The sequence below is a fragment of the Hevea brasiliensis genome, chromosome 14 (genome assembly GCF_030052815.1).
Source record: "Hevea brasiliensis isolate MT/VB/25A 57/8 chromosome 14, ASM3005281v1, whole genome shotgun sequence".
Classification (NCBI taxonomy): Eukaryota; Viridiplantae; Streptophyta; class Magnoliopsida; order Malpighiales; family Euphorbiaceae; genus Hevea; species Hevea brasiliensis.
In genome coordinates, this window is record NC_079506.1 from 9,511,395 (window position 1) to 9,583,483 (window position 72,089).

At 32.8% G+C, this 72,089-nt stretch overlaps 2 protein-coding genes across 2 annotated transcripts; one reads left to right on the forward strand and one right to left on the reverse strand.

The window, feature by feature from the left end:
- Positions 1-9,567: 9,567 nt before the first annotated feature.
- On the reverse strand, positions 9,568-14,592 carry LOC110651706 (ubiquitin-like domain-containing CTD phosphatase). Its single transcript, XM_058135149.1, has 7 exons — positions 14,179-14,592; positions 12,899-13,043; positions 11,922-12,036; positions 11,779-11,842; positions 11,179-11,344; positions 10,479-10,780; positions 9,568-9,814 (listed from the first exon to the last, which is right to left on the reverse strand). Exons 1-6 carry the CDS (start codon positions 14,445-14,447, stop codon positions 10,535-10,537), a joined length of 1,005 nt encoding a protein of 334 aa, XP_057991132.1. The 5' UTR covers positions 14,448-14,592; the 3' UTR covers positions 9,568-9,814; positions 10,479-10,534.
- Positions 14,593-47,388: 32,796 nt separating this feature from the next.
- Positions 47,389-48,559, forward strand: LOC110649311 (WAT1-related protein At5g40240-like). The gene is made up of 5 exons (XM_058134204.1): positions 47,389-47,579; positions 47,704-47,769; positions 47,857-47,984; positions 48,065-48,297; positions 48,389-48,559. Exons 1-5 carry the CDS (start codon positions 47,389-47,391, stop codon positions 48,557-48,559), a joined length of 789 nt encoding a protein of 262 aa, XP_057990187.1.
- Positions 48,560-72,089: the final 23,530 nt, after the last annotated feature.

Below are 72,089 nucleotides of genomic sequence, written 5' to 3' on the forward strand. Positions count from 1 at the left end.
ATCATGGCCCTCCATTGAGACAATTATTTTAAAAAATTTTAAATACTTGCATGTGATGCATTTATTTAAGAGATTTTTTTAAGAATAATTATTAAGCATAAGATATTGTAAATATATAAATAGTTGGTGGCCAATAATGGATGTGCCTGAGGACATTAAAATTATTTGCATATTTACTGGCTCAATGGGATCAACTTAACTAATGCAAGATAAATCAATAATGGATGTGCCTGAGATTTTGAGCATTAGGGGCTAAATAAATGATTGAACCTCACATGAATGTAATGGGCAAGGAGTTGCTCACTTATAGTTTATTGTAATTCCAATAATGGATGTGCTTGAGGATGATCAATAAGACTATAAGAATTCAATCACCCACTATAAATCCATCCAACTAGGATTTCCGTTTCCTACATTGGAAGCATAGGATTCGCCAAGTTAGTGGGAGGACCAATTTCATTAAAAGACCATAATCATTTTAGTTAATTACTTGATACATTTACTAATTAATCTAGTTATTTTTTGTAGTTAATTTTTCTGATAATAATGAGCACACGACAACCACCACTATCCAATATCCTTGCGAGCATACTTGATCACAATAGGTTGATCGGACCTAATATTTCTAATTGGCTCAGAAATTTAAAACTTGTCCTGAACCTAGAACGTATTGGATATGTTTTAGACTCAAAGGTTCCTGGTCCCTTACCTCCAGAGGCCACTCAAGAGGAACTAAACACTTTGGACAAGTGGAAAGAGCATGATATGAGAGCCAAATGTTACATGCTTGCTTTTATGACTAATGAGTTACAAAAGCAGCATGAAAATATACAGAATGCAAGTGAGATCCTCCTTCACCTGCAAGAGTTGTATGGTGAGCACAACAGGAACACTAGGTATGAGATATCTAGATAGCTATTCTGTATGAGGATGTCTGAGGGACAGAATGTAGGAGATCATGTCCATAAGATGATTCGGCTTATTGAGCAGCTGGAACATCTTGATTTTCACATGGATTTCAATCGCAGATCGATTCGATCCTTCATCCTCGCTCGAGTCATTTGGGAATTTTGTGACAAATTTCTATATGACAAAGCAAGAGTGTACTTTGGCTGGGTTACTTAACATGCTGGTTATTGCCCAAAAGAATATGATGGGCAATAAAGGAAAAGAGGTGGCTTTGATTGCATCTTCTTCTTCTGCTGGAAAATCCAAAAAGAAGAAGGTCAATAAGAATAAGAAACCTCAAATTCTTGGACCTTCTAAGAAGATAGCCAAACAGAAGGGCAAGACCAAAGCTGACAAAGGCAAGGGAAAGTGTTTCCAATGCCTGAAGGATAGGCACTGAAAAGGAACTGCCCAGAGTATCTTGCTTCTCTGAAGGACAAGAAGGATAAACTTTCAGAAGGTATGTCTGTGTCTTATTATTTAGATTTTGATGATACTCATAGTTCATCTACAGCTTGGGTTTTAGATACTGGTGCTAGTTCTCACATTACTTTTGATATACAGGAACTAGCAAATAGTAGCAGCTTGCAGTTACGAGATATTAGACTCCAGGTTGGTAATGGCTTAACTGTTGAAGCTTTAGCCATAGGATCTAAATCTTTATACATGTATAGACATGTTTTGTATTTAAATAATGTCTTGTATATACCTAATGCTTTTAAGAACATCATTTTTATATCTAGTTTGACTAGAAATGGCTATGAATTTCAGTTCACAAATGATGTTTGCAATATTTATTTTGGAAATAAATATGTTGACTCAAGTTATATGCATGATGGACTTTATTATTTAGATAATAATGTAAAATACAAATCTAATGTAAGCGATCTAAATAAATGTAATGCCGTGATGAAAATCAATTTAAGTTCAAAATATATTTGACACTTAAGATTAGGTCATGTTGTAGAAGATAGGATTGCAAAGCTAGGGAAAATGGTGATTTTATTCTCATTGGGTTATAAACCTACTCCAACTTGTGAATCCTACTTTCAAGGCAAAATGACTAGATCACCTTTTGTTGGACAATGATTAAGAGCTGAAAATATTTTGGAATTGATACATAATGATGTATGTGTTCCATTTAAGGAAATGGCTAGAGACGATTTTCATTACTTTATTACCTTTACTGATGATAAATCAAGGTTTGGGTATTTGTATTTGATGAAATACAAACATGAATCCTTTGAAAAGTTTAAAGAATTTAAATGTGAAGTAGAAAATCAAACAAGAAAAGTATTAAAACTCTTCGATCAGATCGTGGAGATGAATACTTAAGTACTGAATTTGATGAATACTAGAAAGAGCATTGTCTCCCAACTAACTCCTCCAGAAATGCCACAACTGAATGGTGTATCTGAAAGGAGAAATCATACCCTATTAGATATGGTACGCAGTATGATGAGCTATACTGATATGCCAATCTCCTTTTGGGGATTTGCATTAGAATCAGCTTTGCATATTCTGAATACGATTCCATCAAAGTCAGTCTCTTCCACACCCTATGAGATATGGCATGGAAGAAAATCGAGTCTTAAGCATGTTAAGATTTGGGATTGTCCAGCTTATATTAAAAAGTTGAACACTGATAAATTAAAAATCAAATCAGAAAAAGGTTGATTTGTTGGATATCCAAAAGAAAGTTTTAGATATTATTTTTATTTGCCTACATCACAAAAGGTTGTGGTAAGTAGAGATGTCATATTTCTTGAATAACAGTTTATTCAAGAAGGTGGCAAAGGAAGGCAAATAGAGTTGGAATTGAAGAATTCTGACCAACCAACAGATTAAATGGATATAGATCAATCTAGTCAACCTACACCTATTAATGAAACATCTAAAATAATTCCTCGCAGATCGACCAGGATATCTCACCCACCAGTGAGATATTATTTTCTTCATGAAGATGAACAAGAGTTGTTTACTCATGAAGAAATAGATCATGCAGATGATCCTCTTACCTATGAAGAAGCTATATCAGATATAGATTCTTCAAAATGGATTGAAGCTAGGAAATTCGAAATTGATTCCATGCATAAAAACCAAGTTTGGGACCTTATTGACCCACCTGAAGGTATTGTACTTATAGGGAATAAATGGGTTTTCAAGAAGAAAATCGGTTCTGATGGAAAGGTAGAGACCTATAAAGTAAGGCTAGTAGCGAAAGGGTTTCGCCAAAGGCAAGAAATTGATTGTGAAGAGACTTTCTCGCCTGTTGCCATGCTTAAATGAATTAGGATTTTATTAGCAATAGCTGCATACTATGATTATGAGATTTGGCAAATGGATGTCAAAACAGCTTTTTTCAATGGATACATTGATGAAAACATTTTCATGGAACAACCTAAGGGTTTTAAATCCCAAAATAGTTCCAAGGTATGCAAGCTAAAGCGATCCATTTATGGGTTAAAACAAGCTGTGAGGAGTTGGAATATCCATTTTGATGAAGCCATTAAGTCATTTGGTTTTATTAAAAAATGTGGATGAACCATGTGTATATAAGAAGGTTAGTGATAGTGTTGTCACTTTCCTTGTCTTATATGTGGATGACATTCTGTTGATAGGTAATGACATAGGTATGTTGACAACTGTCAATGTATGGTTGTCAAATACATTCTCTGTGAAAGACTTAGGGGAGGCAACCTATATTCTTGAAATTCGCATCTATAGAGATAGAGCGAAAAGAATAATTGGTTTATCCCAAAGTCTATACTTGAAAAAGGTGTTAAAGAGGTTTAACATGCTTGATTCCAAGAGAGGATTGTTACCAGAGAGACACGGTATCCACCTTTCTAAAGAAATGTCTCCAAAGACACCAGAAGAAAGAGATAAAATGGTCAGGATTTCATATGCTTAGACTATTGGAAGTTTGATGTATGCAATGATGTGTACCAGGCCAGATATTGCATATGCTGTTAGTTTGACTAACAGGTTTCAATCCAATCCAGGTTTGGAATACTGGATAGCTATCAAGAATATCCTTAAGTACTTAAGAAGAACTAAGGATTTATTCTTGATTTATGAAGGTGGTGACTTGCAATTGGATGGTTATACTGATTCTGATTTTCAATCAGATATCGATGATAGAAAGTCTACCTCTGGATTTGTGTTCATTTGTAATGGAGGTGCAGTCAATTGGAAGAGTTCCGAATAGAGTACGACTGCTGATTCCACTACAGAGGCTGAGTACATTGTTGCATCAAATGTTAGAAAAAAGGCTGTTTGGATAAAGAAGTTCGTGATAGAACTTGCAGTAGTTCCTTCCATTGAGTCAACAGTTCCTCTCTACTGTGACAATAATGGAGCGGTCATACAGGCTAAGGAACCTCGGTCTCACCATAAATCTAAACACATAAAAAGGCGCTACCACATTATCAGAGAAATAGTTGGGCGAGGCGATGTAGCCATACAGAAAATAGCATTAGCCGAAAATCCAGCTGATCCATTCACAAAACTTATGTCACAAACTCAGTTAGGTCGACATATTGAAAAGATGGGTCTAAGATATCGTAATGAACGGCTCTAGTGCTAGTGGGAGATTGTTAGTAGTATGCCCTAGAGCATATCATTTTATATGTATCTTGTATATATTTTATTAATAAAAAGGCAATTTCACTTTTCCGTTTACATAATATATTTATGTGTAATAGAAAAGGTTCATTGACATTTTATTAGAAATTATATTCTTAAGTTGTTAAGAATATGAATGACAGTATTTCTAGCACAAAGTATTATAAATTAGTTCACAATCGAGGATACTTCACAAAGGACATGACTTATCTAGAAAGATTATAATCATGTTTGTTCCCAAGGTATTAATATGATATATAAATAAGATAGAGTGATGAGTCTTATGCCACATAACAAACATGATAGGCACTTATACATGATAAGTAGGCCTAACCAGTGACGCTTATGATAAGCACATGGAGTTTACTCTTGTCAATGCATTGTCATATATCATATCAGTGCATATAATCTTTAGACCTGAGATAACACAGTTATCTTGTATATAGGTGGTTTGAGTTTGATACTACTTTCATACTTGTACTGTGTATGGGTATATGGGCATGTGTTGGCTCCTACTAGTTATATATGGAGATCGGTGTTGATCAAGATAGAATCCGTTATCCTAAGTAACTAGGGATAAAATCCTATGTTCATTTAATTGTTCTTGATGTTTCAAGTTCTTGGCCATGACAGACAGATTTAGTCAGAAAAGTGTATCTGACAAGAAAATCTAATTAATCAAGAATTAGAATTAAAAGAGAACATAATGTTCATAGCAAATGGGGTTTGACATTAACCATGACTCCAACTCTAATTGGGATTTTGTAACGGAGAGATTCTAGTACATGGTAACATATGATTAAAGGTTCATTTAAGGTATTCCTTATTACTAATTGGGTGGCCATGACGTACTATGCTAGGTGTCAACCATGGTCTATGAGATGTCTGAAATGATTTAGAGAAATTATTTCCGGTAAGAAAGAGTTCTAATGATATTAAGAGTTAATATCATTTCTCATTGCCAATAAGTAATGAGCCTAGTAAGTCACACATCTACACAAGCTAATCACCATTTAAAATGTAATTTAATTGATTAATTAAAGAGTTTAATTAATTAATTAAAGAGGTTTGGTTTGCAATAAGATTGCAAAGTCCCTAGCATGACTTGAAAACAAATCTAGGTTATTGGATGTATATTATAAATTAAATTTATATTTAATTTGATTAAATATGAATTTAATTATGAGAAATTAATTAATGGAGATTAATTAATTAATTAATTTATATTTGATATAAATTGATTTAAAGAGGAGAAATTATAATTTTGGGTTGAGAACTCAAATTAAAAAGTGAGGGCAAATTGGTCTTTTCACATGGTGACATGTGGCACCATGAGATGGTGACACATGGCACCATGAGATGGTGACACATGGCACCATATGATCTTGCTACTTGTCTTCCTATGATGGAAGACCACATGTCATGATTTAAATGGAGCTTAGCACTTGGCTTCATGGGATTAAATCAAATAATAACAAGATGGGATCTTGTGATGACATGTGGCAAGGGAGTTAGAGTTTGACCTAAGTATATAAAGAAAGGTTATAAAGAAAAATCAGCTACTCCTCTCTTTTCTCTCGTGTTGGATGGCAACATAGAGTCTTCTTCTCCTCTTCAATTTCTCAATTGATTCAAAGGGAAAAACTTAGATTTCCTCTTAAATTAAATTATTAGAAAATATTCCTAATACCCAATACATTCATACAACCTTCACAAAATATAAACCCATCTCAAAATTAGTTGACAAGGCTTGAGAAGTTAATCAAGGGGTTGCCATTACAACTTTGGTGTGTGCTTGTGGTGGACAAACTAGAGGGACAATATTTAGGGTCTTAAGAACATTCTAAGAGGCATCAATTGTGCATCAAGAGGTTAGTACTTAAAAATATCTCTTTTAGTTAGGGTTTAATTGAATTAAATATTAATTCATAATCTTTAATGGCAAATAAAATTTTAATGCATGTTAAAATATGTTTTGGTATGCAATTGGGTATTGAAAATTGATTATGATCATAATACACTTGGTATGGTGCATGTAACCTTAAAAATAATTTTTGAAATTCAAGATTTTAATGCCCTTTAATCCACACTTCCACTCCTTCACCTTCATCCCAAGGGATCATTATCTATCCTCTATGTCTTAGTTTAGCTATTTGATAATTTTTTATTTTCTTTCTTTTCTTAGTGTTGGCTTTCAAGACTTGGGCTCGTGATGTTCTAGAACTAGGAATCCATGGAGATTGAGGTAAGGAATTGGAAATCTAGCCAATTAGAATCGATTCAGTTGGTAAAATTCAATTAGGGCTTCCATTAAGTTGAGAGTTTGAATCTTGTCAACCTCTCTCTTGATACGTAATATATAAACTCTACTGTAATATCTTAATGAAATTGGTGATATATCGTGACCCTAAACTGAAAACTTTTTTCGCTTAAAATTTTTATATAAAAAAAAATTGGAATATAGTTGTCCAGTTTGCACAAAATGAATTCAGATCATTAATGGCTTCAAAATTGGAATCCCAACACTTCCATGTATGCTAAAATTTATGGCTTCAAAAAATTAAAACAACCTGCACCTTATTAGAGTGGAATCATCTCTCTCATATTGACCTTCTAATTAGTGATAATTAAATTTTTAAATTTTCTTGAAAACTTTGTCAGATACATATATATGTATGAAAAATTCATATATAATAATATTATTATTATATAATATGAGGTTGGTGGTGGTCGGCTTAGATACGGGGATAGCTTTCAAACTAAAAAGATGATAGTAATATAGAAATTAATTCTATTCAATTGTCAGCTTATGATTTGAATATTAATGGTAGGGTCGATTGGATAATCTTCAATTTTCAACTTTCTCGTTTCAGCTGTTGTCCGGATAACAAATTCCAAAGCCAAAACTAACTCATATGCCAATCATCCACGTGCGCATGTGGGAGATGGGACATTATATTAGTAACTTTTTTATATATATATAGATGGAACTTAAATAAATAAATATATATATATATATATATTTTTTTTTTTTCTTGAATTATATTTTTAGTTTTTTTATAAACTTACCTTTTCTGTTGGAGTGTTATTTATTATTTTAATAATAGTGAGGCTTATTGAATAAAAAAAAAATATGAAAATTTTAAAATTTTTTACCATTGTAGCCATTTTTTTTATATTATAATTGAAACTTAATTAATTATCATAATTGTAACTAAATGAAGTTCATTGAATTTGAGAGAGAAACAATAAATTACAGTATAATTTCTGAAATTTTATTTAATTAATAAAATATTTCATTAGTTTAAATTTTTATATTTAAATATTTTTATTTATTATATAAAATATATTTTCTATTTATTTTTAATTAAAATTTTATACTAAAAGTATTAATTTTATTGATTAAAATATATTTTAATATAATAAATAATTTAAAAATTACGTAATAATTATAAAATAATTACACTGTAAAATTTTTTTCTAATTATCAATTATGCAACGCATTATAATTAGAATGACAGATCGAGTATATATAGGCCATACAATCAATATCAAAACTGTTCATAATTTTATAAATAAAAATAACGGTTAATCTTTTTAAAAGCATATTAATTATTTATTAATTTAGAAAAATTAATATGCATGACAATAAATTAATGATTGGTAAAAAAATACGTAAGAAAAAAAATTTTATAGTTTAAATCAACGAACATTGTTATTATATAAAATATTATTATTTTATTATAATGTGATTAATATGTACAATTAATAACTAAAAAAAATATTTATAGTGTGATTATTTTTTAATTACTTTATTATTATGTAATTTTTAATTTATTTATTATATTAAAATATATTTTAATCAATGAAAAATAACTTTTTAGTGTGAAATTTTAATTAAAAATGAATAAAATATATTTTATATTATAAATAAAAATATTTAAATATAAAATTTAAATTAATAGACTATTTTTTAATCAAATAAAATTTTAAAAATTATATTATAATTTTTTTTAATCAAATAAAATTTTAAAAAATTATATTATAATTTATCGTTAATTTTTTAAAGTTAATATAAAAAATTCAATTATAAATTTTTTTAACTAATTTAAAAAATTCAATTGTAATACACATAAAAAAATTTTTTTAACTACAATCATAAATATTCTAAAATTTTAAATTTTTTTAATTAAATAACTTAATAATAAAGATGATGAAGATGATGATAGGGTAAAAAAACAAATGAAAAAGAAAAGCCTTTTAAGATTCTTTGATGCGATCCACTGCGCTGATAACAGGTGGGTCCAACAGAAAAGGCGCAAGATCTCAGATTCCGCCGGACGTTGTGGGTCCAGAATCAATTGATAGTGTCTTCTGAACACTTGACAAATAAAATACTTGCGGCTGTGATCTCACCCCCATGAATCATTTAGCGGTCCACATTTTCGTCATTTTTTTTGGCCAACCAGCGGTGACGCACGTTGAAGAAAACTAAATTATAAATTATTAATATTTATAAAAAATTTAAAAAGTTCAATTAATGAAAAATTTGCCAATTAATAAAAAAATAAAAATTTTTTACACCAATAAAACAAATTTTAATGTTTGAGGGCCAAAGGCTTCACATGCACCCCAGACCCAGACCAAGTTCCGCCTCTCTCTCTCTCTCTATATATATGAAGTAGGTTTTACCTTTCAAATCAAATCAAACTTAGTTGGAGCTTTAAAAATATTAAACTAATTGAACTTGATCCTGGTTCTATAACATACGAACGAAACAACCCCTTTTTATTTTTTTCATGTTCTTGAGGTTTCCGCTCTGGATTCTCTAAAACGTAATTCATATTCAAATATATCTGGAGATTGGACTTCCAAATCAGTTGAACTAATAAGCACATAGATTAGAACAGATCAAACATGTCATATGATATCTTCCCATCCAATCCCTCTTCAATAATCTAAAGATATAATGTGCAGGAGCAACTTCAACCCTTCACAAGCTAATTAAGTTTACTTGTATAGAATCATGAGTCAACAATCCACATCCTTCACAACAGAGTCAATTTTTGGCATCCATAGAAAAAATAAAAGGTGGTGTGCAAACTATGTAATGGATAAACCCTTGATTATAATATTAAACACACTCTCACTAGAGTACTTTAAATTCCAGAAATGTACCCACAACAGGGGGAAAAAAAGGCTATCCTTTAGCTGTATCAGCATCCACCCTTCGGCATCCCTGTAACAAGAGGAGATCTCATAAGAAATACTGCAGTTATACTTGTATTGCATTGCAAACCGTGAGAAAAGTGAGTTGAAACTTTGGCAAATGTGTGATCTGAGAATGAAGTTATGGCAATGTTAGGTGTTGTAATGAAGATATATATATATATATATATATATATTAGAAATGTTTAAAGCTAAGAATTTACTCTATCTATTAAATCTTACAAAGGAATGGGCCAGCAGTGGTATTTCAAAACAGCAGGCATTTCTGTGCAATGCATAAAAGGGGAAATGCAATTTGTCCAAAAAAAAAAAAAAAGGGAGAAATGAAGAGGAAAGAAAACCATTATAAATAATAATGCTTGAATCCTACAGGCAATAAGCAAGTGGGAAAGGAGGAAGAAGTTATAAAACTTAAAAAAACAATTAGGAAGGAAAAAAAAAACCTGCCAAGAACATCTAACCTAATACAGCTATATGATTGCCATTTTAAAAGCTGATTAGATTGCCGTTTTTATGTACATAATGATCAAAATTTTAAATAATGGCTACTGTTCTGTAATAATCAATTTAAATGACAATGTATATATCATCAACATCTAGATTTCAGTTAATATTGCACATATTATTGAGGTGAGAACTGATTGAGGCAGTCAAAAAGGTAAGGAACACAATACCTCAAAATGCGAATACAAGGAGGCAACTTTAAGGTTTCCAAGCTTGTTAATGTCAATTACGCATGCCTACGCCTTTTTGTATTGTCCTCAGCAAAGAACTCCCAGTTTTCATGATTCAGAGTGCTTAAATCATCAAGTTCTGCAATGGCAAGTAAGTATTGGGTGAGCTTCACGAGCTCCTGATCACTATCTCTATTTGCATGAGCCTTCCTGAAAGGCTTGATTGTCAAACCATTTTGTGGGTTCATCACAAAATTTCTTCGCAGATCATCGAACATTATAGTGTTTTTTGGATTGTAAAACTGAAGCAATGACAAAACAAATATGTCAGTCTGTCAAAGTAGAGGTGATTCACATAAAAGGTGCAATCATTCCATTTTCTACAGTTTACAGAGTAATTACAATAAATTTGCTGATCATATGAAATGGATAACTATACTTTTCATAGGAGTTGGAACAAGATTAATAGCATCAAAGAATCATTAAGGATTTCAAAGAATGTCATATAGCAAGGAAAGTTAGTTGCCACTTTCCCTGACAAGGCACTACCTTAAATTGCTTCCTGAATTGATAAACTATATACAAAAGATTGAAGTGATTATGTTTCTATACGGTCTTTCATCTATTCACAGAACTTAACAACAAAGCAAACAAAGTTGTGACTTTCTTTTTTAAAAGAATTCATCTTAAAAGTCCACACCTCGGGAAACTGAGCCCAAATCAATCCAAGTGGCTTGCAGTCAAAGATTCCTCGAGAATCTGATTGAACTGTAATCATTGCTAAATGGTCTAGAAGAGCTGTGATTTTATAGTTTGGATTGTTAAGCACTCCCAGTTGTCCCATTTTCAATTCAATCCACTTCAATCTGCAGAAAGCATATAAATAAATGAATTCTTTCATATAAAATAGAGATTAGTGTAATCAACAGTCACACATGGTTGACAATGTTCAACAATGTTTGGTTCGGTGGCTTGGTAGGTATGTGCTTATATGCTTGTCTTGTAGATCCCTTTCAATTTTAAGAGTTTGTTGAAGTCTAGAAAATAGCTTTCAATTTTCCTTAAATATGACTTAGTTTCCGTATGATTAGGAAAAATTTTCTATTGACGGATTTTTCTTCCCAATTTACATCCCTAACATCATAATATGTTTTTCAAGGAAATATTTTCTGCAAGACGAACGGAGCCCTAGTTTCATGTTCCATGTCATCAAATTTAGACAAATGATAAATTTTCATAAACAAACCCTGGCATGACATAAAGTTATAGAAAAAATCCAAAGGTATAATTGAAATGTAACCTGGTTGCCGACCAAATCATAATATCATACTCTGCATAAACAGCTGTGAGAAACTCATGAAGATCTGCACGAGAAGATGATACAATTAGAAACTAATTGTTACAATAAGTATAAACAATAATTTGCTACAACAAACTACTTACAAGGCCGCATGAGTTCAAGTGGGTTCTCTGCTGTGGATCGGTGATCAAATAGAGTATAATCAATATCTAGAACAAGCAGCTTTTTCCCTTCACGACATGGATTCTGAAGTGCAATCTAACATTTAACATATATCCGAAGGAACATCAAAAGTTAGCTGCATGTAGGGAAATCCTCCAACCATGTGCATAAATCCATGCCACAAAAAAGTGCCAACACAAATTTAGCTAAAGCAGCTCACATTGTGTACCTAGGCACATAATATACGTAATATTTCCCATCAGGTTCCAAAATTCTGATGAAGGAAAAGTAAAACTAGCAAATCAGAAGTAAATGATAGCTTTCCAATTGAATGGGATGAGAGCAAGGTGCCCTCATGATACAAGTAGGGGGCCATCCAAGCTAAAAGAAGAAATGCTCTCCCATTGACGCAACACACTTGTAGCAATACCTTTTATAAGATGAATATGAAACACATAACCCTAGAAAAACTTTTTGATTCATGCCCCATCACATCTCCCCTCAATCTTCTACCCTGTCCTTCCAAGTACAAGCACAGACACTTTTATCCCAGTGTGAATTTGTGATCTTTACCCCCCACCAAATCCTTGCACTTTCTCCTCCATTCAAAAACTTAATGCCATTGTCACTACAACTATTTAAAGAATATAAGGCTTCATTTGGACAGACGAGGATTTGAAATGAAGGGGATTAGACTTTAATATTATGTTGATATTTTATTATTTTTAACTTGAAACACAAAACCAAATCCACCTTCACTTCAAAAGCCACCTATCCAAATGGACCCTAAGATAATTGAACAAAAGCAGCTATCTTTATACACCACGTATCTTAAAGGCATTTATTTTCATGACTGTAAATCATTTAAAATCAAAGAAATAACATGAATATATATTTCATTCACAATACACAAAATACTTTATTACAAATAATTAAATGTCAAAAGTTTATAGCTGACCTTATATTGATCTATGCGCCTCCTTAGTTTTTGCTTATTAACTTCCTTATCTTTAATGTCAACAGCTTCATCTTGCCCCAGCTCAAAATCATCAACAACCTCGGAGGAGTCCACTTGATCCACAATTATATCATCTTCAACAGTTCTGAAAATTCAGTTGAATTCAATATCAATTGCAACTAGATTCAAAATTCAAAGAGTTGTATTCATGTTACAAAAGAAATAGTGATTTTCCTCCTACCAACAAGTTCTATCTCAAGTAAACTTTCCAAATAGAAAACTAGAAAGAATGATACTCAAATCTCATTTGACTTCATGACATGCAACTGATATTACACATTCTGCAAAAACTAATCGTTCCAAACAAATGTCTTGGAACTAATTGATGAAGCCCCCCCCTCCCTATTCCCTTCTCCAACACCCCCCAAACCCCCGCGTGGCCCCCCCTTCCCCTCCCCCCCCCCCCCATTCATACGATATCATGGAAGCTAAGCATCTAACTGATGTAGTAAGAATTAGAACACAATGAAAACTTTAGATCGTCAACTACAAAGATCGGCTGAAGGAAAACACCATTTCACTATCTCCTGTCAATCTGCTCCCATTCTTCCTTCCCCATTTTGATTATGCTCTATTATTTAATTATAAGGCCATAATGAGAACAAAAGTTGGCCATCACATCAAGCCTTGAGTCATCATACCTCCACAATACCCACAACCAACTTAATCTAAGAATTAAATGATTCATAACGAGCAACAAGTGGATCGGACCCCAGACTTTAAAATTAAATAAATGCTAAAGCACAATGCCAAATTTGCAGGCATCTCTGTTTCAAGTTTAACTTTCACTTCCCAGTCAAGAGCTTCAGTCTTAACCCCATTGTCATATGTGTTTCAAGAAACCTTTTTTTTTTTTTTTTTTTGCTTTATTTATCCTAAGAATTGTATAGTTTCTTAAATTTGTAAAATTGTGACACTTCCACTCTCAATATACAAATCGCTCAGTTCCGATTACAAATAGATCTCAATTTCACACACTAAACTAAACGCACTAATCAAAAACCCTTTATCCACTAAATTCTGATATCAAAATTCAAAAGACCCATCATCAAAAAAATCATTAATTGAGAGAAAAATAAAAAGAAAAATCACAAAAAACTAGCCAATCAACAGATTTTTAACTTCAACTTTGTCAAAACCAAGATACAATCAGCACACAGAAACCCAGTATAATTAAAAAATAAAATAAAAAAAAAAACTACAAGAGGAGAGGATCTAACCCAATCATCGTCATCTTGAGAGAGGACTTGAGGGGAAGCTGGGAGACCAAAACGGAGTCATCAGCAAGCTTATTACCGATTTTGGGGTAGAGAAGCTTTTGTCGCTTAGGCATAACATTGGTAAGTTCGCATATACGGCGCTTCAACTCGCCCACAGAGTCGTCGCCACAGACTCGAACAGTGTACTCCTTGCCGCTCCACTTCACTGTGAGTGTCAGCTCCTCCTCTGTGATCGACGAGGTAGATACTGAAGAAGTAGCGGCTGCCATTTTTGACCCTGTGAGCTCTCTCTCTCTCTCAGAGTTTTAAAATTGGGATTCCACCTATTCACTATGCTTTTGCGCTTGCGCGTGTTACATGTTAGTTCTGATTATTTGTTTGGTTCGTGGAAAAGGCTTGAAATAGTCATCGTACCTTACCCTGAAAATTGGAGGTATGGGGTTTCGATTTTGGTTCAGAAACTGTCTAGAAATCAAAATTTGGAGGAATGGGGTTTCGATTTTGGTTTAGAAACTGTCTAGAAATTAAAATTTAATTAAAGTTTTAATTTAATTTTGATTTTGATTTAAATTTTTATTATTATTTTAATTCTGATTCAAGGAAATTTTAAAAATTTTTTTTAATTTATTATAATTTTTATTTATTTTTTATTTTTTACATAATTTTATATAATTATTTTTATAAAAATTTATATTTAAATTAATAATTAAATTTAAAATAAATTATTAATACATGATATATTATATAATATATATTTTAATTATTTTTAAATTATATAATTCTTAATTTTAAGATATATATATATATAAAAAATTAAGAATTATAAGATAATTTAATATATTTGTAACTACATTTATTAAGAAAAGATAGATAAATAAAATAAAATATTAAATTGTATTTAATTTATAATACCTAAAATATCACAAAAAAATATATATAAATTTAATTTTCATTTTAATTTTTAATAGAAATTAAGATCAAATTAAAATATCAAAATAATTTTAATTTGATATAATTCTCGTGGAGTTATTATGATTTTTTTGTTCAATTCAGGACTAAAAAATTACCCAGAGCCCTACTAAAAATTACAAAAAATTAATAATAATAATAATAATAATAATAATTATTATTATTATTATTATTATTATTATTAATTTTTTATAAATAAAAAAAGAAGAATTCAATATAAATAACTCCATGTCAGCAGCATATATTTTCTCTTGCTTTTATCTTTAAATAAAAAAAATAAAATAAAACATAATCGTCTTATTCTTTATTTATGTTTTAAAAATATTAGCACATTATAATCTTTCAAAACTAATTTTTTTATTGATATGAATAATTTTATGTTCATATATATATATGTGTTGATTTCTTGAACCAACATGTAATTGATAATTAGGTAACATTTATTTAAATATTTAAATTTTCATCTCTTTAATGTTGTTTTTCTAAAAATTGTTTTTCAAATAATTATTCTAAAAATTGTTTACTCATTAATAATTAGATGGTTATTAATATTAAAAAATAATCATAAAATAATGAGTGAATAATACATACCTTAATAGTGTCTATTACTAAATTTTTCCTTTATGAGAACAATCATTTTGTATTTTAGTAAGTTATTTAACAATAATTGATAATAATAATTTAAATTAAAAAGTATAATTTATTTAGAGAATTACTAATTTATTAATAATAAAGCAACGAAATTCTTCTTTTTATAGGCTGCAAAGCTTTTTTTAATTTAATTAAAATTTTTTAAAATTTTACATTCTTTAAAAGTTAACCAATACGTATGGGAGGAAATATAGGATATAAATATGTCATCTATTTTAAATGAATTTACCATATATATGTGTTTGTCTATGTGATATTTAAGAGTATTTTAGTCCTTTTCTTATTTTGGCTGTAGCCCTAGTAAATTGACTTGTGAAAATAGGCACATCCCTAACGAAAGAGTAGCCCTAGTAAATTGAATCGTGAAATTTTAGTTCCTTTGTTTTGGTTTTTCCTTATTTTGTACCTTAGGTTTTTTAATCCTTTTAAAAAATAGAGTTTAAAGTGGTCGCATGAAATGCAAAAAAAAAAAAAAAAAAAAATAGTGCAAAAAAATTTAGGAGGGGGAAGTCTCCCTCAGTCCAGATTAGAAAATACCATTAACTTCATTGAGAAATTACAGTAAAATTTGTAGATCACACACTAAAAGAGAACAAACCAGGATATTTATTGGTTACGACAGTATGAAAATACCAATCCATAGTACAACAACACAAGGAACAATTCTACCACTGGCCCTATACTAAAAGAGGTCAGACAACTAACCTCAACATTGAAAATAGTCTTATAGGCCACATGATGACAATGGCAGAACTCATTAGTTTATTTCCTAGAGAATCATATTGATAACACTCACTAACACCAAAAGGACAAGCTCAGTGAATGCTCTTAAGACAGAATGCTCGGTACTACAGAGAAAGAGATACAAATGTAGAAGACAAAACCCTCTAACAAGGTCATCAGATTCATTAAGTGTGCTACTAATGGATTGAGGGAATATGATTTAGAGCAACCGTATTACTCTAGCATAGGTTTATATTTCCCTCAAAGCAATTTAGGTCGAAGCGTCCTTAATACGTAGGTAAGCATACCCATTCCCCTCAAATCTGTAACACATATAATTTTTAAATAATTATTTTATATATAAATATGAATTGTAACACCTTTAATTTTTAAATTAATTATTTTATGAGTAAATATTAATATTTTATTTTATTTAAATTTTAAAAAAATTTTTTGAAATTTTTCAGATTTTAGAAATCGGGTTCGATTTTCTGAAAATGTGAAACTTTGATATTTTTAAAAATTAATTTAAAGACCACGTGACAAAATTAAAAATATATTTTGACTCTAAGAATTTTTTTGAGTTTTTTGAAATTTTTTTGAAATTTTTGGGCCTCGTTTTTGGTCCCAGACAGAGTAAAAATTTAATTTTGGGTATCCTGAATCGAACCAACTGAATCGAACTAAACCGAATCGAACTGATCGAATTGAACCACTCCCTTCCTTCTTTTTTTTCTTCTCCCTTTTCTCTCCCCGACACTCCCTCTTTCCTCACCCGTTTCTCTCTCCTCCCTCTCCCTCCGCGGTCGGCCACCGCCTCCCCACCTGTCCCCATGTTGCTGCCGGCCTTCCCCCGCCCTTACCCGCCCTCGGCTCGCCTCTAGGCCGCCGGAAAATCGCGCGAAAGTACCCCCTGCGCGCGTGCACTGCTTCAGCTTCCCGGGCTGATTCCGGTTGATCCGGCCACCGATTGGATCGGGTCTTCTCCCAAAACCCATCTACTCCTCGAGAGCTTTCCATAAACATCAAGAATACCAAAATCTATTGAGCGATTTGTCCAATTTTTATCCGAAAAGTTTTCGTAAATCGTGAACCCCACGAAAAATGCGAGAGTACCGGAGTGCTCAGCTTCGCGGCAATATCCATTTTGAATTTTTTCAACACCGTTTTTCTATGGGTTCCACGAAACTTCGCAGCATTTTTCTAAGCACTAAATGAGCTTAATAAATTTTGTAAGAATTATGTACTAACTCTCGTGTTGTGGGCTTTGCGTAGGTACCTTCAATTCACAGAAATTCAACAGTTGCTCGGGTCTGCAATTTCAAGCCAGGCAGGCAGGCAGGCTACCAAAAAAGTTTTAGAATTAGGTCGAAATTATAGGCTACCCTACTATTTTCAGACATTCCGGACGCATCCCCAAGGTTGGAATTGGCATAGTTAAACTCGAACCTTACTTTTTCTTAATTATCTAGTGCTTGATTATGATTAAAAATCTATAAAATATTCGTGGTAGGTTAAAAAATTATAATTCCTTTTGCATTAGTTTAATAATATTGCTAAGAACCGCGGGGCAAAATTTTAGAATTTTTAGAGCTTATTTGGGTAGTTTTTGCAAAAGGGGTCATTGTATAGACTAAATTGTAATTTTTCAAATTGTGGTTATTGACTATTTGGATGGGCCCAGGAGGGGCCATGTGATGTGATTGAGTTGTGGATGTGTGACTTGTAGATATAGAAGTGTATTTTGAACCCTTTTGTAGGTTGGGTAGGTCCTAGGTGTAGGGGAGACTCTGCCAGATTTTCGGCACGACTTAGGGCGTATTTGGTCCTTTCTAAACTTGTATTGAGTCAAATATATTAAACAATTACAATGAAATTATCAGGTGAGCCGGGACAGCCTTCCTCCTCTGCCCAGCCATCGCAGTGACCTCGATTCAAGTTTGTGAGTAAAATATTAATTTTAATTATAATTTTAATATTATTATATGTTCAGGCATGCCCATGTATCACTTATAAATATGTATCTATGTAGTTAAACACTAGATACGTTTTATATTGCATTCTTAATTGATGAAGTACCATGGATGTTGTTTATGGTAATTTGGAGTAGTGTGCGTGCGTGTGGTGTGTGGTATTGGATATGGATAGGACGGATAGACGCGGCTTGAGAGACACTCACTGGAACCCGATCCTTTATGGATAAATCAGGGTAGGCACGGCTCGAGATGATCTCACTGGCCCCCGCATTTGATTTATCAAGCAAAAGCCCGATTTGAGAGACACTCGCTGACAGAGGTTGGATTAAGAGAGTTGTATAGGGGATCAGCTTCCATATATGTACTATTTGAACATTATTGGGTGTGTGAGTGCTCCAAATTGCCTTTTTGCTGTTATGATGTGATGTGTATGAAAATTTCGATAGTGTTGCATTCCACTCCTTAGGATGCATTAGCTCTAGGTAGCTACAGAAATTGTAGTTAAAATTGGCATTTTACTCTCTGAGTCGAACGCTCACTCCTGTTCACCTTATTTTTTCAGGCTACAGGAGGATTACTTGTTGTGACTAATCTGCTCCTCTTCTTCGCAGGTCAATTAGTAATATCTAATGTATTTTATATAATTTAGCCAAAATTTTAGACTCCACATGTGTTAGGAGTATTTTAATCAATTTGGGATTGTACTATAATATTATGTTGAATTTGTAAGAACACTAAATGCATGTATGTGTGAGTATGATTGGATTGGATGAGGGAGCTGAGCTCCCATTTGATTTATGACATGATGAGTATGTGGAGGGTGAGCTGAGCTCCCCAAATTGTTATATATTGTGTTTACAGGTCGGCGAGTCAAAAACTCTCCGTTGTATGGTCCATATTGTGGCTGGACTCTGTCCTGTTGAATTCTTAAAATTGAGCTTAAAATGGGCCTTAAGATTGGGTTAAGAAATAGTTAGGCTTACTATGGGCCTCAGGGGCTTTAGGCTGGCCCAGGTCCTAGTGCTGTTCCGGCCCATAGGTTGGGTTGTGACATAAATATTTTAGTCTAACCCCTAGTGTTGTGGGCTTTGCTTAAACACTTTCATTTCATGGCAATTCGATCGTTGCCCGGACCTGCAATTTTAGGCCGAGCAGAGAAACTGCCAGAATTACTTCAAAACCGGATCAAAGTTATAGGCTACCCTACCATTTTCAGATGCCTTGGACGTGTTCCAAGCATTAGAATTGGCATAGGTAAACCCAAACTCTTAGTTTCTTCAATTTTATAGCGCTGAGTTTAGAATAAAATTTTATAAAATATTCGTGTGTTGTTTGAAAATTATAATTCCTTTTGCATTTACTCTATAATATTGCTAAGGACTGCAAAACAAAATTTTAGAATTTTTAGAGCTAGCTAGAATGACTTTTGCAAAATATCCATTTTAAGCCATATAATTGAATTGTTAGATTATGTGAGATTTGCCTGAGTTGGAGGGCCGAAGAGGGGCCATATGTTATTAATGAGTTGTGATTACAGGAAATTTAGAAATTAGAAGTGTTATTTGAACCTTTTTGTAGGAGGGATAGGTCCTAGGTATAGGCAGAACTCTGTCGAATTTTCGGCAAAACCTTAGGGCTGTCTTTTGATTCTCTACAGCTTTGTTTCAAGTTGTTTATTAATAAATTTTGATATATTGTTTAGATGAGCCGGGACAGCCTTCTTCCTCCGCCCAGCCACCATAGTAGCTTGTAAAAGTATTGTGAGTAGATATTTATTTTATTTACAATTTCAATATTATTATAGTTCTGGTATACTCATGCATCACTTATACTTATATTTATGTAGTTAAATATTAAGCATGCCCTGTTTTTCATTTATACTTGATGATATTATTTTGGTTACTATGTTTTGATAATCTGAAGCTGTGTGTGTGAGTTGGTGTGTATGTGGAGTATATGGATATGGGTAGGATGGGTAGACGCGGCTGGAGCTTGACTCGCTGTGATCCGATCCTTATTATGGATAAATCGGAGTAGGCACAGCTTTGAGTTGATCTCGCTGGCCCTCGCATATGGATTATTAAGCGAAAGTCCAGCTCGAGTTGATCTCGCTGGCAGGCCTTGGATTAAGAGAACTGGGTAGGGGGGATCAGCTCCCCATATATGTATGTATGAGTATGGATTTGACACGGGTGCATGAGTACTCCAGATTATATTTGATGTGACTTAATATGATTTGTTTGACTTGTATGAAAATGATGAATTTCATTTCCAAGGATGCATTAGAATTAGATAGTTATAGAAATTGTATGTAAAATAAATATTTACTCTCTTAGTTGAATGTTTACTCCTGTTCACCACTTTCTAGGCTACAGGAGGAGTTTTTTTTTAGAGCAACCTACTTTCTTCTTTGCAGGTTTAACATATGTTATTTATTTGTTTTATTATTTTCAAAATTTGAAATCTAGAACTCCACATGTGTTAGCAGTAGCATGGGTCTTGTTGGATACTATATTAATTTTAGTTTTTAATATTAACAAATGAAATTTTTATGATATTTATATAGTTTATAACTGATTGATTCAGGGTTGAGCTGGGCTCCCCTGGCTTTAGATTTTAATAGTTATCTGGTTGGGTTGACCTGAATAGAAATATAATATAATATTTTATCTTATTTTATTTGCATGATGGGCCTTAATTTTGGGCCCTGATTATGGATGTGGGATTAGTAAGGCTTATTACGGGCCTCGGGGGCTTTTTGCTGGCTTAGGTTCTAGTGTCAGTCTGACTCGTGGGTTTAAGTTATGACAATTATGGTATCAAAGCTTAGGCTTTAGATTCATGGGAAAGTGTGCACCTAGAGTTGTCACATGTAGAGTATAGGATTCTGTTTCGTTTTCTTCTATAATTCCTGGCTTCTAGATTATGCGTTATTCCTTAGGTAGTATAAGAGTGCTTCAGTTTAGCACCTCGATTTTGTGAAGTACATGGTGATGTGAAATAGATTTAGCAAACGTGTTAAGGTTTGCCATAGAAATAAGTACTCCAAGAAATACTATATTTCTATCAGTATGGGTCCAAGTGATGTGCCTATCTAGTACAAGACACGAAGACCTAAAGGTGATTTTTGGCAGTATAGCTGCCCTTAATGGGAGTGAGGATATCATTGTGGGCAGTCATCAGTAAATAGCCAGTCAAAGTAAGTTCATGGTATCATTGGAGTCAGGATAGATAAAAGAGTGGGAAATCTAGTATGTTGGAACGTACTGTAGTAACTATGCAATATTCTTGATATTTGTGTTGTAAGCTACAGATTACAGTACCGACATGGGATTATTGTGTAGAGCTATGTGCTTCCCCATGGTGCTCATGACGAGGATATTTGCAGACAGTCTCTGTTTTGGTACAGTTATGCTAGAATAGAGTTCTATTTCCGCAAAATAATTGAAACTCCTAGTTTGCAGTTTAAAACCTTTGAGCTAGAACATCAAAAGTTATAGTGGGCTGTAACTAAAGTCAATGACTCGATTACCCTAGCTTGGGTGAGAGTTACATCAGGAGTTGTCGTGAGATTAGAGGTTTCAGCATAGTCATAAGTGATGGGTAGCACTATAGTGAAATCATCTAGTCTCTGAAAAAGGGTTTTGAACAGAATTTGTATTATAATAGAACGTTATGCCTAAAGTTTAAGTAAAAATAGCATCTTCTTTGTGCGGTAAACAAGGTACAGAATATGATTTTGCTTCCCTATAAGGAGATTGAATGCTACGAATGATGTTTATAGTCTATGAAATGCGCTTTAAGGGGTTTACAGTATGATAAGATAGCAGACAGCCTGACATGGTTGTGGCAAAGTGGCAGATGCAGTTCCTTGGCAGCAGTCAGTTATTATGTAAGGTATGATCTTATCCTTTCAGGAGAGACATAAAGTTACTACTGTTGATGGTGACCTACAGAATAGTGTCCCAAATGGGACTATAAAGTATGGTAAAGAATTATTGGTTCAATTATCCTAAAGAGGGTACAAGTTTCACTATAAGAACCATAAGTGATCGGATCATGGTGGATGAAAGTTTTGTGAATAGAATGACAAGTGATGGTACCTAATATCTTAAGTTTTGGCTAATTGAGTGGATATTGGAAAGTAGCATCCTTGCAGATCTCCTCCTTGAGGTAGTGGGGGATAGCATGTGGACTAAAGGACAGAAATGGAGATCACATAGTGAAAGCATGGTTACTACTCCCTGAGTTTGTCATTAAATTCTTATTGCACATGACAAAAGTATGCTTGAGTAAAGGAAAGGATAAGGACAAAGGTTAGAATAGATAAATCATAAAATATGTAAATATATATAGAGGAAGTGCATAAGGGAAGGACAAAATAATTGGCTTAGATGTAACAGAGAAGTAAACTAATGCCAGTGAAAGTGCTAATTAGAGTGGTTGAAAGACCAATTCTGAGTAGTACAAAGGTGAAGATGACCTAGCAGAAACACTGAAAGGTACAGTAATTTAGTGTAGCTGTCAGGTCAAAAAAAAGAATGGAACTAGGGAATAAGCTAATCAAGGCTCTATTTTCGGTAACGTAAAAGAGATGATAGCCAAGAATAGGACAAGATTAGGAAGATGAAAGTGAGATATAAAGTACATAAAGTGCTATCCTGAGCAAGGTAAATAGGATGAACTGAAAAGCAATATTAAAAAGCCCAGAACAAGATTATATGATTGAGAATAGTTACCAAAATGTGGAATCCATAAGTGCAGGACTTAGAGCAGGTCATAGTTTGGGCAATATCAGGAGCCAAAACATGGAGTTCAGAGTTGTAGGATAGGGATCAAACTCTATCTATTCCTATTCCCAGAATGGAGTAGGTAGCAATGGGATAAAATCTATTTAAATTTCTAACAGTATGAGGAAAGTTAGTTGAGGAATGCGACCAGAGCAAGTAAAAGTTATATGATATGCAATGGTGTCTTAAACTGTATCAGGCAAAGGAGTGAATTAATAAGTAGTAAGTTAAATCAAAGTAAACCTAATGGTTCAAATAGGCATAACAAGTAAAAGGGATGGTGGAAAATGGCATAAAGGCTTAGGTCACAAGTAGAGATGGTGAGATAGAAATTATAAGGTCTATAATTAAGGTTTAGATGAACATTTTTAGTTTGACCAATAGGGTCCTTTCATAAGGAAACGTGAATGAAAATAAGTAACAGAATGACAGTAAAAGATAGAGTGGGAAGAGTATGTATGAGTGACAGTCACAAGTCACTGAGAAGCACAAAGATGAGAGTTATGGCAGTAAGCATGATTGGAATCCATTTTGAAAGAGACTATTAGTAAGAGGCATTTTCTTGAATGCAATAAAACATAGGGATGCAAAATAGTTAAGGTAGGCATAAAAAGGTAGAAATGGAGTACAAGTGGAGATAGAAAATCTTAAGATGATATGTGAAAATCTTAAGATGATATGTTAGGCAAATCAGTGGGATAACAGAAGGATTGTTATAATTGATATCTTATAGAAAGAGATGATGAAATTTCAGGGAGAAGACCATAAGATATGAATAGTGTGTTGATGTCAGTAGGAGAAGATTTCTCTTTCTCTTCAAATTTAGATCGTACTTTTGGCTCTGAAAGTGTACATAAGCAAGGGAAATAATGTTGAGATGACCTAGTATTTAAGAACCTGATAGGCACCAGTCTGTACATATTCTTCTTAAAAGAAAACGATGGTAAGTGTGTACTTGATGTTATATATTAAAGGATGATCAAAGTAGTGACAAGAGTTAAAACGAATTAGTTATTAGGGCTTGCAACCCTTCTGAATTATAAACTGGAGGAAGTGCTAGTTGTGGATAAGTTTTAGTGGATGAAATTGTTGCTGATGGATAAATTTAAGGCTGAAGTTTGGAAAGTTGTGAGCAGTACATGTGGTTATATTAGGGAGAATGAACACATGAAGTATCTTATTTGGAATTAAGGCATAGCACACATTTCCTATAGCCATGTTAGTTCAGATGAAACTTATTATTTTTGGGGCTACTATCTAACTAAGATAAGTAATTTCCTACTATGGGTAGTAGGGAATGGTAATGTTCTAATGGTCAAGCTGGGAAGGAGGTATACGAAGAATTTTCTATGGTCAATTACAAGTATTACTGTCGACACCATATTTTGGCCGATCCCCAAAATCAATAAAACTTTGAAACTGACCCCAGTACTAAGTCTCCTTTTGACAGCTAATCACGTTTCTGATCTCTCTTTGATAGACAGTCACATTTCCGATCTCTCCTCACAAAGAATTAAATCAATGTTAAGTCCTCACATCAGTCAAAGCTTTACCAGTCTATTAAATCGCTCACCGATCTCTCCGACCCGTTGTAGTATAAACGAAGTGAACTAGATCTTTTCTTACCAGCTTTATTGCCGATCTCCCTTTCAAAAGTTTAAGAGCTAAGGTTTTGGTCCGGTTTAATGAGGATTCCGATCTTAAGTGTTCAAGTCTAATTTCCAATTTTAATCAAGTCCCGTTCAGCATTTCTTTCTTACCGATCTCATGCTCATTGTGTTTTCCGATCTCTCACACTTAGGTTAATAATCATCTTCAGTTATTTCAACATACTCAGACAATCAAGTGTTTAATAAATGAGAAATTTTCCGATCATAACCATTCATCGAACAAAAAGGGCATTCCACTTCATTTCATTTCAAAAAAATTTGTACAAGTCATTCGGCTGGGGGATCACCCCCAGCCTGATCTACATTTTGCTCATTTTCTCTCTCTCCCTCGGCCTCCTCTTCGCTTTCCTCCTCGCCTTCGGGAGCCAGGTCGGCCATCCAAGAGAAGTCCTCCTCTGGGTAACGCTTCTGCAGCTCGGCCAAGAGATCCTTGTGAGCGTTCACATAGGCACCGGCTATTCCAGTCACCATCTCTTCATCTTTTGCCTTAAGCTCCTCAGCAAGATGAGCAACTTGAGCAGCTTCGTTTGCCCGGAGTGCCTGGACTTCTCTAAGAGCATGATCCCTTTCAGCCAGAACATGAGTCTGTTCGGCCATCTTATCCTCATAGTACTTCATCCGCCCCTCAATTTGAGATATGTAATCCTGAGCGGATGAGAGTTGGGATCGGAGGGATGCCACCTCTTGACTCTTCTTCTCGACCTCCTTACCCAGGCGGTGTGCCTTTTCCCGGACTATGTGCTGGTTCACCAAGCACTCTACATTCAGACTCATGGATCGGGTTAGGATGTCGTCAAGATTGTCCGGAGACAGTCTATCCCGATCCTCCCGAAGGCAGATGGAAGACTCCAAAACTTTGGCAAAATCGGGGTTCTCCCGAACGGTCCGGTTGTTCTCTAGGGAAGCAATCAGTACTTGGGCCCCACGAGAGGGGGGCCTCGTAGGAGGTCGAGAACGACCCCCTTCTGTGCTTGGAGCAACTGGAGGAGGTGGAGGCGGCTCTTCCTGTTGAGGAGGAGATCGGACAGCCGATGATCGGCCCCGAAGGTCGGGCGGCCTCCTTGCGTCTCCCCAGGTTCATGGCCGGGTGTTTGAAGTAGGGCCGAACGCTTCATCTCCTTTATTTTCCGGGAAATCTCTCTCTCCTTCTTCCGCTTCCTGGAACCTTCACCACCCGCCATACCTACACAAAAAAGAGGTCAGTGAGATCGCTAAGGTCCAAAGTTCTGAGAAATAGAAAATACCGATGCCAAGATCAGAGAGTCAAGCCCGCGCGCCTCGTGATCAACTCCATCGTCCAATGATGCATTTCGGCCACCGCATCTAAACAGAGTACTTTTGAGTGGCGGCTGATTCTTCACTCCATCACTATTAGGCTTTCCTCCTTGTTCGTGGTAATACGCCGGAATCAAGGGTCCCGGTGCCACCACCACGGGGAAGTCCTCGAAGCAGGTCGGGTTTTTGCTCCTCAGAATGAAGAAGCGGTTCTTTCAATTTTTAAGGGAGGAGGGCAGATCGGTGAAGAGCCCGCAATGAGGCTTCGCCTGAAAGAACCAATGCTCGTCGTCCTTTCGGCGAGTTAGCCTGTGCAGTTCGGCGAACACCTTAGCCGTAGGTCTGATTCCCTTAGCTCGGCATAGGCCTCGGAAGGCTACCAAGATCCGCCACGAGTTAGGGTGAATTTGGGCGATGCACACTCGGTGGAATTTTAGGACCTCCTTGAAGAAGTCGTCCAGAGGGAACCGAAGACCGGCCTTTAATTGTTCCTCGTATACCATCACCATGTCATTCTCTTCAAAGGAGTGATCGGCTCGGTGATCGCCGTGACACCGGATAAGTTCATATGAATCGGGCTCTATGTTGTACTCCTGGCTAAACGACTGCAGATCGGTTTCTTGCAAGATCGATGGCAGCTCGTCCATGGGAAGATTCTCCCTCCCTGAGGAAGGTGCATGCCTTGATGGTGCGATCCGCCCCCGAGCTGGAACGGAGACCCTAAGAGGTTCTGGTTGTGCGCTCGGCCCGACCACCTCTTCTTCATCAGACGACCATGAAACATGGATGGAAGGTGGGCTTGCCGCTCTCTGACCTTCGGCGCTGCTCATTTTTAAGGAAAACAAAGAACTTAAAGCTAAAAGAAGGATTAAAACCCTTACCAGAGCTTGAACGGAGTCGGAAGAGCTTGAAAAATCGGGAGAGTTTTGGAATTGCTTGCGAGAGACAGAAAATGGCATAAAGTAAGAAACTGGCTAACCCTTACCCCTATTTATACTCGTTCAAGCATTTAATGCTCACGATGTCCCAGGCAATGCATCGGTTAACGGGATTCGCCAGCTGTTCTGACACGTCTCTCAAATTCCATAAAGAGAACGGCTAATTAGAGATAGGCATATTAAGATAAATGTTTCGAATTGCGGATTAGTTAAGGGTTGTTCAGTTGGGAACCAGATCGGATAAACACATCAGAGATCGGAAAATAATCAATGCAATAATAATAAGATGATAATTGACTCTTATTTCCAAGAGATCGGATTACATCATTTGGGCGATCTCTAGGGATCGGAATAATAGAGATCGGAAGATGGGAGATTAGCATGAGAGATCAGAATAGGAGCTTGGGAGGGATCGGAAGGCAAAAAGAATAAGACAAATCCCAAATAACCGTCGTCAGAATCAGAGCCGAGGTAGTTAAAGCGTGGCAGACGAGATCTCCACCGCACGCCTAAGAATCGCCCGCACGCCGACAGTGCGGTATGTCATGACAGTCCTGTACATCCCAATCTCCACCGTTGATCTCACTTGTAAGGACAAACCCGGAACCCTTGGATCAAGAGACAAGACGACAAGACCAGCGTCTTTTGCTCTTAGCCCTCAGATCATTCCTGACACGAGGATTTCAGACCGTCCGATTGAAAGAAGAAAAGGACGAATATTCTGAAGAATAATCTCAGCCGTTCATTTTGGTTCTCTTTAATTCTCAAGCATCCGATCATGTCCTTCAAAATCCAGACCCTCCATCTCCCTCAAAATAAATCCTGACCCTTCATGGAGAGCACCCGATTCCTATAAATACCTGCCTGAAAACTGTTCAAAGGGACGAAAAAATATAAACAAGAGGCAGTAACTATAGTGGAAGAACTCTGATATTTAATTCAGTTTGTTACTCTGCTATTTTTTGGAGTTTTCGTAGAAAAGACTTTTGAAACTAGTTTTCTGAAGTGTTTTCTTGCAAAAGGGATTCTTGAATACTGAAATTTTTCATTTTCAGTTCGTTCATTATCCTGTGGCACTCCCACTTTCTGTCTTTGTTATCCTATATTTCCATTCATATTGTCTAAGCTCAACTCCACTCAAGCTTGGTTATTTTGACCTGTTTACATTTTAACAAAGAATACTTCATTTCGAGGCAAACCATAGTCCTCCGGTTGCCAACCTGCAATCTTGCTACTTTTTGCGATTCTGTAGTTAGTTCAATAGACTCGACTCCCTACAGGTCAGTGTTAATATTGTCATTTTATTAAGTCTAGTTCTCATTTCACGTATTTCCTTTGTTCTTTTTCTTATGCCTGTTGTTTTTTTTAAGTTCATGTCACGCTAAAAAAAATACAAAGGAAAGATATGCTCTAGTTTACTCCCGTGTTGGCTAACCCACACTTTCGTTAATCTTTATTATTTCTGAACACAAGTCATCTAGCCCCGAGTTACGTAAAAGCAGCTAGACAAAATGTAGGTAACTGTGTTTAAAGTGTCTCTTTGAAAAAAGAGGGTCTAAATAACACGTCAGGGAAATAGCAAAATTGAATCACTAGGCTGACATGGGAGGCGATCCAGTATAATGCCATAAGGCGGAATAAAAATCAAAACCCAGATAAATAAAAGGGTACAGATAGGATACTGGTAAAATGACCTTAGGGGTGGTCAGCAAAATTCAGTCTGTCTTCCCTTATTTAGTCACAAAATACCAATTAGTTAAAAGACGCCTTATCCTCAAAGACCTTTGAACGCTGTAATCCTTAGCTTTAGGTCCTTATGACATGTAGCTGTAATTAAAATTCGGGAGATCGGAAAGAGCCCATTCAGGTTCCTGTTAATTTAAAAGAGATCGGAGGAGAGTTCTTATCCGGTCTCAACTCAAAATTTTAAAATAAATACTTAATAGAGATCGGAGGAGAGTTCTTATCCGGTCTCAACTCAAAATTTAAAATGAACACTTAATAGAGATCGGAGGAGAGTTCTTATCCGGTCTCAACTCAAAATTTTAAAATAAATACTTAATAGAGATCGGAGGAGAGTTCTTATCCGGTCTCAACTCAAAATTTTAAAATAAATACTTAACAGAGATCGGAGGAGAGTTCTTATCCGGTCTCAACTCAAAATTTAAAATAAACACTTAATAGAGATCGGAAGAGAGTTCTTATCCGGTCTCAACTCAAAATTTAAAATAAATACTTAATAGAGATCGGAAGAGAGTTCTTATCCGGTCTCAACTCAAAATTTTAATAAATATTAAATAGAGATCGGAGGAGAGTTCTTATTCGGTCTCAACTCAGAATTTTAATAAATATTAAAGAGTTCGGAGTAGAGTTCTTATTCTTAAATTAAATTTTAATAAAATATTCCTTTCAAATAAGATTAACATACAACAGTAACTCACTAAGGTTGTCTCATTTACTTATGTATCTGGGTGATCCAAATTTAGTGAAAAATCAAATGTTCCTTTAGTCAAAAGGATTAACATGTCTATTCAAGCCCTCCTAACTAATGCAAAATTAAATCTACTTACCCTTATTAAGGGACGAGGTGGGGTGCCTAACACCTTCCCCACTCGTTTACGGACCCCGAACCTAGAATCTCTGTCTTGAAGTGGTTTCATTTCAATCTATTTTCACAAATGGTTTTCTTTAATTCCCCTCAAAATTAAAGTGCGACTCCTCACTCTTACCCACTTCGGCGAGGGTTCGTTCAGGCGACCGCAAAACCCCTTGCGACAATTACATAATGTGAAAGAAGTGCTAGTAGGAGCCAATCGTAAGGTTAGAATTCTAGAAGTAATAGAACTGGTAATCAAGATAGGACTAAGAAATAAAAGAAAGGTTAAAATTGATGATGGGATGGACATCCTTGAAGGAAAAAGTATAACAATGAGAGAGGACAAAGGTTAAAGAATAAGTACATTAGGTTGGAAAGATATCAATAATAGCAGAAATAGGAAACGGAAATGGATAAGATCTAAAGGATAGGAGAAAAGCTTGGTAGAGTTGGTTACAATGATGAGAATAAGAAGGAACAAGTATGCTAGGGACACACTAAGAGATGTTTAAAATAAGTTATGGTGAGATGATAGACTAAACCAATAATAGAGCCTCAATTTAAGTACCAATGTGTCCAAAAGCACGTCAGATAGTAAAAAGTTTCAAGTAGAAGTCAAGGAACTCTCTTTTCAGGAAATGAGTAAGCTATGATAAGTAGTGTTGACTGTGTGAAACTCTACACAACTAATTACCTAATATAGGTAGGAATTGTTACGAGAAACTTTTTGGTGACACAAAGTAAGTTAGAAGCTTGCAGTATCATGAAATTAGGAAGGAAAAAATGTTTTTAGTATGGGAGGATCTAGCCAAAGCTTCAATGGCTAACAGAATTAGCCATGATTTTGGGTAAGATGCATGTAAAAGTAGTTGTTCAGAAGGGTATTTCATGAGATGTTGTAAAATAGACAATATAAGTCACATCTGTACACCACAGAGATTGGTAATAAAGGGGAACAAAGGCTAGTGCTATGGGATACCATATCAGAGTGTAGAAGAAGCATAGCTAGTGTAGGTACACTTGGCATTTTGATGGAACTTTACATGACTAGTTTTATAAGATAGACAGGAATTGGTCTAAGGATCTTAGTAATAACACAAAGGAGATTGGAAATTCAAAGTATCATGAGAGTGAGAAGATGCATAGGTATTGACAATTGAGGTCATAGAACAAGTAGAAATTTTGAATGAGATACCTATGACAGGTGCTGCAAGAAAACATCTCATAGGATACTATAGGATAAGAAATATAAGTTATGTCCTTGGGAAGTAGAGATTGTTGAAACAGAGGAATGGGGACTGAAGTCACTAAGAGATACGTTAGGACACAATGAATGAGAGGTAAGCACCAAAGCTGATTGAAGATATGAGATATCAAGTCAAGCGCAATGGATGTATAGTGAGTATTGAAGATGTCAAAAAAAGATTAAGGAGTGGTTTGAGGTACGAGTTTCGCTATGAAATAAGGATTATAGCTAGGACACTACAGCAGATAAAAGAGCTATGCAGATCCTAGGGGAAAGGATTTAGAGTTTGCAGTGGATGATTATATATTCCTAAAGGTCTCTCCGATGAAGGGAGTTATGAGATTTGGGAAGAAGGATAAGCTCGCATCCCAATGCATAGGGCCTTTTGAGATTACTGATAGAGTTGGAGTAGAGGCCTATCGGTTGGAGTTACCACCATGCTTTTCTCACGTCCACCCAGTGTTTCACATTTCCATGCTTAGGAAGTACATACTTGATCCTTCCCATGTGTTACAACCCGATACAGTGGAGTTAAAGGAAAACCTAACCTTTGAGGAGTAGCCAGTAGCCATAGTGGACTTTCAAATGAGGCAGCTATGGTCAAAACAGATCCCTATGGTTAAGGTTTTATGGAGGAGCCAATCGATAGAAGAGTATACTTGGGAGTCAGAGTAGAACATGAGCAATAAGTACCCGTACTTGTCCACTGTATAATCTAGTAATTCTTTATTTTGCCTTGTACAAAATTCGAGGACGAATTTTCTTTAAGGCGAGAGAATGTAACAACCCTAATTTTCAAATAATTATTTTATATGTAAATATAAATATTTTAGTCTAACTCCTAGTATTGTGGGCTTTGCGTAGGCACTTTCATTTTGTGGCAATTCGACTGTCTCCCAGATCTGTAATTTCGTGCTGAGCAGATAAGTTGCCGAAATCACTTCAGAACCAGGTCAAAGTTATAAGCTACCCCACCATTTTTTGAAGCCCTGGACGCGTTCCAAGAGTCAGAATTGGTATAGGTAAACCAGAACTCTTAGTTTCTTCAATTTTATAGTGCTGGGTTTAGAATAAAATACTATAAAATATTTGTGGGCAACTTGAAAATTATAATTCCTTTTGTGTTAACTCTATAATATTGCTAAGGAAAGTGAAACAAAATTTTAGAATTTTTAGAGCTAGCTAAAATGACTTTTGCAAAATATCCATTTTAAGCCTTATAATTAAATTGTTAGATTATGAGAGATTTGCCTGAGTTGGAGGGCTCAGGAGGGGCCATATGTTATTGATGAGTTATGATTACAGGAAATTTAGAAATTAGAAGTGTTATTTGAACCTTTTTGTAGGAGGAGTAGGTCCTAAGTATAGGCGGAACTCTGTCGAATTTTCAGCAAAACTTTAGGGCTGTCTTTTGATTCTCTATAGCTTTGTTTCAAGTTGTTTATTAATAAATTTTGATATATTGTTTAGGTGAGCCGAGGCAGCCTTCTTCCTCCGCCCAGCCACCGTAGTAGCTTGTAAAAGTATTGTGAGTAGATATTTATTTTATTTATAATTTCAATATTATTATATTTTTGGCATGCTCATGTATCACTTATACTTATATTTATATAGTTAAACATTAAGCATGCCCTTTTTTGTATTTATACTTGATGATATTACTTTGATTGCCGTGTTTTAATAATTTGGAGCTGTGGGTGTGAGTTGGTGTGTATGTGGAGCATATGGATATGGGTAGGACGGGTAGACGTGGCTAAAGCTTGACTCGCTGGGACCTGATTCTTATTGTGGATAAATCGGAATAGGCACGGCTTTGAGTTGATCTTGCTGGCCCTCGCATATGAATTATTAAGCGAAAGTTCGAGTTAATCTCACTAGCAGGCCTTGGATTAAGAGAGCTGGGTAGGGGGGATCAGCTCCTTATATGTGTATGTGTGAGTATGAATTTGACACAGGTGCGTGAGTACTCCAGATTATCTTTGATGTGACATAATATGATTTGTTTGACTCGTATGAAAATGATGCATTTCATTTCCAAGGATGCATTAAAATTAGATAGTTATAAAAATTGTATATAAAATAAATATTTACTCTCTGAGTCGAACACTCACTTATGTTCACTATTTTTCCAGGCTATAGGAGGAGTTCTTTTTTTGAGCAACCTACTTTCTTCCTCGCAGGTTTAACATCAGTTATTTATTTGCTTTATTATTTTTAAAATTTAAAATCTAGAACTTCGTATGTATTAGCAATAGCATGGATCTTGTTGGAGACTATATTAATTTAAGTTTTTGATATTAATAAATGAAATTTTTATGATATTTATATAGTTTATAATTGATTGATTCAGGGTTAAGCTGGGCTCCTCTGGCTTTAATTTTTAATAGTTATCTGGTTGAGTTGACCCGAATAAAAATATAATATTTTATCTTATTTTATTCGCATGATGGGCCTTAATTTTGAGCCCTGATTATGGATGTGGAATTAATAAGGCTTACTACTGGTCTCGGGGGCTTTATACTGACTTAGGACCTAGTACCGGTCTGACCCGTGAGTTCGGGTCGTGACAAAACCAACTAATTGGATGAGTCGATTATTGCATCAATACGATCGGTTGCCACCTTTCACTTTCAGCATAGATATGTCAGGACTGTTATTACTCTAATTGGACTCTCAAATGGATTTCAGTGATTAAGACAGCCTACTTGTAATAACTTTACGCATGCTAGACAAATATTGGCATGTTTGTTCTATAAATAAGAATCCTCCCTCTTTGGAAGGACAAGATTTTCCTAGCCTACACCATAACTCCATTAGAATTACTCTCCCTAGAACTTCTTAGAAATAGTCGTAGTAGCATGATGCCATAAATAAGTAATCGTATGATCCCCGAAAGACACTATAGCACCCATATTACCCCGAAACCATCTCAGCCACGTATCACCATTTTAGACACCGTCTGAATCCTTAAGTGATCAGAAAGCATTTTCAAACTCCTCATAGTTTTTTTTTCCTCACTCACTTTATTTTGTGTTTAATCACTCATATTACTAACTAGGATCGCATGTTTATATTAATGCTAAAATATAAAAGTTAAGGATTATAATACATTTTAAAAGAAAAAGTACCATTAGATTTTTTCAATAAAAGTTAGGGATAAATTTATATAATTGGCCTTAAATTATTCTTAAAGTATTTATAAAAATAACGGAATGTTGATTTATCATGTTTATTGTCTTCCTTTATATATAAACAATAAAAAAATTATTTAATATAATTATAATTATTATTGTATTTATAACGATTTTGACCGTTAATTGTATATAAAAAAAATACAACGAATAATTATTTTAAGATATAAATACAGACTATGAAAACTCTAACCCTAATCTAAATAAGTGAAGCTTAAACTCTCAATTAACATTTGTTATCATTGCATAATAAATATATATTAAACACCATACAGATGTAGGTGCTCCACATCAACCCAAATATCTTCTCCCATTAACCTAAGAATTTTTCTCTTCACTGCAATTCTGAACTGCACTCCTGCAACTTCATCTTCCTTCTTGTAAAGATGAACCTTGTCACCAACCCTAAGGCGCTTACCGTGAACAAACTCAAGCCACCCTTTAGAAAGAACAGGTTTTGGGTAGGGTCCTTTTCTACACTTGCAGCGAAAGCTCCATAAATGTCCTTCAGTATCCTTAATCTTCAAATCAACCTGAGAATCATCACCTTCAACAAATGGAAAATACTGAAGAGCATCGCTTGGAACTGAAAATCTTCTCTCAATATCGGTTTGTGTTAGTACTTTCGAAGAGAAGGCCTTCATGCTTAGCAATTAATTGAAAAAAGTTGTGTAAGTATAGTAATACTTATAGAGAATTTTCATTTCTTGTATTCAAAGAAAGTTACATTTTTTCATATACATCGATAAAACACAGAAACATCCACGAAATTGGAATTGCATTATTTTCATTTGTCATATCATTCTTTTTTTTTTTCCTTCTTAATTTTTGAAACGTTAAAGAAATTTTCAAAAAGCTTTCAGAGAATGATGAAATCATATATATTTTTCTCTCCAACAACAATACAAGATTAATATCAGATTTAAAATAATATATATATATATATATATATATATATATATATATATATATATATATATTATTTTAAATCTGATATTATATATATATATATATATATATATATATATATATATATATATATATATTATTTTAAATCTGATATTAATCTTGTATTGTTGTTGGAGAGAAAAATATATATGATTTCATCATTCTCTGAAAGCTTTTTGAAAATTTCTTTAACGTTTCAAAAATTAGAAAATATCACTAGACCTATGTGTTTTTATTGTGCATTATTGATATTTATTTATTTATTTATTTTAATTTTTGTGTTTGTGAAAGCAGTTTTTCTCATTATATACGTGTAAAGCGGAACATGTAACACATTTGAAATTAATTATTTCCAGTCAATTGGGAAAGTAAACAGATGTTTTTAGAAATTAATATACAATTAGAACGTCAAATTCAATGGTTTTCAATTTTTTTTTATATATACATTTTTTTAGAATTACATAATTTAACTCAACGATTTTGAGGATGACACAAATAAGTGAAATCCCTCCATGCGTAGGCTTGGTGGCAGGATTGAAGGAAAAAAATAATTTCAAAAAATCAATAAGAAATAGTTATAAACCTAGATTTTTTCATATGTAAAGAGAAGCAGTCTTATGTGTAAAATTTCTTTCTGCATATATAACTTGATTAGTCTATTCATGCTTTTTAAACAGTTTTAAATTCGAGTTTCTTTGGCTAGTTTTTCACTACTACAATAGGATTATTAAAATATGTTATCATCTAAATAAGTGTCAAGTATTTTATATTTTCATATGACATTAATTATCACGTATTTTTGAATGTGTTATAATCAATTTATACACGAAATTTAGATATTAATTTGGTGCAATGTGTGATTGTAACAAGAATTTTTGAACAAATAATTAATCAGAAGGGTGAGTTTTTGCTACTTATTTTTGTATAAACTCAATTCATTATTTGTAATTACACGGAATGTACTACATACTTGTATCTTACGCTCTATTTAAATCATGGTTTGTCATTGTTTCGTAATTTCTCTATTTGTTAGGAAAAATTGATCCTAAAAAAGGGTGATTTTTTAACCATCATTTACAAACAAATTTTCAACCTATTAAAAGATTAAAAATTTATGTATTTTTATTTTATCTTTACACAATTTATAAAATTTCAATTATATGCTATTCTTTCATCGACAGAAATTCTTTTTTAGCTAATTAAAATAAATTAAAGAATATATTCATTAGCATATTTGACAATATAATATAATGTAATATATTAATAAATTATATTACATTTAATTTAAATATAATATTAAATTTATAATAAATTAAATTTAAGTAAAAATTCCTTGCATTCACCTGATGTTTCCAATCAAGTGCTATGGAATGAGACGCGTGCCCTAATGCAACCATTTATTTTCTATGTCAAGTCCAACAAAAGCTAATCTTTAGGGTCAAGCACGCGTCAAAGTCTTTGCTTGGTGCCTTCAAGGAATTGCCGTTTCATTTTCCCAGTTTTCATAATAATTCGTAAAAAGCTGCTGCGGTCATCAACAACAACACTCCTTAATTGTTAAGTAACTCAAAGCAGGTGATACTGTCTGCTATTTTTGATATCCAATTTTTTTTTTAAATGGATATCTAATCTGATTTAATCATTAGAATGAATTTAAATAATATATAATTAAATTTAAAATTATTTAAAATTTATAATTAATATTTATGTTAACTGTAAATTTTATATATTTAGATTTTTTATTTGCATCAATTTATATAATAATTAATTAAACATAAATATATATTTTATAATAATAAATATAAATTTTGGAATATTTCATTTTAAATTATATAAGAGATAGAGAGAATGTGGCTAATATGGTTATTGCAACATCAAATTTTTTGAGTTTTTGATAAATTTGGCTCAATTTTAATTAATTTTAGAGATTTTATTGTCATGGAAATAAAAAAAAATTAAAATCTAATAATTTAATTGAAATCTAATGGAAAGTTTTTTGGCTAATTCACATTTTCTTGTATTTAGAGTACTTAAAAAAATAATTTAACAAATTTTTTTTTTAGAAAAAATAAATTATTTTTAAGAAAATTCATTTTTTTTTTCAAAAAGAGTAATTTTTTATTTTATAAATTTTAATAATTTTATTAAAAACACTTATACATAATATACATAATTTTAACCAGATTAGTTAGTTCTTAAGATAGTTTTAATCCGATTAGACCAATTAACTAGATTTGGATTACACATAAAGTTAATTATTTATATGACTCAAATGTATGTTAATTTTTTTAAGTTATTGTAATTAATTTAAATTTTAATTTCAAAACTAAATGAATAAAAATAATTTTTTTAAAAAAAACTAATATTTAATTAAAAAAACAATTTATAAATTATAAATTCAACTTAAAATCTTTACCATATAACGATAAATAATTCAAATAATCATTTCACAATATCAAATAACTTTATTCCGTCTAAAAACGAGATCCCAAAAGGCTGAATTCAAACTTATCTGACCCATTTATTATATCTCAGCCGACCAGTTTGCTATATCTATATATAAAAATGAGTATGAATATGTACAAGTTTTGGAATAAGTTGAATATTTAAATGAACATAGCCGAAGAAATGATTTTATATGATTAACTTTTGATGAGATTTTTCCAAGAATCATTCGATGATATATAAATGAATTGATGCTGTTTTAGATGCATATATTTGAATTCATAAATTTTGATTTATATTAAATTAATACATATATAGGTTTTTATTAGATTTATGTTCACTAGGAAAAAATCTAATATTTTTTCTTCAATATGTTTTCTCTATTATTGGATTTTGTTTTCTATCTTAGGAGAGTTTTACTTATCATTTTACGGTATTTAAACGAGTTCTTTAACAATTTGAGATAAAGCATGAATTGTTGATATTTTTTTGTTGAATATTTTAAGTGAATCTTTATGGTAATGTTTTTATCAATAGAGTTTGTTTGTGTTGCCCATGTTTAGTGGTTTAATCTCTTTTACAATTATAGAGGTAATAAATTCTTAAAAAGTCAGTGTTACAAAAAATTTTTATAGTCGTCGAAAATGAAGAACAACCCGTTACTATAAAAAATTATTTTACTTTACCCACATATTTTTCAACAAAAGATTTTTCTTAAAATTTACTCTATAGCGAGCAATCTATCATAGTCTTAAACTTTTATCGATACATTAAAAACTAATATATAAAGCCAAACATAAAAAATGTTTTAAAAAAATATAATTAAGTGAAACTTGAAACTCAATTGAAGTTGCGTTCAATCTGATCTTCACACAGTAGCCCAAATATCAACACCAAACAATCTGATCTTCCTCTGGACTGTAATTTTCATCAAAGTTACTGCACCATGGTGTTTGATGACTTCCTCATGAATAATGACCTGATCACCAGCTCTCAAGTCCTTGAAATGAGCAAACTCAATCCAACCCACAGAAACAAAACGTCCCACATTTTCATCTTCTTCGATAGAGCAAGGGAAGATCCATTCCCGGCCACTTTCGTCGTGGACGTGCATGTTCACATGCTGCCCTTCATCGAAGGGCAATTTGCCAAAAGAAGTAGGAATACACAAACAACTCTCAGTGTCGGTTTTGGTTAGCATCTTTGAGAAAAGTAGTAGTGCAGCCATTATACTAATTCAGCTTGGAGAAATAATAATCTTTATATGTTGGTCTCTTAATTTTCTGACATGATATATACCTATATATATAGTTTGTTGCACTGATCATGGATCCAAGAAGGTTCAACCAGGTTGTCATGAAAAGAGAAGACATACAAGTTTCAATTTCCAAGAAACTCCACGAAATTTTTTAAATACAAGTGTGCTTCGCCTGAGAAGCTGTTTTCCAGGGAGAAAATTCGACGGGTTTTCTTCTGAATGGCCAACGAAGACAAAATTATATGCTAATACACGTTTTCATACACTTGCTGATGCAGGCCGTTCCAGGAAGTCTTTTGTCTTCTGTACAGTCACAATCATGGGGGAGATTAATTGTGTGTGTTGTGACCATGATTTTGGCCTGCAAATGTGGAAACCCAACAATGTCAAAGTGATTTTAACTGAATTCATTTTTGAGTTAGACCACCCGACTTGTCAGTTCAGGATATTAGCGCTGGTGACTTGACCTAAAACTATTTTATTTTTTAATCAATATATTTAAAAAAGGTGATTTTCTCAATTGCAACTATAATAATTAATAATATTAAACAAACTCTTAAAATTATAAATCAAATCAAAATCGGTCTAGAAAACAAGAGGTAATCTCACTTGATTGAAAAAAAAAATGTTCCCATTATCCACAAAGAAAAATAATTTCAAGTCGATGCTAATTCATTTAAATTATTCTAATTAAATTAAAATTTAATTTAAACATTAAATGAAGAAAATTATTTTTAAAATTAATATTTTAATCTAAAAACAATTTATAAATTATAAATTCAACTTAAAATCTTTCCTAACGATAAATAATTCAAACCATTATTATATTCCACAATCCCAAATAACTTGAATCCGTCAAAAAACGAGATCTCAAAAAACGTCATGTCTAAAATAATTAAAATTGAAAAACGAATATGAAATTAACTTATAAGTTTTTCTTAACGAATATGAAATTAAGCTATAAATGTGTCTTAATTAGTTTAATTAGCATTTTCTTGGCATTTCAAATTTAAAAAAAAAGTAATAATTCTTTTAAATTTTAAAAATCGATCAAATAAGCTATTTAACTTTTAAAAATAGAGCAAAAAAAACCGAACTATAACTTATCTCTAATTCAAATTCAGCCAAGGCCATGAATATCTTTTAGTACATGAGGTCTTTATTACTTATGCTACGGATTTGATCTGCAACCTACCTGTGGATATTTACTGCAAATCAGAGCAGATTGATAACTTGTTATTTATTGAACTATTGATGAACCCATTGAGAAGTTTTTTAAATCATTTAACAAATAATAACTTATCAATCTATTCTAACAAGTAGCAGATATCTACTAGAATGTTACAAATTAGGTATATAAAATTGTTGATGAGGACCCTGTACATCAGAAGTTCTTTGTATATGGCCTTAGTTGAATTTATATTAGATGCAAATTATAGTTCAGTCTCTTTTGATATATTTTTAAATGTTAAAGGGCTTATTTTACCTATTATTAAAATATTAAGGGAGTATTTGTTGTTAAGGGCTTATTGATATATTTTTTAAAATTTGAAGAACTTATTTAATATTTCTTAAAATTGAAAAAGCTTGTTCCACTCTTGAAAAAGTTTAAGTGTTTATGTAACTATTAATCCATACTTTAAGAGCTCAAATAAACCTTTTCCAAAATCAAATTTACTTATTATAAGGAAAAGTAACTATGTAGTATTGTATCTTGCAATAATTAACACTTGAGTCCGTAGATTTTAAGAAATAGATGAAAACATCTTTAAATTTTGCCACTTTCGTCCCTAAAGTTCTTACTGTTAAACTCTCTCTCTCTCTCTCTCTCTCTCTCTCTCTCTCTCTCTCTCTCTCTCTCTCTCTCTCTCTATATATATATATATATATATATATTTCCATTTTGTCTCTTATTGATAACAATTTAGGTCCTTAACTATTGACTAATTTGACAAAAATAAATGGAGAACCAAATTGCTAACAGTATTAAATGTTGTTAGAGTCCAAGTTTAATTGGAATTAGAAAGTATAATTAATTTAGAAATTATAATTAATTAAGAAAGTTTAGTAGAATTTAAATTATGAAGTTTAATAATTAGAGTTTTAAAAGGACTAGGTTTTAGTGGCCTATATATATGAATAGTTGATTGGCCATTATATGAAATGTATTATAGAGAGCCCACAAAGTAAAGAGATGTGTTAAATTCTGTGGGTTTTGTTTAAGTGATTTGAGAGTATGAAAAATAATTAGTGGTTATAATTATTATTCTTTAATAGTAGATTTATTGGTGGAGTAGGCTTACACCGAACCACATTAAATTTTGTGTTCTTTATTTTGTGTGGGTGTGATTTTTTCACAACAAGTGGTATCAGAGCCGTGGCTCAAGATGGTAAACACAAAATTTGAGGTGGAGCCGTTCGATGAAAAAAATAATTTCAGTTTGTGGCAAAGCACCATGAAGGATGTCCTTGTGCAACAAGGATTAATCAAAAGTATTGAATGAGAAGCAACTAGCAACCGTGAAAGATAATGATTGGGAGGAGCTTTAACAAAGGGCTATAAGTATGATTAGATTAACGTTAGCCTTAGAAGTGAAGTATAATGTCTTGGAGGAGATTTCGCCAGTTGTTTTGTAGAAGAAATTAGAGAGTTTATACTTGTCAAAGTCACTTACAAATCATTTGTACTTGAAGAAGGAGTTGTACCAACTCAGAATGGATGAAGGTACTAATATGAGAGATCACCTTAATGTATTTAATAAATTAATTGCCCAATTGGCTAGTATTGGGATGAAGGTTGATGAAGAAGATAAAGCCTTCTTACTTTTAATCTCTCTCCCACACTCTTATAAAAGTTTGGTGACAGCTCTAACAGTTGGGAAGGGGACTTTGAAGGTGGAGTAGATTACCGCGGTTATCTTGGATGATGAACAATTTAAGAAGATAGGTAGTAGCAATGAAAGTAGAGCTTTTGTTGCTAGTTCTATTCATAGTAGAAGCAATCCACGTGGAAACAATTGGAGAAGAAATAGTAGGTCGAGCTCGAAACCACGAGTAGACCATGAAGATAGAGAATGCTACTACTGTCATAAGAAAGGTCACATTCAATACCATTTGTATAAAGATGAAAGAAGATCTTGTAGAGTTTAAACAATTCAAGAAGAGTCATGAAAAAGAAAAAGAAGGAACTACTACAATTGCAATGGATGATGATATTGATGGGGAATGTTTGAATATAGATGATGAGAAGAAAAGGCAAAAGTTCCATTACAAGATGAGTGGTTAATGGACACTACTTGCCCATTCCATACTTGCTCAAAAATAAGTAGTTTGATATGATTGAAGAGAAAAAAGGAGAAAAAGTGAAGCTAGCCAATGAGAACAAGATGGAAGTTGAAGGTATTGGAAGAGTGAAGATCAAGTTATATGGTGATCAAGTAAAAGTGTTCGATGAAGTGAAATATGTTTCTAAATTTGAAAGAAACTTAATATGCTTGGGTAAATTGAATTCTTTGCATTATGGGTGTTTGATTCATGGTAGGGTCACGAGGGTTAGCTAAGGTGCTCTTGTGATCATGAAGGATGAAAAGATTGGTACAAAGAATCTCCACAAATTGAAAGGAAGCACATTAATTGGAAGAATGCAAATGGAAGTAAGAGGCAATATCAACAATCAAGAGTACAAGGAAGTACCAAAAAGAAAATTGACTTTTGCGGAAATTGTGAAGATTAATTCCATTTGACTTGGAGGTAAAGATTGTTAGAGTCCAAGTCCAATTGGAATTAAGAAGTATAATTAATTTAGAAAATATAATCAGTTTAGAAAGTTTAGTAGAATTTAAATTATGAAGTTTAATAATTGTAGTTCTAAAAGGACTGGATTTTAGTGGCCTATATATATGAATAGTTGATTGGCCATTATATGGAATGTATTGCAGAGAGCCTACAAAGTGGAGAGGTGTGTTGAATTCCGTGAGTTTTGTTTGAGAGTGAGAAAAATAATTAATGGTTGTAATTATTTTTCCCTAATAGTAGATTTATTGGTGGAATAGGCTTACGCCGAATCACATTAAATTTTATATTCTTTATTTTGTGTAGGTGTGATTTTTTCACAATAAATATAAAGAATGAAATTATATATTTTTAAAAATATAAGGACCGATTCTTCTCGTGATCTTTCTATTCATTGGATTGCTCAACTCATGTACCCTAATAGTTGCTCTCAGAATTTGGATGTTGCACATGAAAATTTTCAGGATGAAGAAGTTCAAAAATATACTTGCTATCGCTCTTTCTTTTTACAAAAGGGATGACAAGTTAGTTTGGCATTTTTAATAATCTGCAGATGTGACGGTTTTTGAAGGTTTTTTTTTTTTTATTTTGCAGCTGTGTTGTTGGGGTTTTTTCATCACCTATTGGTCCTGGGTCCTTCAATTGGTGGTTTTTCCCTTTTTCTTCATGTTCATTTTTAATAAAATAACAGCTTATTAAAAAAAAAATAGTTTGGCATTTCACTAAAACAGGAGAATGCTCTGATAAATCGGGCTACTACTTGGCTAGAGAGGCTCATGATCACATCTCTATGCAGAACAATCTGGGGACATCCTCTCATACTCACATTGAAGATTTTTGGAAAAAACTTTGGAGCATTAATTTCTCTTCCTAGCAAACTTTCGATTTTCTTATGGAAATTGGTTAAGGGAAGATTGCCTTGTGGAGACTTGTTACATAAGAGAGTCCATTACTTTCCTCGGGAAACATTATGGGGCCTTTGAGACGTTACCCCATATATTTTTTCAGTGTCCTCATGCAGTTGAGGTATGGCTCCATTCTTCCTGTCGAATTTGTTCATTACTACTTCATAGTTCTACCATGGCTAACTATTGCAGTGAACTTCTTTAAGTTCTTTCCACCCATGAAAATGATAAAAATTATCTCAATTGCTCGTTTATCTCTTCTGGTTCATATGGAAGAACCAAAATGCTCTTATCTTTGAACAACAGTTGTGGACATTTCAGGAGATTAATGCCATGTCAAAATTGGCCCTCAATGAATTTCTCGTCTAATTTAGTTGACAGTCGAGTTCCTAACAATCCTATTGTGAAACTTCCACACTGGCTTCCTCCTCCCATATCAGCAATTAAAATCAATTTTGATGTTGCGGTTGACGTTAACAGAAACATTTTCCCGAATGTTGTTCATTGCCCATAATATTTCAGGGCAAATTCTCGGCTGGTTTTGCAAATTCTGTGAAACGAATCACTGACCCAATTATGTTGGAAGCAATAGTTTGTCGTGAAGCCATTTTTTTGGCAAAAAACAAAGGGTTCCCGAATGTTGTTATTGAGGGTGATGCTTATTTTCTTATGCTAATGGTAGTGTGGTACCCTTAGTTCTTCAAGACATTTTCCATGACATAGCTTTGTTATCTTCTTCAATTTTGCGTGCTAGTTTTACTTTTGCTAATGGGGAATGTAATTGTGCTACTCATTCATTAGCTAAAAGAATGCTCCAATGCGACTCCTTTGCTTGTAATACATGGAAGCAAACAAATTTCGTAATCTTTTCTTTGCATTATAATCTATTGGTCTTGCCCTTGTAAAAAAAAAAAAAAAAAATAATAATAATAATAATAATAATAATTTTAATATGGATTTTTCTTACATATACTCTGTCCAATATGGATTTAAAAGGCAAACATGTGGGTTTCACTAAGTAAGAATTTCTTATTTAATACCTCGCTGATGTGACATATACAATTGTTCAGTTTCACATTTAAAAAGAAAATAATAGTAGTATTGTAGTTTGGCATGCGCAAGGGAAAAAAAAAATTTCTAGAGCTCACTTGATTTTCATAAAGATTAAATTTACTTTTTTTCACAATGGGTTAGATTAAATCTAGGATCTGTTTCGAGTTTAAACATCAATGTATATTAATATAAAGCTAAACATAAAAAATATTAATTTAAAAAAAGTATAATAAACTAAAACTGGAAGCTAAATTAAAGACGATTAATTAAGTAGGTTCACCATGTATTTTGATTATATATATACACTTCACAAGGTAGCCCAAATATCAACACCAAACAATCTGATCTTCCTCTGGACTGTAATTTTTATCAAAGTTGCTGCAGCATGGCGTTTGATGACTTCCTCATGAATAATGACCTGATCACCAACTCTCAAATCCTTGAAACGAGCAAACTCAAGCCAACCTACAGAAAAAAAACGTCCCACATTTTCATCTTCCTCTATAGAGCAAGAGAAGATCCATTCCTGGCCACTTTCGTCGTGGACGTGCATGTTCACTCGCTGCCCTTCTTCGAACGGCAATTGGCCAAGAGGTGAAGCAGGAATACACAAACAACTCTCAATGTCGGTTTTGGTTAGCATCTTTGAGAAAAGTGCAGCCATTGTAGAAATTCAGCTTGGAGAAATAATAATCTTTATATGTTGGTCTCTTATGTAGTTTTCTTACTTGATAATATGTATATATATAGTTGTTGCACTAATCATGGATTATAAGAAGGTTCAACCACGTTGCCATGAAAACAGGAGACATACAAGTTTCAATTTCCAAGAAACTCCAGGAAATTTATATAGCGTATGTTGTGCTCTAGAAGATTTTCTGCAGGAAGAAAATTCGATGGGATTTCCTCTGAAAGGACAACATACATGCGCAGGCATTTCCATGTGGTCTCCGGTTTTCTTTACTGTCACAATCATGGAGTGCTTAAGAATGGTGTCTAAGGGAACATCAATTTGGGCTGCAAATTGGGAGGCCCAACTTGTCTAATGTAGATTTTGACTTGAATTAGGGATAAATTTTAACGGTTGTTCATGAACTTATATGATTATAATGCTATAATTTTTTAATTTTAAATATAATATAAAATCTCTTCGACTTTTAAATTTTAAATAGTAAAATTTCTCTGACTTCCAATTACTGATTTTTCAATTAGACACTGATGTGAACGGCTCTAATATGACGCTTAGTAAGTATTTTTCTCTTCTCTTTTATACAAAGTATAAAATTATTCTCTCTACAAAGAAGAGAATGATTCAATTTACACAAAACTTGAGGGAGAAAAGAAAAATGCTGACTAAGCGTCACGTTGAAACTGTCCAGGTCAGTTTCTAATTGGAAAATAGTGATTGAAGGTTAAAGGGATTTTACTGTTCAAAATTTGAAAGTTGAAAGGGTTTTATATTATATTTTTAAGTTAAGAGACTGTTATATTTTAACAGTATAAGTTTAGAAACGATTATTAAAATTTATCCCTTGAATTAGGCCTGCAGCCTGCAATGGAATACATATTTTTCTTGGATAGACTTAGTTCCACATCGCCATTCAATATTTCTTGACCCACACTTGGTCAAATCTAGGTAAGACTCACTTATTAAATATATGAATATTACATATTTGAAATCTAGGCAAGAATTTTCAATAAAATAAGTATGGTAGTTATACAATTTTTTTTAGTTGTTGATAATTTAATTTTATTTTGATTTATATGATGTGAATAGTATAGGTTTAGATTTAAAATAAAAATATATCATACAAATTGAATTTCAGTTATTTTTTGGGGATTTCTTTTAATTCGAATCCATTCACAATGAATTGATTCGTATTATATATTGGGTCACCATATAAAAAAAAATCTAGATTAATTTGTGGATTGTAAATTATTTCATAGTCAAAATGTTAAAATATTTTTTAAAATTTAATTTAATTTAATTTTTAAATCAAAATTTGTGGATTGATCAATCCAAATGAGTAAACTTTGAATTAATTTAAATTGAATTATATGGCCTAAAGAATGTGAATGATCATCGATTTCAGCTTGCCTCCACTAAAACACTTTACTTCATATTTTCTTTTTCTTATTTTTTTTTAAGTTCACCAACGAGAAAATTTTCCTTCATATCCAATTTTTCAGGGCAATAATAGCGACAACCACAAACAAAAACAAATCATTTTTTCATTTGGATGGTTCTCTACTACAGCAACAGAATGAAGCTATTTATTTGTGTGGTGGCCATTCAGATTTCAAGTTGATTAGGTGTTAGTTTAATTAATTAACTTAAATTACTATATAAAAATAATTATCATAGAAAGACTTGCTGTTGTTGGATTTGTTTTCTCGTGTTTTCTATTTGCCCTCCATGCCCACCAGGAGAAAACAGCTCACAAACTCTTTCCATGCCTTCAATTTCTGCAGCTTTCCTAATCCCTATTTGGTCTCAATAATTAGCCAATAACTTTGACATTATTAATCTCATCAGATTGGAAGTTTCATATTTGATCATATTAGCGTTATTTTTTAAAAATTAATTTGTTGTTTCTGCTAAATGATTGGTGAAAATTAATGAAAGATAGAAGCTGCTGATGTTAGCATAGCTTGGACTCATCCACCCACAAGAATTCCTAAATCCTAATGACATGTTGGAACAACCAAAAATAAAATTTCTAATCGAGATTATTGATCCATTTAAATTGGCATTTTGGGGGGTATTGACGGACAGAAAAGAGAATGGCCTGGAGGATTTTTTACAAGGAAGTACTGCCATTTATAGCTATGATCTCTGTAGAATGCACTAATGTGGGTGTGAACACTCTATTCAAAGCAGCTACTTTGAAAGGGATGAGCTACTATGTTTTCATCTTTTACTCCTATGCATTTGCAACTCTTCTTCTCATCCCTGTACCCTTCATCTTTCGCAGGTCTTGATTCTTCTATATCCTGATCATTTGATTTTTCTCTCTTTTTTTTTTTTAATCCAATCCAAGTTCTGGTCTCACATATTCTCCAGCTATATCTCTGTCCCTGTCTCCTTGGCATATGCAGCACTTCTTTGCGTCAATCGCTCAATTTGCCTTTTCTCCTCGGGATTTGGGTACTTGTCCTTATTTGGTATGTATAGAACTGTTTTCTCAACCTTTTTTTGTTATATTATCGAGGGTTAGAGTGATTGTGATCATAATTATTTTCTGAAGGCAGGTTTATAGCTCAGATTGTTAGAAATAAAGGTATAGAATACAATTCTCCAACTCTTGCTTCAGCCATGAGCAACCTACTACCACCTTTTACCTTTGCGTTGGCCATCATTTTCAGGCTCTCTTCCTCCAGTTTGCTAGAGATTTCTTCCTTTGTTTTCTCCTCTTACATCCTTTTTTTTCTGGGTTTCTTATAAAGGATGAAAAGCTAGATATGAGAAGCTCAAGCACCCAAGCTGAAGTGATTGGAACCATAGTTTCAATAACAGGGGCATTAGTAGTGGTTCTCTACGAAGGCCCAGTTATTTTAGCCACCGCATTTCTAAAACAGATCATTCCAATTCAATGGCCTCTGCCTCAGGGTTCAGCAAAATCAGATTGGCTTATTGGAGGCCTCTTACTTGCTACAGAATATGTTATTTATTCAGTTTGGTACCTTGTTCAGGTATGGACTTCACTCAATCGGCTATTGGGTTAGTACATTGAGTTCTTGCCCAAAAGATTAGATATTCAACTCTGACATAATCTACATGCAGACTCAGATTATGAGGATATGCCGAGTAGAGCTGCTTGTGACCTTCGCCTACACCTTGTGTGTGAGCATAATATCGGCACCAGTATGTTTTATTGCAGAAGAGAACAGGGATGCTTGGCGACTGAGACCTGATATAGCATTACTTGCTATTATATACTCAGTGAGAATCTGATTGATCCATTGATGATATCAACATGAGCAGAGAATAAAAAGAAGAAAATATCGCTCTATTAAAAAATATAAACTTGAGTATAATGAAGGGTATTTATACCCAAGACAAAAAAGAATATAAGGAAAGAAAACAAATTAATGCCAATATTAAGAGCCTAATATAAGCCTAAATTAGTGAGATTGCATCCTAAATTGGATTCTGTTTACATTGTAATATCCCCCCATAAACTCAAGGTGGCAAACTAGATGTCAACTTGAGTTTAGACAAAAGTTCTTGAAACCGCTTAGTGGAATGAGATTTGGCGAAGATATCAGCAAGTTGCGCAGCAGAAGAAATTGAATAAAGCTTGATCGTCTTTTAAAGAAGATGATGTCTAATAAAGTGACAATCAATTTCAATGTGTTTAGTTCGCTCATGAAAAACATCATTGTGAGCAATTTGGATTGCACTTTGATTGTCACAATATAATGTAGTAGAAGAAGTTTGAGGAAAACCTAGATCATGTAGCAACCAACGAAGCCATAGTAACTCAGAGGTTGCGTCAGCCAATGCTCGATATTCAGTCTCAGTGCTAGAACGAGCAGCAACAGTCTGTTTCTTGCTTTGCCAAGAAATGAGAGAGAGTCTCCAGGTAGAAAGCAAAAACTTGTTGCTGAACGCCTATCAGTAGGATCTCCTGCCCCATCAGAATCAGAGTGCATTAAGCTGTAGAGAGGAATTAGAGGAATAATGAAGTCCATGAAATAAAGTGCCTTTAATGTATCTCAAAATGCGAATAACAGCAGCAAAATGAGTGGACCGTGGGGCATGCATGAATTGGCTCACAAGATGCATAGCATATGAGAGATATCAGGGCGAGTGACTGAGATAGATAAGACTTCCAACAAGCTGGCGATAAAGAGTTGAGTCAGAAAGCAATTCACCATCACTAGGATGAACTTTGACATTTGGCTTTAATGGTGTGTCAACAATTTTGCTATCTGCAATATCAGCACGAGATAAGAGATCAGAAGCATAATTGGCTTGAGACAAAAAAAGACCATCCGTGGTGGATGTAACTTCAATTCCAAGAAGTAACTCAGGGTACCTAAGTCTTTCATCTCAAATTGTTGATGCAGGGCATGTTTTAGATTCCGAATCCCAATATTATCATCATCAGTAATGATCATATCATTACAAAAAGTAATAAAATGATAGTACCATTGCTTGTGTGTTGAAGAAAAACTCCGAGTCATAAGGGCTTGAGTTAAAGCTCAATTGAGCGATAGTGGAGCCGAACTTAGAAAACTAAGAGTGAGGAGCTTGTTTCAAGCCATATAGGGGCTTTACGAAAATGACAAACCTTATTTGGAGGATGATGTAGGCCTAAGGGTGGCTGCATATAAACTTCTTTTGAGAGATCACCATTGAGAAAGGCATTAGTAACATCCATTTGAAAGAGAGTCCAACCACTGCTGCAGAAATAGCAATAAGTGCTCGAACAGTGGTGAGACGAGCAACTGGAGCAAATGTTTCTTCATAGTCAATGCCATATTCCTGTGTAAATCCTTTAAGCCACAAGCCGGGCTTTATAGCGTTTTATGCTACCATCAGATCGAGTCTTAATTTTATAGACCCACTTGCACCCAACTGCAGTTTTTCTCTGAGGGAAATCAACCATGTCCCAAGTCTCATTTTTCTATAGAGCATTAAGTTCATTTGCCATTACTTGCTGCCAGAGAGCGTTACATGAAGCCTCACGAAAAGAGTGAGGTTCATGTAAAGTAGCAAGAGAAAAATAACAATGATAATCTTTGTATTTGGAAGGGAAAGCTTTCACTCGAGTAGAAGAATGAGGGATGGTATGGGAAAGAATGGATGTACCTTCAGATGAAGACTCGGGTCAAGATCATCATCTGACTACCCAGAATCATTGGGTGGCCTGATAAAGTTGATGCATGAGAAGAATCACAAGGAGCATCACTTGTGTCATCATTAGGGAAAAGATCAATTGAAGGATTAGTAAAATAAAAAATAGGAGGGCAGTCTATGTGAAATTTAGAAAATGCTGGAATACATGGTTTTCCCCCAAAATATGACATGACGAGAGATCCGAAGATGTCTACTGATAGGATCATAACATCTGTAACCCTTTTGTTCTATACCACACCCAAGGAAACAACATAGTCGAGAACGAGGTTTAAGTCGTTGGAGAAGAACGAAACAAGCACATCCAAAAGTCCGAAAGCTGAAGTAGTCGGGGGATTTACCAAAAAGAAGTTCATAAGGCGTAATGTTACCAACAACAGATGATGGGACTCGATTAATGGTGTAAACAGCTGTTAGAGCTACTTCTCCCCAGAATTGTTCTGGCACAGCTGCAGAGAGAAGAAGACTTCGGACAATATCAAGAATATGTCCATGTTTGCATTCAGCTCGTCCATTCTGTTGAGAGGTTCCTGGACAGGATAAGTGAGAAATAGTACCATCTTGCTTTAGAATGTTAAGAAATTCATATTGTTTGTATTCTAAAGCATTATCAAAATGAAAATTTTTAATGGTACGAGATATTTGTGTTTTCATCATAGTAGAGAACTCTTTATAAATACCAAGTAATTTAGGCCTGCTACGCATTAAATAAATCCATGTGAAACGAGAAAAATCGTCAATAAAAATTACAAAATATTTTGAACCTCCAACTATTGTGATTGAGGAAGGACCCCAAACATCAGAGTGAATTAAATCAAAAGGTGCATTTGCAAGAGAAGTACTATTTTCAAATGGCAATGCTGATTATTTTCCAAGTTGACAAGAAATGCATGAAAAATCAGATAAGGTAACAGAACCAAGTTTCCCACTAGCAGCTAATGTTTGAATTCGGGATTTAGATGCATGTCCAAGACGGGAGTGCTAAAGATGCAAACTGTTGGAAGGCGAAGGAGAATTAGAGATGGCAGCAAATGATGATGTTGGGAGATGCATGGAAGTTAACTCAAACATGCGACCAACTTTACAGCCTGTCCCAACGATCTGTTTGGTCGTTGAATCCTGCACAATAACACCAGTACGAGAGAAACATAAATCAAGGCCTAATTCACACAATTTTCCAACAGAGAGAAGATTTATAGATAATTTAGGAACAAGATATGCGTTAGAAATAGCTAATTGACTATGATCTATAGAGCTAACATGACTAACAGACATACAAGATCCATCAGCAATTTGAATTGGAGGAATTTGAGAAGCAATATTTTTGGAAGAAAATAAAGATTGGTCAGATGTCATGTTATTACAACATGAAAAATGAAAAAGCCAGAAAAGCAGAAGACTGAAATTTTGTACGAGATAGAACCTGGTCGACAATAGACTCAAGGTCTGTTGCAGAGAGTATTTGGATCCTAGAAGTTACTTCAAGAGATGGGTAGTGGTGTATATTTCTGAAGTATTGGTATGAACTGTAACAGTTGCTAGTCGTTGAAAAAAATGACCTTGTTCTTGCTCTCTTGCTTTTTGCGTTGCAACTTTCTACAAGCATCAATGGTGTGGCCCTTATTTTTGCAAAACTTGCAAGAAACTTCAGAAGAAGTGACCATGACATCATTTCCAGATGATGCAGTGATTAAAACATTATCATAAGAGAGTTTGTAATATTCCTTCGAGTTTCTTCAGCAATTAACTCAGAAACAGCTTTTTTTCAACAAATGGAAGAGGATCACGAAGCAAAAGATTAGCTCTAACATGCCTATAATCATCATGAATAGCCATAAGAAATTGATAAAGATGCACGTCATCACGATACTCATAAAAATCTTAGCATCATCATTACATTTCCAAGAAGGTTCTAATAGAGACAATTGATCCCATATAAAAGACATCTCATAATAAAAATCTTAGATGGATTGTCCTTTTTCTTGCCACATACGATGTAAAATAGTTGCCTAATAATTTTACTGTACAGCCATACGACCGGCTATGTTATATGGTAGTGTGTGTTGGGCACTGAAGGAGTCGTATGCGTCTAAGATAAGAGTTGCGGAAATGAGAATAATAAGGTGGATGAGTAGCCATACTAGACTAGATAAAGTCTGTAACGAAAGTATTAGAGAAAAAGTAGGAGTGGTGCTAATTGAGCACAAGTAGAGTTTAGAGGATGGAAAGAAAAAAAGGAGTAGACCTAAATTGACTTGGAGGAGAGTAGTACAACATGATCTAGAAGAAATGAGGATTTATCCCAAAATCGATTAGAGTAGAGAAAGCGAATTCATATAGCAACTCCAAATTTTTGGGATAAAAGCTTAGTTGAATTGAATTAAATTGTACGATGTAAAGTAGTAAGATGTTGATATTGAGAGGCATTATTATTAGCAGAATATCGTTGAACCAAGAAATCCCATACCTCTTTAGTTGTATTGTATCTGTCAAATTGTTGGCGAATATATTTAACAGATGTATTGCCAAACCAAGAGATGATTTTATGATTGGTGCTGTCCCATTCTTCAATTCGAGGTTTGAAGGTAGTGTCGGCTTCATCTTGGTCACGAACTGGTTCTGTAATATCCCCAGTAACATAGCGCTAGAGTTTGCGGCCTTTAAGGAAATTGCACATGTCTTGAACCCAGAGAGTGTAATTGGATCCATCGAATATGGTTTGAATCGGTTGAGTAACTTCTGATTGGGCCATAGCTGGAGAATTATTGTGGAACACTAAATTGCAGGCTCTGATACCATATCAACATGAGCAGAGAATACTCAACTCAACTCAACTAAGCCTTTATCCTAAAAATTTGGGGTCGGCTATATGAATTCGCTTTCTCCACTCTGAACAATTTTGGGTTAAATCCTCAGAAATGTGTAATGCTTCTAGGTCATATTGTACTACTCTCCTCCAAGTCAATTTAGGTTTACCCCTTTTTTCCTTTCTATCCTCTAACCTAATGTGCTCTACTTGTCTAACTGGAGCCTCCGTATGTCTACGCTTCACATGACCAAACCACCTCAATCTCCCTTCTCTCAACTTATCTTCAATTGGCACCACTCCTACCTTTTCTCTAATACTCTCATTATGGACTTTATCTAGTCTAGAATGGCCACTCATCCACCTTAACATTCTCATCTCTGCAACTCTTATCTTAGATGTATATAACTCTTTCAGTGCCCAACACTCACTACCATATAACATAGCCGGTCGTATGGCTGTACAGTAAAATTTTTCTTTCAATTTATTGGGAATCTTACGATCACATAAAACTCCCGTAGCACGTCTTCACTTCAACCATCCGACTTTAATCCTATGACTAACATCCTCCTCACATCCCCCATCTACTTGAAGGACTGAGCCTAGATATTTAAAGTGATTACTTTGGGGCAGTATCACTCCATTCAAACTAACTCCTTCCCTATTACCAGTTTGGCCTTCACTGAACTTGCAATGCATATATTCTGTCTTCGCTCTACTTAACTTAAAACCCTTTGACTCTAGAGTACTTCTCCAAAGTTCAAGCTTTCTATTGACTCCTTCTCGTGTCTCATCTATCAGAACAATATCATCTGCAAACATCATGCACCAAGGAATACTCTCTTGTATATGTTTCTTCAGTTCATCTAAAACTAATGTAAAAAGGTAAGGGCTTATGGCTGATTCTTGGTGTAATCCAATTGAGATCGGAAAATCTCTTGTGTCCCCTCCCACTGTATGACAATAGTAGTTGCTCCTTCATACATATTTTTCAATACTTGTATGTACCTAATAAATACCCTCTTTTGTTCTAACACATTCCATAAGACCTCTCTTGGAACACTATCATAAGCCTTCTCCAAATCAATAAAAACCATGTGTAGATCTTTCTTCACATCTCTATATTTCTCCATCAAGCTTCTAATGAGAAAGATCGCTTCCATAGTTGAACGACAGGGCATGAAACCAAATTGATTGAGAGAGATAGAAGTATCATGACGTAGTCGATGCTCCACAACTCTCTCCCACAACTTTATAGTATGGCTCATGAGTTTAATTCCCCTATAGTTTGAGTAACTCTGTATGTCTCCCTTATTTTTAAAAATAGGTACTAAAATACTCTTCCTACACTCATCAGGCATTTTCTTTGATTTTAGAATCTTATTAAATAATTTAGTTAACCATGCCACTCCCATATCTCCCAAATACTTCCACACTGCAATTGGTATTTCATCGGATCCACAAGCTTTACCCACTTTCATTCTCTTAAGTGCTTCCTTTACTTCTAAAGATCTAATCCTTCTAGTATAATTCGCATTCTTTTCTATTGTTCTATAATCTATATTCACGCTATTACCATTTTGACTATTATTAAAGAGATCATTAAAATAATTTCTCCATCTTTCTTTAATGTCCTCATCTTTCACTAACACTTTTCCTTCTTTATCCTTAATGCACCTAACTTGATTGAGAAATTTAGTTAACCATGCCACTCCCATATCTCCCAAATACTTCCACACTTCAATTGGTATTTCATCGGGTCCACAAGCTTTACCCACTTTCATTCTCTTAAGTGCTTCCTTTCCTTCTAAAGATCTAATCCTTCTAGTATATTCACATTTTTTTCTATTGTTCTATAATCTATATTCACGCTGTTACCATTTTGGCTATTATTAAAGAGATCATTAAAATAATTTCTCCATCTTTCTTTAATGTCCTCATCTTTCACCAACACTTTTCCTTCTTTATCCTTAATGCACCTAACTTGATTGAGATATTGACATTTCCTTTCTCTCCTCCTTGCTAATCCATAAATATCTTTCTCCCCTTCTTTAGTTCCAAGTTTCTCATATAACTTTTCAAAGGCCTGTGCTCTTGCTTGACTAACTACCTTTTTTGCCTCTTTCTTTGCTATCTTGTACTGTTCATATACTTCATTATTATCACATTTAGGTAATTTCTTATACCATTCCCTTTTTCTCTTCACTGCCTTTTGTACTTCCTCATTCCACTACCATCTCTCTTTTGAGGGTGGTCCATGTCCTTTAGACTCTCCAAGTACTTTTCTAGCTACTTCTCTAATCTTTGATGCCATCTGTATTCACATATCATTGGCCTCCATATCCAGCTTCCATACTTTGGACTCGAGAAGCTCATTTTTGAACTTCACTTGCTTTACTCCTATGAAATCCAACCACTTTCTTCGAGCTACACTATTTCTTCTGATCTTACTTGAATTGTTCCTAAACCTGACATCCAAGACCACCAACCGATGTTGACTTGTTAAAGCTTCTCCTGGAATGCCTTGCAATCCTTGCATTGAGCTCTATTTTTCTTCCTAGTTAAGAGGAAGTCAATTTGGCTTCTATGTTGCCCACTTTTGAAAGTACTAAATGTGACTCTCTTTTTATAAAGTAGGTATTTGCTAGTATTAGATCGTATGCCATAGCAAAATCCAAGATGTTTTTTCCCTCCTTATTTCGACTGCCAAAAACAAAACCTCCATGAACATTCTCATAACCTTGTCTATCACTTCCTACATGCCCATTCAAATCTCCACCAATGAAAATATTCTCTTCATTTGGTATGCTTTGCATTAAATCATCCATATCTTCGCAAAACCTTTGTTTACTCTCACTGTCTAGTCCTATTTGTGGGGCATAAGCACTAACTATATTTATTGTTTCTCCTTCTACTACTAGTTTTACTAGTATAATTCTATCTCCTACTCTTTTCACAGCTATTACTGCGTCTTTCAATGTCCTGTCTATGATTATGCCCACTCCGTTCTTGTTTCTCTCCTTTACACCCAAGACAAAAAAGAATATAAGGAAAGAAAACAAATTAATGCCAATATTAAGAGCCTAATATGAGCCTAAATTAGTGAGATTGCATCCTAAATTGGATTCTGATTAAATTGTAACAGATGACATCTAGCTTAAAGGAAAGGGTTATATATTGTAAGAAGGATCACATATTTTTTTAATGCATTATCTATAGTATTAATGCTTAATGATTAAAACATAATTAAGTATAGTTATTCATTAAGCCTTGACTATAGGATTGTTTCATTGACAGAAGAAGAAAAACAAAAGAAGGACAGCACAAGAACAAGAACATAAAGCATTCTCCCCCATAAACAAAACAAACTAAAAGAAAGCAAGTGTAGCCTAGCATGATTTGCTTTAGTAATTAAAGGCATATTTTTCACTTGGCAAAGTCAAGGTTGAGTTTTCACTCCCTTAATAACCATCCTACTTAAAAAGATGAAAACAAGTGTAAAGCAACAGAAGCATTCACATATCCTTTGGTTAATTTGGAGAAGAAAAACAGAGGAGGTAGCAAGCAAGAAAAACATAACAGAGCAGGGGACTTGGGTTAAACTGGGCTCCAATTGATCTCCATTACAAAACTTCTACCTCTTGAAAGTTGCCGTTAGCAGAGGCCTTGGCTGGCCCCCCAACTTTTATTTTATTTTATTTTTTCTCTCTCAAATGGCCTAATTCTCTCAAATTTGAGCCCCAATTGAGTTAGATAGGATTGTGTCAGGTTCGGTAGGATTTAAATCTTAATAACTTTTATCTTCTGCAACATTTTGAAAATTTAATTTTTTTTGTAATTAAAAATTGAAGCTAAAATGTAGGCAGTGAATCATTTTTAAACTAATAACTTAATATGTCAATTAAAAAAATGTGTTATTTTTAATATCTACCACCACTAATAATGGTAACTATTTTTTTTTTTTTATAATATGTGTTACAAGTTATTTGAACTCATAGTACATATTAGTTTTTTAGTTTTTTTTTATATATAATTTTCATTAATTTTTTATATGATATACTATTATTATAATATATTGATTTTCAGTGATTAATTAAATTTGGTTCTTCGTTTTAATATATCAAATTATCATCATTATTTTACCCTTAATTATAATCGGTTTTAAAAAGTTACAAGTAAATAAAATTAATAAAATATAAAATATTATAAAAAAATACTACAAATATGATATGAAAATATAAATATTTTAATTTTATAAATTAAAATTTATTATTTAATAAAATTTGTCAAAATAACTTCAATTTTTTAAAGTATTTTTAATAAAAAGTTATTATAGTTCAATTTAGATTAGATGTTGTATTACTGTTGCAGAATGCATGAATTCGAAAAACTTTCTCAAATTTTGTGATGTGATTCTTTAACATGTGGTAATGTTAATTATAAAGTTTTACTAAATTTGGAATGTAAATTCCATGATTTATCGTTTCTGATTAATTGGAAAGTTAAGCTAAAAGTAGGGCTTTTTTTTTTATCACCAAAAATATTTTGAAGAGGAATATATATATAAATTTTTTAAGTTTAACAAAATTCACAAAGTAGTCTCTGATATAAGTTTAATAATGATTTGATCCTTAAATTTTATTTTGATTAATAATTTAGTCCTCACATTCTATTTCTATTAACAAATTGATCCTCAAAATTCTCTGGTCATAAGGATCAATTTATTAACAAAAGTAAAATTTAAGGATCAAATTATTAACAGAAATAAAATTTAAGAATCAAATCGTTACTAAATTTATATAAGAGATTAATTTATAAGTTTTATTAAATCTCAGGAATTTAGTTATAATTTATCCATTAAATTCAATCTTTGCTATATAGTCATATTTGCTTTCAATTAAATAAAAATATTTAATTAGTAGAATTTTTGTTCTATATATGGTGCATAAAAAAATAAAGAAATTTAAAAATTCACACCCTTATCCATTATTCACATCCTTGTCTAGTCTCTTTCTTTGGAATTTATTAACATAGTGAACATGCATGTAACCCTACCAGTGATGTGAACAATTTGATAGTGCCATTCCACCAATTTAGTAGGATTAGTAGCTAAGTTGCAATTTAGTGAAGTTTCTTGAATGTTTTCTGCTCTAGACCAATTAAATAAAAGCAAAAGAAAAGATAATACGGAAAGCATGTTGTGTTGAAATTTATAAGTGTTTGAAAGGTGGGTGGTCCAATGCGATGAGATATTAAAGATATATCAGCATAACCTTGGACATATTACCTACCAAAAAGCTTGGTATGATATCAAGAATAATTAATGGGTTTGACATTTTCATTTCTTTTTTAATTATCATTAGCACCGCTAACTAACAAGTAATCAACCTTTTGAATTAATTAGATTAATCTAAATAGTCAATTTCAGATTGAATTGTCACATTTATTTGTTTTTTTTTTCTTTTTAATATAGAAATTGAGAGAATTGAATATGAGTCTATTAAATGAGTGAAATGATTTTAATTAGTGAACTTAGTTAATGACTTGTCACACGTTAAACAAAATCTTCAATTTATAGATAAATTTAAATTATTTTTGAATTTTATATAAATTAAATAAATTATATTTCATTTTGAGTTGGATTGAATAAAAATTTATTAATACTTTAGTTATTAATAATGGCTAAATCCTACCTAAGAAAGAAGTTGATTGAAGATTTAGTGATATATAAGAACCCTTGCATTTTAATCATCTATTTGGAAACTAGAATTTTATAAAAATTTAATTAAGTTGATTTACTTATTCATCAATTCTTATGTTTTGAACGAAAGAATTGATTCAATTTTTTTAATTAAAAAAAAAATAAATTCAATTGAATTATTTTTTTTTTATAAATAATTTATTCTAAATAAAACCTAAATGAATCATATGTGAAGGATTATTAAAAATACCCTTCCTTTTGGCAGAGGTAATACTTATCTAACATTAGTTTATTTTTTTATCTTCACATTGCATTCAAGCCCCTGCTAATATTGTAACAATTGCAGTTGAGACCTGAACATTTTTGTTTTTGGTTTTGGCTTTTTTAATCAATATTAATAGCCATTGTTGGGCACTCTTCTATAATTTTTATTTCTAGCAAGCCAAATATACAAAAGAGAATAAAAAAAAGTCACAACTCAATGGGCTAAATTGTTTGTCCATATACGGAAAAGAGCTGATAGAATATGTCAGAATATTTTAATCATTGTGGGGTTATATGAAACTTCAGTTAATCTCTGTTTTGTCCAAAGTTTAATTTTCTTCTTCAATGAAAGCTCAGTGGGCTACTTGGTGCGTTGACTGATTCAATATACGAAATATTTAATTAATGTTTGTGGACTTTAGCCTGGGATTTTTCATATGATAAATAAAATAACTTTACCGTTTAAAAACAATTATCATTCATAGTTGAATAATATTAATCGAATATTTTTGCTAATTCACTAAATTTAAAAACATAGATATTGGTATTGGTAAAACAGATACACATATGTAAAGCAAGCAAGCAAGAGCAAAGCTCTGTGACAGCTTATACCTTATTCTTCACACAACATTACAACAAGAAGCATTTCTTGAGAAATAATTTTTGAACATGTACCTTGTATTACTTACTGCTGCCTACAATATGTTGAAGTTCGAATAAAACCCCTGAAATCCTGACCAAGCACCATGCATGGAATTTTTCGGGCCTGGATTTTGATTGTAAATCTGCCAGTTCCATCTTCCTCCTTATAAAAGATCACTTCATCACCTTCTAAAAGTTGCTTTTCTTTGACGAAACCAATCCAACCCTTGCAGAACACAGGTTTAGGATGGCCTTTGCTGCGCTTGGAACAAGTGAATTTCTTGACAGAATTATCCTCCATGTCAATAACTTCAAACTGTTTCGAAAGTTCACCTTTTGGTATTTCGAAAACGTCCTGCTGGTAATTCTCCATTGGAAACGCCATTCGATACCTTACATCAGTATCTGTCAGCTTCTTTGTAAAGAGGACTTCAAGCTTCATAGCTGATTACGAAAATGTGCTGATTCTTTAATCTTTCCATGATTAGCATTGGCTTTATTTATAGATGGGCTAAAGAATTTGATTGGTCCACGAATTGTCTTCATTATCAGCATAAAAGTAGTGATATTGAAATATGTTTCAAATTCGCATGACAGGTGACATTTGTTAAATGTTGGCAATCTGAATAAATACATAATACAAAATCACAATATAAGCAGTTGAATGGTTATTTTGATGTGTAAGTAGTTCAATCATTTATATAAATTTGTATTAAAAATAAATTAAAATAATATGCTCAACACTCTCTCTAAAATTTAGTATAGTATCAGAGTTCAGATTATGGTAAATTAAGCTACCCTCGGTATAAGTACAAGCGATTGCAGTTCATTCACTTATATAAACTCATATTTGACAATACCCAACACTTTCTCCAGAATTTAATACTATTTAAGCTTCAAAACTAATGGATTGCATCATGCATGGTTGATATGCTATGAAATAACATATGAAAAATAGAGATGTCTTGAGAAAAATTGAACACAACACAATCGAATATTCCATATTATTAATAGAATATGCCATTGAAAGAGCATTGAGAATTTCGCACCCTACAGACAAAGTAGTCCATTTTTCTTGTTTTCTTCTGATGACCAAGAAAAGAAAAGGGTTAAGAATCAATGTTGGATTTGCTTGCTTCTGATATGTGATCGATGAAATGAAACATCAAAGGTATACAAAGGTATCAAGATTCCATATGACCTTTTGGAGTTTCAAAATGCATGCTACAAAACATGCTGCAAATCTATTATTTCTTTAATATTCATAGTTGAATAGTATATAGGTGGGGTCAGTTCCTATCAAGACCAATCAGATTAATTTGTTCACCTGTGTACCTTTTCAAATCTCTAGCTACCACCGACAAATAAGCAGAAAAGCTGCGTACATAATGCAACTGCAGTCACTTTCATGATATGAAAAAATAACAAAATCTAAGGATCATTATCAGACAAATTAACAAGCTATCTAGTCATCACACAAATGCTCGTTCTAATCATCAATGTAAGTAGTGGGTTTGCCGGCTTGTTTTGCAGTTCATTTTTCTATGGAATGATCTATTAGGATTTTGGACCCACTTCAACAATTGAACTGGAAATTGGTTTGGGTTCAAAGGGCACGAGAGAGTGAAAGAAAGATAACAACCGTCTAAACATTAACAATTGATTTTTTATTTTAACTTTTGATTGGGATATCATCGAATTAGTTTCACATACAAGATTAAATCTCATGTTAAAGCGATTTTAAGAGAGCAATCCTTTAGAAATATTGGAATGACTAATCTATAAGCTTTATTTCCTTCTTCATATACAATTTTTAAAGAAAAGAAATTTGATTATTAGACTACTAAGTCAATAAATTTTGTAGTTATTGTTGATTCAATGGCTTCATTCTTTCTATAGTTCTCTTATTATTAACCTGTAATGCGTGAACACGAGTTCACGTCATCTCAAGCTTGATTATAACAGGACAAGGAACAGAGTAGGTAGCAAGAAAAACAGAGCCGAGCAGAGTACTTGGAGCATTTGAATAGTCATTGATTTTTCTCTGGGTAATAAATCTGCTTAATTTCGGGAACGTTTTTGCTAGCCAGCTACTTGTGTAATTAAGGTTCAGAGCTAAATGTACCTAACTAATCTTAGCCAATCCACCAATTACTCGCAACAGCTAGATAGCAAGAATGACATAACCGAGCAGGGAACTTGAGCATTTGAATAATAATTAGTTTTTCTCTTAGCAATCAATTAATCTGCTTTCAAGCATGTTTTAGTTAGCTGATTGTTTAATTAAGGCTTAGCGCTAAAGGTAATCCTAATCTATATATCAATCTACAAATACATTATAAAGCAAAACTATACTTTATTATTTGTATTAATTAAGGGTATTGTTACAAGTTAATCTTAGTAAAATGAGTCAACCTATCTCACCCTCAAAAACTAACTAGAGATAGGAGTGCTAAGGTTTTACAGGAAGCATATTACTCTTTTCTCAAAGTTGATGTAACTATTAGCACATCCCTAACTCTTAGGATGAAACAGCTTGAGCCTGAAACACTTATGGGAGGTTCAATAGGGATGAGATATTAACACAGCCCTTCACACTTCATGCGAGGTTCAACATGGGTTGGATGCTCAGACACTATCTTAATAAATTGTGCTGAGCCTACTCACCCAGAAGCTAGCTTGAGAGGGCAGGATGTCCAAGGCAGATTACGATGTCTCAAACAGATGTGCCATATTAACAGTTACAAATGAAATGATTCAGAATCCATAGCAGGCGACTTCCAGCGGTATCTTCCCAAGTAACTTGGTTCCCTTTTCTTCACTTCAATCTTGTATTGAGCTCCACTATCCTCATCCATCTCTTTATAGAACACAATCATATCACCGGGCTTCAGATCTTTACTGCGAACGAACTGAAACCAGTTCCCAAAAACAACTGGTTTCGAAAAGCCAATGGCCGGCATCCTGCAACGAAATTTCCACACAATTCCAGTATCATCTTTAACATGCAAAATGATTTCATGGCCCTTTTGTGCTGGTGGGAAAGCTTTTATGCTATTTTCTGGAATAGACAATCTTCTCATAACATCACTATTGGTAAGTATTTTTGAGAAGATTGCCATGGCTAGGTTGCTCTGCTTATGTTCTGGGAAATTTCTCTCAGCCTGAAGCATTTATACAGAGATAGAGTGGCTCTTGCTTTTTCTTTCTGTAGCTGAATAGATTCTTTTGTACTAAAGAAAGAAACAGATTCATAGATAGGTGGTGGATTTTCAGAGGTCCACATGCAAGCTCGATCGCAATGTTTTTGTCGTTATCATTTCTATTCTCCGTAGAAATTGACAAATTTTCATATATTTCTTTCTCTATGAAAGCTTTTCTAGGTAGAACCTTTGGTACGAACTTGAAAATGATTGATGGTTCCTTGACCAATGGTTGCTTTTCTTTGTTTCTTTTTTAAAACCAGTGCCCAACAAGAAAATGACTTTCATGACTTCTATATATATATGTGCAAGGGGAATTCAATTTCGATCCTCAGAGAATACATTATTGAGAGAAATAGCTACAAATTCAGCAAAAATTAATTTTCTATAGACTATAAAACAGATATAAAGAAATATTCTAATTAATAAAAAAACAAACTCGACTATATTCAGCATATTTACATTGTAATGAAGTTTTTAGATAAATGATGAATGGTGACTAGTGAAAATAATTCTTAATAGGCACCATGTGTTTCAAATCCCTTTTGCATAGACTCTTGGAATTTCTTGTAAAGAATCATCTAGCTTTGGGGATAGGTATGTTTGAAAGCTTGAAGTATGTTGACCCTACCAGCGGGATTCTTGCGAATTTAGATACTGTGTCCGTGTACGATAGATCATTCTGAAACACAAAAGCACTGATAGCCATTGGAACAACAGAGACATTCTATAATTTGTTGAGTTTTGTTTCCCAAAGTTCGCGTTATATGTGATTGACATGCATGCTCCAAGAGCATTGAAAATCCAATCGAATTTGGATGAGTAACACCAAATATATTTAATTAATCAAAATTAATCAAACACATTTAAAACCCAAATCAGTATTTTCTTCATCATCAACAAGTGATAATAGTCTAACATCTCAAGTTTATATCTTTTTGTGCTAGAGGTTACAAGTAAGGGTTCATAGCCTGACACCTCGAGAAAAAAGGAAAAATAAAATTACAATGTACCAAATGATCAAGTGGTGTTATTAAAAAAGAATTCCTTCAATGTCTGTTCAAATAAGCTGATCCTCTTTTCTTCACTTCAATTTTGTACTGAGCTTCAGTAGCTTCATCCATATCTTGATGGAAGGTGACCCAGTCGCCAGGCCTGAGATCTTTAGTGCGAGTAAACTGAAGCCAATCTCCAAAAATAACAGGTTTGGAATACCCTTCCTCGGGAATTTTGCAACGAAATGTCCATACAACCCCAGTCTCCTTATCCTTAACGTGCAAACTCATTTCCTGACCCTTTTCAGCAGGTGGGAGAGCTCTGATACAGTTTTCTGGAGCAGACAACCTTCTGTTAATATCAATGCTTGTGAGTATCTTTGAGAACATCACCATTGTTGAGTTGTGTTTGTGTGTTTGACGCAGCTAATGCACTGAGGAGTGAGGAGTTTCTTTTCTGCAGAAATTATTTATAGGGTGAAAATTCAGTGCAGCATACACTTCTAACCACATGGCCATGAGTTAATTTGTTACTAATAAAGAATCAGATTTTCTTTAATTTGTTAAAGGTCTTTTCAGAGGTGGTCCACAATCACGCAATCATTTAGAAAACCTGCTCGTACTATGAGTTGCTTAAATTGTCGTATCTCTTTCTTGACCTACTTTCTTACTAGAATCTTGCACAAAAATTAAATTGCACTAGAGATTGCTTTCTTTAGAACAAATTTAAAAGATGATCCTTTTAACAATTGATGAGATTGTCATATAATATTTTTTTTTTTTTTTGAACTTTTTCATTAGTGTTGTCTTGTAGTGAAATAGATAAGTCAATTAAACAGAAAATGCCAAACGATTTTGTTAATTTAATATTTTTTATTTAATTTAAAATTTACCCCAAACCACATCAATTGGATAGTATACACTCTTAAATTCAGTAACATTCAAACTAAACCTCATGATTTCTCATTGAAAATGTTTTACAGGGTAGATTATGTGGATCAAAACCCTTTTGAATACTCTTTAGAATTTCTTTTGCGTTATTGGATTGAGATGTTGACCCTAGCAACCATAAAGCATGAGGGGACAACAACTTTCTTTTTTCTTTTTTAGCTATAAAAAACTAATAAAAAAATTCCAAAGCTTGATAATGACTTCATCATTTTATTTTTGGGTAATTTATAATTAAATTTTTGAGGTACAGTAAAATTTACAAATTAATCTCTACTATGTTTTTAGTAATAATTTAATTCTCAAAGTTTAATTTTATTAATGAATTTCATCTTCTGTCTAAATTGACTTTTAATTACTTTTTAATTTAAAATAATTTAGAATCTGAAATTATATGTAAAAAAAATTGGCACTGAAAATTTATTTTATTAATAAAATATTTTATAACATTTTTTTTTATTAGCAAATTTATTGTTAAAAATATATTAAAAACTAATTTATAAATTTTACTATACCTCCTGAACTTAATTATTAATTGTCCTATTTTATGTAGATAGCGACATAGTCTCGTAGAAAAAGAGAACATCACTAAAGTGATCGAAATTAGTCAACTTTTCTACAATTTTTTTTTCTTTTATAAATTAAACAAAAAACCAAATAAAAGGTCCCACCACTAACAATTGTTGTTCTAGCAAGTTCACATGCAAACATCCTAGTCCTTGTCATTTCTCACTCAATGTGTATATATATATATATATCTTAATTATAGGTAAATATATAATTATAATAAAAAATATATAATATATCTAAAAGAAACTTATAAAGTCGCATGTATAAAATCGATTCTTAATAAATAATCAAAATCAAACTAAAACAGTAAAATAAATTTGATTTAGTAAGACTTTAATTGATTTGATACGATTTTCCAATTCAGTTCAAAATTCTAAAAACAGTGAACACTCCTTTGTCGGATTAATCTCAATAATCTTAGTCAATATGTGCTATAAGGGGTAAAAAAAAAATTAAATAGCAGCTAGTCTAGCAAGACAGGATTTAGAAATCATGCTCAATTATAAAATAAAATCTATTTTAAAATCTCAATTTTGATGGAAATTTTCAATAGGAAATAATTCTTTTATTTGAAGTTATTTGAAATAAATTTTCACACATAACCAAAAGTCAGTATTTTAATATGTTTTTCTCAATCGATTATGTTTGACAAAGGTAAATAGAGTTATGGCTAAGATTATGAAGTTTGAAGTTTGAATTTTGATTTGGGTATTAAAGATTAATTAAAATTGAATTGTGATTTGGAAATAATGTTTTAATTTTCAACATGATCAATCCCTTTTAATTTAGAATTATGAGTAAGAAAATTTTGATGCATGATATATGAATGTATCAATGAGATTTAAAATGAATGTTTGGTTGTTGTCCCATCTCCCACATACAAGTTAATTAGTAGAAAAAGAAACCCATTTGAATATTGTTTTTGGAATTTCTTATGCATTGAACAGCAGAAGATGGTACACATCATAATGAGAAAGTTGAAAATTGAAGCATATTGAATAAAATTTCTATGTTACAATCAACCTTTCAATCAGTTTGAAAGCGATCCCTATAACTGACCACCAACCACCTCATTTAAAACATTTCATTCTATAATGAAAAAAAATTCAAAAAGAAAAATAGACTAAACCCTCTAATTTAAAACCTAATTAATAAAATAGAGATTACTAAGTATATTTAATAATCCATCAAATCCCTCAAAATTACTTGAAAAATTTTCCATGATTCATAACGAAAACATAAAACCATTAATTATTAATTAATTATTGATTTTGGAGCTATTACAAGATCTAAGTGGGCTATTCTCTATTCAATTGACCATAAAGTTTACCATAATTGTTGGATCGTCACTATCATGGAATAATAGAACCCTATATTCTAGTTGCTTTTGACAAAACCTTCTTGGGCGATTGTTGAAGCATGCACTATAATTTCAGTTTTTTGACAAAAAGACAAAACTGAAATTCAAACGTTATCTATTTTGCGAAAGTAGATTATAAGTTTATTTAGCATTATTATTAAAATTGTTATTAAAAAAAAAATTCTAAATATAATAAGTAAATAGTGTTAAAAATAATTTAAAATTAAATTTAATAAATTTTAATTCTAAAATATTAAAATAATTTTTTTATTATTTTTTTAACAACATTTAAAATAATATGATAAAGTTTATATATCACCCACATGTACATTTTGGCCCCACCTAATCCTTGACTGGAAAATTGGATTGCTGAATTTCAATCCACCTAACCTGTGGGGCTGTGAAGTTCTCGATTTGTTTAGACAGCGAAGCTGATAGTGATAGCAGATGTTTGATGCTTGAGCGCAGCAGACACCAGATAGGCATAGCAAGCTGACAGAATCGAATCTCTACAAAAGAATTTTCTTCTTCATATTCTTGAATAATTTTTTGCAAGAAAGCGACGCATTTTAGATTATTCTTCGCTGCAAATGATTCTAGCGACTCGCTTTTGACATTTGCGTCGACCTTCACGCGTACAACACTCCGCATGACTTGATCTCCCAATTAGTGACCATGTTGGGAGCCCAGCATAGATAATTAACCTAAGCCATTTGGATGGAAATAAATCTAACATGTCACAGAAAATTTCACCAACTATTCGGGTATACGCTGTTAGAGACAAGGGTGGTAAAATTTTCACTTTATCCAACAAAAAAAATCTAATCACCTAATTCAAAAATTTAAGAGAATTAATGTTTCATCAAATGTTAATCTATCTAGATTAATTTTAAAAATTAAGAGAATAAAATTAATTTTGATAGGGGTGTACAATTCCTAGTCCACTTTAGGATTTGCTTAGGAACCGAAACTAAATCGAAATTTCAGTACAATTTTTCATTGTTTCTGTTTCAGTTTGGTTCGTTTCCAATTTAGTTTAGTTCTATTCCAATTCCGTTCTTAAAATAAATTTAGGCAATTATTTTCATAAAAATTTATACTTGAATTAGCATTTAAGTAGTATAATGATATACTTATAATTAAAATTATAAGGTGATTTAATGTATTTATAGCTAAAATTTTTAAGAAAAGGAAGAGAATTAAAAGGCAGCATATATATATATATATATATATATATATATATATATATATATATAGGGTTGGAGAGTGGATGCCTGGGATGCCCAACGTGGTCCGAAAGGATAATAATAATTCTGGGCCTTGACTGGACAAGCTAGCTTTTCTGGTTCAAATGGTATCAGAGCCACGGTAAGCTACCCCAGGTCCCGAGTTCGAATCTTGGAGGGGTTAGTAATATCCAACTCAAGAGACCTTGGTGGTGTATAATGCCCCCCGGATGGGGCCCATGTGGGCCGCTACCCGGGGCCTCTCAACTCACACAGTGGGAGAGGGGTTGGAGAGTGGATGCCTGGGATGCCCAACGTGGTCCGAAAGGATAATAATAATTCTGGGCCTTGACTGGACAAGCTAGCTTTTCTGGTTCAAATATATATATATATATATATATATATATATATGCTGCCATAGATCTCTGGATCATCACCAGATGAGTAGAATCAGGTATTGAATTACTTGAAATCAAGATCCAAATGAGGCTGATGACCGTTTGACAGCCACTAAAATGCTCAAGCCAACGAAGGTATTCGAGTAATGGCAATGAAATAGTATTTCTGTTAGAATATGAGAAAACATACCTAAGTAGATGCTGGAGGCCTACTTATATGGTGATAAGAGACATTCTGGCATAATTCTCAAGATTCTATTAACTAGTTTTGAGCTTTCTTCTAGTCGTAAATTACAGAATTATATTATCAACGTGATTCTCGGTGAGGATCATGCAAATTGTACTCAACGACATTTGTCGTTTGTCCATCTAATCTCCAACCTACAATGCCAATCTCCTAGACACCATCTTGCTATGACTTGAATTGTACTTTGTGAAAAGATATTGTCCAATCTCCATGAGTTAGGAAATGGTTAGACTTGACCTTATCTTGGTTTGTGGATAGATCCGATCCATTGAAACTTGGATCAGGTGAGTTCGACCCACTAAAGATCGGATTTTGGATCGGACTATATATATCTTAATTACATGTAAATATATAATTATATTGAAAGTATATAATATATCCAAGAAAATCATATGAAAACATATGCATATATAGAGGGTTGGTTCTTAATTTGGGTCTTAGTGAATAACCAAATTAAAGTATCAAAATAAATTCAATTTGGTACTATTTTTGTTAATTTGGTATGATTCTTCCATTTGGAACTCCAAAAATTGTGAATAGCCCTAATTAACCATAATAAATTTGAGTAGATATGCTTAGAATCCATTAGAAATGGATATAGATTTAAGAGTTATTTAAAAATATAAAGAAATAAAAAAATAAAAATAAATAAAAAAAAGAAGGGTAGGGCTGGGGTTGCCACCAATGAAAAGTACTTGTTGATGGCCATCAAAGATGAGATCAAAAGAAGCAATAAAGGAGGAGATAAAGGAGAAATGGTGAAAAAAAAGGGAGAGAGGGAGTTGAAAGTGAACTAAATGCAAAGTACGTAGGTGTATTGTTTAGTTACACATTTTCAAATAACCAAAATGATAATTGAACAAAAAAATTTTATAATTGTTAATTGAATCAAACCGAAAATCATAAAAATTAATATTAAAATAATCACAAAAATTAAACTAAAATAAATAAATTTCATTGGTCAAATTTTCGGCAATAATCTATAAATTAGCTCATTTCTATCATTATACTTATCGGAAATTGTCAAATTTTTGAAATTTTCGGCTTCGATCGTGGGAAATTATTAGATACTAACATTTATCTCTAGGTTTTACTGAAAAAATTTGAAAAACTAAATTTAAATGTTAAAAATGTTTAATTATTATTTTTTAAATAATATTTTTCTCAATAGTAAATCAAATAACAATATCAAATAGGCATATGTAGTTATCTATCTAAGTGCTACATTGTTAAATCAAAAACAGAAAGGATCTATAATAAGATGAGAAAAATGAATGACACTACCATGGATTTATGGGTTATCAGATAGAAGTAACTAGATCACGGTTGCCTAAAATCACAAAAAAAGTGAGGGAGGTGGTCTAATAGCAGTAACTTTGATGCTCAAATTAGAAAATGCTATGAAAGTTTTGTCAATAAAATAGTAAGATTATGAAATATTGTCCAACGTACCTAAATAGGCACCTGAGACCTATTTATATTGTGGTAGGCTATAATCATCGCTAATCACGTGATTTTATTGGCAATTCCTGTGCTTTCATTTAGTCATACGTAACGAAAATTTACCTGCATCAATGTGATTCATTTTATCCATACGTTATGAAATTTTATAGTGTCCACATCATTCCGATATTAGTTCTACAGCACCGATCTCCTAATCACCAATTTGTTATCATCTGAGCTGCATTTGGTGAAATGATATAACTGATCTCTATGAGCTTGGAGATGATCTGACTGATCTCTATGAGTTCAAAGATGATCAGAATTGAACTGATATCATACTTAGGATGATTTGTGGCTATATATGATCTACTTCAGATTGGGTTTGAATTTGATAAATTCAATCATCTAGGGATTGAATTTTAGGCCGGATTACATTAACTAAAATTTTATTCCACGAACCGAATAACATTTAACACATTATGCCATCTAAATTCATTCATTCAAATTGTTGAAGGTAAAATGTTTTAAGTGAAGAATGCAAATACGAAATTCAAACCATTCTACTCCTTTTATAAATATTGATAAAATTATGTGATATTCATGGTATTGCAAAGAAATTTAATTTCTTATTAGTTATAGCCTCACCATAATATTAATTTCTTGATAAAGAAATCCTAAAGAAGTTTCTCAAAGTTAATTTGTGCTTTAATTTCTTTGATTCACTATTGCGCATGTTGATGATTTCTTTTTCTCTTTATGTCATTTTAATCTTCAAAGTTAGTAATCATAAGTATCAAATTTTTAAAAAGTCTTTGTCCTTATCTATCAATGTTGACTTATATGTTCATATATAGTGCATAAGAAAAGACAATGTGAGTTTGTCATCTTTTATGGACCTACCAATTAATTAATTAATGCTAAAATTTTCTTTCGTCTAGAAAAAGATTAACGGATTGATTTCATGATAACACTTTTGAAAGCGAAGTTGGATCACTCGAAGAAGTTGGGTTATACATGTAGCAATCATTATTTAATAAAATATGACAACCTTTGCATGACAAAAAATACAAAATATCATATTTATTTTTTTAACGTCTTAAATGTAATATAATCAATGTTTTTGAATAATTAATTTTTAAAAATGATCATTCACTAAAAATTAAGGGATGTCAATTGAAATTTAAGAGTAAATTAGACAATTAGTTAAATATTAAAATGATATAATTTTTTTATATATAAGTTCATATATTAAAATTAATTTATAAAAGATTATATTTATTAAAATATATTAGTTTAATATATTATTACCTAACTTAATATTAATTTATAAAAGAACATTAATTACATAATATAAATTTAATATATTAATACTTAAAAATTAATATTGTATAAAAGAACATTAATTACATAGTATAAATTTTTATTGAATATTATAAACTCTCAATCCTCTATTATTTTATTATTATAAGAGTTGTAAAAGTTGTTAATATTGTCAAATGCACATAAGCATTACCAACATAGAATTGACTGGAACTAATAAAACATTTCATACTACAGCTAAAAAATTCACACAGAAAAATAGACTAAACCTACTAATTGAAACCTTAATTAATAAAATAGAGATTACTTAATATATTTAATAATCCAACTAATTCCTCAAAATTACTTGCAAAATTTTCCATGATTCATAACGAAAACCTAAAACCATGAATTATGAATTAATTAATTATTGATTTTGGAGCTATTACAAGATCTGGATGGACTATTCTCTCTTCAAAAGTTTACCATAATTGTATAGACGGTCACACTGCGTCACTAT

What these genes read in the sequence shown, in the direction of transcription:
- LOC110651706 (XM_058135149.1), bottom strand. Translation starts at nt 14,447, where the DNA reads ATGGCAGCCGCTACTTCTTCAGTATCTACCTCGTCGATCACAGAGGAG. An exon ending in ACTTGAACTCATGCGGCCTT is followed by an intron (nt 11,843 to 11,921) that starts GTAAGTAGTTTG and finishes CTTCTCGTGCAG; the next exon opens with ATCTTCATGAGTTTCTCACA. An exon ending in TTTGGGCTCAGTTTCCCGAG is followed by an intron (nt 10,781 to 11,178) that starts GTGTGGACTTTT and finishes TCATTGCTTCAG; the next exon opens with TTTTACAATCCAAAAAACAC.
- LOC110649311 (XM_058134204.1), top strand. Translation starts at nt 47,389, where the DNA reads ATGGCCTGGAGGATTTTTTACAAGGAAGTACTGCCATTTATAGCTATG. An exon ending in TGGGTACTTGTCCTTATTTG is followed by an intron (nt 47,770 to 47,856) that starts GTATGTATAGAA and finishes TTCTGAAGGCAG; the next exon opens with GTTTATAGCTCAGATTGTTA. An exon ending in TTTCAGGCTCTCTTCCTCCA is followed by an intron (nt 47,985 to 48,064) that starts GTTTGCTAGAGA and finishes ATGAAAAGCTAG; the next exon opens with ATATGAGAAGCTCAAGCACC.